Source organism: Emydura macquarii, unplaced genomic scaffold (assembly GCF_026122565.2).
Source record: "Emydura macquarii macquarii isolate MOO-44397 ecotype Brisbane River unplaced genomic scaffold, CSIRO-AGI_Emac_v2 contig_3390, whole genome shotgun sequence".
Classification (NCBI taxonomy): domain Eukaryota; kingdom Metazoa; phylum Chordata; order Testudines; family Chelidae; genus Emydura; species Emydura macquarii.
In genome coordinates, this window is record NW_027133527.1 from 3,711,612 (window position 1) to 3,783,700 (window position 72,089).

The 72,089-nt window shown below is 42.1% G+C and overlaps 1 protein-coding gene across 1 annotated transcript; it reads left to right on the forward strand.

Moving 5' to 3' along the window:
• Positions 1–22,180: 22,180 nt before the first annotated feature.
• TEKT4 (tektin 4) lies at positions 22,181–38,106 on the forward strand. The gene is made up of 6 exons (XM_067534124.1): positions 22,181–22,714; positions 31,325–31,395; positions 32,844–32,987; positions 33,804–34,026; positions 35,773–35,927; positions 37,751–38,106. Exons 1-6 carry the CDS (start codon positions 22,181–22,183, stop codon positions 37,965–37,967), a joined length of 1,344 nt encoding a protein of 447 aa, XP_067390225.1. The 3' UTR covers positions 37,968–38,106.
• Positions 38,107–72,089: the final 33,983 nt, after the last annotated feature.

Sequence of the window (72,089 nt, forward strand, 5' to 3'; positions counted from 1 at the left end):
AAGTGTCCGTTTGGCATATGTCCATTCAAATGAAGAAAATCCTGTAATGCATTGCTGGCTATCAGTCCTACATATTGCTTAGTAGGGGTCATCTTCTACAAAAGAGTGAATGAGTCTAGACAGCTGCCACAAACCAGAAAGACTAGGGTGGAGTAGCTGTATAATTGAGACAAGGCAGAGCAGAGGAGACATAACCTAGCAGTACACTATGGATGAGATTCAAAGAAAAATGTGCTGTTGTGCTTGGTAAATGAAGCCAAGAACTGGAAAGTGTTAGTACTTTGCACCTGTATAGCAAATACAGAATCTAAACAAGCTTTATTAACATTGATTAGCTGCTGTAAGTTTCACCACCCCCCTTATTAATGATGGAGGGTTAATATTATAATTAGGAAAACAGCGAGAGTCCTCTGTCACCTTAAAGACTAACACATTTATTTGGGCATAAGTTTTTGTGGGCAAAACCCCACTTCCTCGCATCCGACCAAGTGGGTTTTTGCCCACGAAAGCTTGTGCCCAAATAAATGTGTTAGTCTTTAAGGTGACACAGGACTCTCGCCGTTTTGCTAAAAACAGACTAACCCGGTTACCCCTCTGGAACTCATTATAATTAGGGCTGGTCAAACGTTTCTGTCCAAGTTTTTTCAACGGAAAAATGTGTTCTTCCAAGAGGCGCACATTTTCACAGACCGTATCTGCTTTCTGAAAAAAAAAAACAAATGGGTTTCTTTGGGTTTCGATGGCTGGGGGGAAAAAAATCAGATTTAACGTCCCTTTTTCAACAATCAAAATCCAAACATGCCAACAGAAAATGGAAATGGAAATGACATTTTTTTTGGTTTTGTTTTCATGAAATATTCTGGAGAAACAACCACCCAGTATCTCAGCCAGCTCCAATTAAAATACCCATTAGACAGCTGAAGGGTACACTCAAGGTCACATCGCAAGTCAGCAGCCTGGCTGAGAATAGAACCCAAGTCGCGACTCCCAGTCCCCTGTTCTAACCACTAGGCAGACTTGTCTCTTGAAGACAACATGAAAGCTATTGAAGGTCATTCTCCAGGGTACAATCAGAAATCAAATAAGGACTTGTTTATGGAGAGGGCTTTATAAAAGCCAGACCACTGACTTTTTAATACTATGCTATTGATTGGGCTAGCCATGGTAAAGCCACTGGAGACTGTGCTTGGAGGGAGGAAAGCATTCTGTTTTTAAACTGATCCTTAAGCAGTCAAGATGAGATGGATTTTTGGACTCCGTCCTAGGAAATGAGCCAGGTATGATAATAAGACAGGGTCTGGGGAATACGTAAGGCCAGTGAATTGCACAAGCCGGCTTGAAACTAGAGCGGTCTCACGTCTCACCAGTCAGGATGAAGTTGCCTCCAAGCATCATAGCACCTATCTAAAAGGTCAGAGCTAGGCATTGTTCCCAATTACTCAGCCCCTGAAGCAATGAAATGGCCTTCCACTCTAATGCGTGGCATAGCATGGCAGCCCTCATAACGCTCTTGACACTCCCAGCCTGAATAGCGACCAAAACTGCGCTTCAGAAAGCGGTGCTCTGAAATTTTCAAAACCGCCTCATGCATTTCGACTTTCCATTCCCATGCCCCATTGGGCACAGGGCCGCCAAGTGGCCCCAATGGCTTTGCAGGTCTCCACGCTATCTCCCCCTGGGTTATCTTGCGACAGGGACCGATGCTGTGTGGGGTCACCTTCATGGCAAACGAGGCAGAAGGGAAAGAGGATAATTGTCCTAATTTAATCCTGGCAGGCCTGGTTAGGCTGGAAGCAGAGTTCGGGGTCAATCACGACAGCCCACGTGCAGAGAAAACCAGCTCCCGAGGTTGGGTAGGTCTGTGCTGCCAGTCCAAAGCCACTGTTAAAGAATTTTGCTGGCCAGTGGAGGATTCTCTTTATGTAGGGGGTGGCATAAAGCAGATGTTGCAGCTCCTATGTCACCCCTTTACTGGTGCAGGGGGTGTGGCCAGGGAAAGAAGGGTGTGCGCCCCAGGATCCGCATCTCCATCTCTGGGAGGGCCACTAGCAGCGCCGCAGATTACAACAACCTTCCGAGTACTCACCTGGGACCAGCCCAGCGCCCAGACTGTGCTAAGACAGGGAGGAAAGAGGAGAACAAAGGTGTCTTCAAACTATCTAACCCCCCCACACCACCCCGACACACATTTTCACTGAACGCGCCTCAGGAGGCGCAGAGCTTCAGGCCCTTACTGTCCGATGAGAGGTGCGAATGAGATTCTCTTTGTGCCATTCCAGTGCCGAGCCCACGGCAACAAAGAGAGAAGGCTATTTTATTTGGATTGCGCCGTGGCCCCGCAGGTTGCCACCTGGCACCCCTTCCCGAGTTAAAAATAGGCCCTTCAAGGTTCTTCTCCATCCATCAGTGCCACCAGCATGACCACGATACCCGCTCTATCCTGAACCAACGTGAGAAAATCAGCTGTTTAGTCCCTTAAAACTCAGTCTCACCAGTGAGAGGCCTTTCTACAAAATCAAAGTGGAAGCCAGACCTCTCCTTTGCTGTGGAACAGACAGATCCAGGACCCTGTAGCCCATCACCAATCCAGACCAGAGCACTGGGCCACAATCCTGAGCTCCCTTCAGGTTGAAACCGATGGACTTCAGTTCCATTCCTCTTTGCATAAAGCCTGAGTAAAGGGGGAACTATGTGGGCTTCTGGGAATGAGACTGAATAACTAACAGCCCGGGCACAGCCCCGCCATTCTCTCTGTGTGGCTATCATAGAATAATAGAAATATAGGCCCGGGAGGAATCTCAAGAGGTCAGCTGGGCCAGCCCTTGCTCTGAGGCAGGACCAAGTAAACCTAGGCAATGCCCTTGACAATGGATGCGCACCAGGGCGTATCTAATGGCCTCTCTGCCTCAGCTGCCCTCTCCGCCTCAGCTTCTTCAGCATGAACCACCTTCCACACCATGCAGTGAGCGCACAGGCTGCCCTGCTATGCTCATTGATTATAAGGTTTTAGAAGCCGCGTCGGGTGCCGTGCAAACACACTGCACTGGGTTGAATTTCACACAGGATGAGCAAACTGCAGATCAATAAAAAGACTCAGGCCCAGAACCAAGTTAAGGGCACGCACAAAAATCAAACACAGCTTATTTAGGCAGCAATCGGACTGAGGGAATCTTCCAATGGCCTGACACCAACATGGATGCTTCCTATCAGTGCAAGCCACAGATAAATCCCAGACTGGATTTCTCCTCTGAAACTGATTCTGGTTCTATCCCTAGGTGAGAAAGATTCACCGAAGAGAAACCTATTTTCACATCTTGAAAAAATACACCACACACACCAAGCCCAGCGTTTATGTTCAAAGCATCTCTTTAAGCCCTTCCTTGCCGCTGGAAAAAGCAGGTGGCACAGTAAACGTTTTGTAGGGAACAACTAAATGGTCTGATTCCACAGAGCTTTTGGTGGGACATTACCTTACGGAGCCATTGGGGATGAAGGATGCCTTGGGATGAAGGTCACGGACTTGTCCTCCAGAGATCTGGGTTGAATTCCCTCTCAGCCTGTGTGACCTTGGCGGGTCACTTCATTCTTCTGTGCCTGGATTCCCCGGATGCTACAATGCTGAGAGAAGGACCTACCTACAATGGCTACCTAACATGTGATTTGAGATGGAAGCATTCTCCTTGAGAATCATCCTGTGTCTGTATCACATTTGCTGCATTCTGCAGCCCTGATTCTTTATTAATAAGGCCATTTATATGTAAACAGGAGCTGTGTTTCCTAGGAGTTCATCTGCTCCTGTTGTTCACTTCCCACCTGACATTCTGCATGGGATGCAGTAATCGCTTCTATTTCAACCACTCTCAATGTCATGAAGTGGTAAATCCTAAAATGACCTAAGCCCCGGCCGTGGCTTAAAAGCTGTAGCTCCGCTATGCAATGGGGGCAGAAGAAAAGACCTCATGCAAGAGGACTTGACATGTGCCTATCCACCATGGAGAAGCTCTCCTTGGTGGGTCTCCATTCCTTCCCCACCCAGGTGGGATTGGTTGCACATCAGAAGCATGGCTAGCAGATCCATAGACTGCAAGCATCCATGATTCCTCCCCCTGTCCTGAATTGGCAGCTTTCACCCTGTTGCACAGGCAGTTAGAAGGACAGGGACGGAGGATCCTGCGGTTGCTTGTGACCTCACCGTTGTCACTAAGCTGCACGGCTACATGAAATGTACAGAGCGCTGATCTACCTGCTCCAAAAGCCCAAGGCGGCTACCACGCGAGCCAACAGCACCATAACAGAAATCCCTTCACTACATCCAGGAAAAGGCACTGATAAGGAAACCTAGACAAGCCCAAAGCCACAACCTCAGACTCCACCCGGACAATGTTCCCCTGACATGGACAGAGACAAGTTCTGTGAGGATGCGCCATCCCATAGCTTGATGCACTTATCCAAAATGGAGTCCTTCGCTTGTTCTTATTCAGTTGCGGACATGGCTTCACCGTACCCATGTCACGGAAAATTAAATCCATTAAAAGCATTAGAAGGTTGTTACGTTTCCAGAGCAATATCCTTCAGTCTGTGTCCTCTTATGACCTGCTGATCTACCTCCAATATATATTTTTTTAACTTCAGTGGACAACCTCCTGCAAACTACTGAAAGGATACTGCGTAGCTGTGTAGGTTTCAGAACCAGTGGCCTCCTCACTTGAGTCCCCTCCATGGCCTATTCTTATCGGCTGCCAGGAACGCATACTCTCTATGAACACTTGCCTCAGTCTGGATTCTTCATTAAACTGAACCTCCAAGAAAACCCTTTTCAAATCTACTCAGAGGATTTCACTCTGCATTATGTGCTCCAGCTAAAACTCCTTGGCTGATGGAAAGTTGGTGGGAAGAAGTTGGGGGACAAGGTGAGAAACATCAGTCTAGATTTGTATGCTAATGAGGAATGTCAGCTGCAGACCATTCTGAAGACAATATAAGTTAGACCAGGAACCCATCGTAATTTCAGGTGGGTTCCTGGTTGTCCAAACTCTTCATACATCCCTAAACTATATCCCTGGTGTGACAATACATTGCTGATGGTGTGGGCGGAGCTCTTTCAAAGCGTCTGCGTCCTATTGTGGCGACTAGTGAGGGGCGAGCCGCCAAATGTTCCAAGTTCCTGGTAAGGCTCCAAATGTCTGGAAGCTGATCCAGATCTTCTCTGAACTGTCGGCTCTGTGTGAGTCTGCAAGAGTGAGCGGGAAATCTGGAAAGTCGCCGTTCCTCGAAACGGCACCGCTGACGCAGCTTTCAAAATTGATGACATAACCTCAGACAATGCTGCAGTCAGCTGTAATACCCTTCTCTTCCAGTGGAAGCTACTTCCTGGAACATCGTGAAGAAGTAGCAACCAATTCTGAGTTATATGGTATGTGTATTTTTTTTAAGACAGACAGAGATCTTGAAGTTTGCTGCTAACAATCAACCATGCTTTACTTTTCACTCTCCCAATACAGACACACCCAGCTTTCCACTAAGAATTCTGGGTGATGTGGTCAAACAGGCACGTGGTCAGTAACTAAACCTCTCTTTGCCTCCTTTTTAGAGCTACTTGAATCATTAACTGATTTGCAATCGCACCACATTTGCTTTGCCATTCACGGGGCTGCATTATTTGTTCTTCACAGCACCTGGAAGGGTATTGAAAATATTCACAAACCCCATACGTTTCCAGACTTTGAAAAGTGATACTTAGTCATCCAAAAATACGTACCAGAGACTTATCTGTTTAAAACATTTCAGTCATAAAATCAGAGAATGGAAACAAGACGAGGCAACTCAGCTGACCAATCGTGCAATGTGAATAATGAACAACAAACATTCCATGCAGAGGAAACAGGCTGGAAAGTACCTGGTGAAGCTATTCAGTAAATAGGTAGTAATAACTACTAGATTTGCAGAAAATCATGATCTATTAATGAAAGATTTACCATAAAAGGATACACCTACTCCAAGCAACCAGCACTGCTCAGTTTCTCCATAAAATGTGGATAGTACTTAACCATCTACCTCAGAGAGGGGTGATGAGGATTAATTTATTGGTTGACCTCTGACCAGTCCTTCAAAGATACATAATTGTTAAGCATTATTGATAAGTATGATTATCCTCATCATTTGACTGTGCTAAGCAGTATAATTAGTACTACCACTAGAAGGTACTCAAGAGATAGTGGGAACATAATGAAAAACTGTTTCAAAGAGCAGCCTTCATTTATGCACACACAAGTACCTGCCCACGCACTCGTCAGACATTATCAACTGTGCTCAGGTGAAAAAAATTACATGCCCAATTCTCTTTGCTGTTGGAGTCTATCATTTGAATGCACAAATGCTTAAATAGGAAGCATGGAGGTGTCTGTAGGCATGGATTTGCCTGGGTATGAACGGAGAACAGGTGGGGGGTCCCTTTAAAACTTTGGCCCAGTGTCGCAATATTACCCTTGGCTCACCTATTAATATGGAGACTGCCAGCTAAGAGTTCTGATGAAGTAGGAATTTACCAGAACAGATGACACCAATCACTCACCAAATGCATTCACACTATTGTCAGGTTTTTGACTGATTGGTGCTAAACTTTTTATTCCCTCCAGTGCTCTTTGGCAGAGTCTCTGAAATGAAGGACTTTCCACCATTTCCCCATGAATTTCCATTCAAAGCACTGGCCTGAGAGTGAAACATCATGGAAATTTATATGTCAGAGCCCTTTACTTTTCCAGAAAAAAAAATCTGGTTTGTGGATTTATATTTTATTTCAGAAATTCCCTTTTCCCCCCCTTATTCCTGTTCATTTTTACATTCTGTCTTTTAATTATTCACTCCCCACCACTCAGCTCTCTGCTTGCATCTCTTTTTCCTGCCAAAGCATTATCATTTCATTCTCCATACTGAGAACTCTGTAGGGGCTCTGATCTGTCTCTGTAAAGTAGGATGGAAGGTCACTGCTACTGACGACTGAACTTCAGAAGGTTTGGCGGCACAGTCCAGAGAAGCACCTTGAATTCTGGAAGCAGCACCAAACTTGTTCTGAAATTCTTATCTGTAAAGCTAGGCTGGAAGTCATCTGCAGGGGGGTGCCATGTCTGTTGCTTCTTCCATCACCAGCATTCTATTTCTGACACCTGTGTTACCCTTTGCTGATGTCTGGGGCTTGGCAGGTCAGCTTCCCAGTGGAGGAGAATCCTGTGGATCCTGAGAATAGTCTAAGTATAACTTATTTTATTTACACACACATACACACACCAGTCCTGGAACAGAGACGGTCACAAACAGCATACAGCCAATCCTCTCGCTCAGAAATCTCAGCCCGCACACCAGTGCCCAGTTTTCAGGAAACTCTGTCCCAAGAGTAGCCTCCAAATATAGAAAATAAAGCAGAGGACAAACTAACACAATTAATAAAAGTTCTGCATCTCCTCAAACACTAACAACTTGCTCGCAGACTAAGAAAAAGAACTTGCATGTCTATGTGTAACAGTGCCATCCAGTGACTCCTGCAATAACATCTCCTACCTTACTATAGTCAATTCTTGCTCATAGTCAGATCACAAATACTTCTTTGACAGTCTCTTTTAATATTTAATGTAATTAATGTTAGATAAATACTTAGCATATATGTACAGTGCTTGGAAATAAAAAGCTCTACTTATCCAGGAGCAGTACTGAGCATTACCTTCAGTGGAATAATGCTGACAGAGAGTTTGGTATAAGGTGCATTATTATAGATGGACTCAAGATGAATGAACTTGCCTCCAGATTTTAAACGCCCTCATCTTGAGGTTATTTGTACCCGTGGTTCTGGTTCAACCAATGATGAGTGTGTTACAATGTGGCAATGATTCTAAATTGTTTTGTAAAGTGCTGTGTGTCCCGTTTTTGGAGCATAAGGCATGTCTCATTCCCCTTTGGGTTGTACAGGTCAGACAAGGTGATCACAGTGGTCTCTTCTAGCCTTATAATCTATGAATCCCAGAGTACATCGGCTGGGCTCCTTCCCTGCCATGCATAGGTTACATTCTGCTCTGTTCCCCTGCAGGTTCTTCCCACCTCACATGCCCCCATCATAGCTATGTGAGTCATGCCAGCGTGTGGCCCTAGATTTTAGTTTGCTAACACTCAAATCAATTACTCTACCCACAGCCTTGTTTGCTGCCAGGTCGCTCACTGCTTGTGCTCGGTACATTTCCAATAGCAAACACCATCTCTGCAAAGGGTGGCAGCTGAGCAAAAGTAATTTCCAAGTGACTCATCAAAGGGTGCATAAGCAGGTGAAAGCTTGTGCGATAAAGATTATTGGATTTTCCCTGTTCTGATTCATTCCCCAGAATGAAACTGAAATTTGCAAACAGCATTGTGCTTTTGACTAGTGGTGCCTGAGTTATCAAAAGCTACTGTATGTCCAAGATCGACAGCAGAGAACAGGAACACTGAACCATAGACGTTAGAGACGGGAAAGACCCGTTAATCATCTGGGGTCAAATCTTGCTTGCCTTACTCGTCCACTCACTCCACTAGTTGGGACTCCTGATGGGAGTAAGGAAAACAGAATACAGGTTATAGCTCCTTCCACGGTAGCAAGGTCATTTCATTCAGCACATTCCCCCAGACTTCACCCAATCCAGTTCTAAGTGACTGAAGTAATAGGGGTTCCACAACTTCCTTGGTTCAACAGTCTAGTATATCTCAGCAGCAGATCTCCCCTCATCCTCAAGCTAAGTTTTCCACTGCTCTCTTTCATTCCCTCACTCCTAGTTAGAGCTCCTTTGGCCACACTAAACAATTTTTCTACTGAGCTGCAGTTATGCCCTTCAGATGAGAAGACCTGGGAAAGAATTACTATCACCTGTCACAGACTTGTGATGTAGTTCATTGTCCACTGGCAAGGAAAGGGAAAGCTACAAATGCCATTTCACTTGTGACCTAAATAAAGCAGAATTTAACTCCAGTTTTCAAGTCCAGTGTCTGAGAAACCACCTCTCTCTACCATGCAATGCTGTTGAGCTGTGATCAGAAGAGGGGCTGGAGCAAGAGTTCCCTCCAATTATAAGACAAAGGGGCTGCACGAGGGCCACTGGCCTGGATGGAAATCGAGGATGGAATTTTCAGAAGTGTTCATCATGAACTGAACTCCTTTCCTATTGAAGGCAGTGGTAAAACTCCCATTTACTTCAGTGAGAACGGAGTTAAATCAATGCGGAGTGCTTTTGAAAAGAAAAAAATCCCTTAGGCAGCTTTGGAGGGTCTCCGTTTCTTTTGAGTCCATGATGGCTGCAGGTCTGGAACCCCTGTTGTGGTCTCCGGCACTTGCAAAGATCACCAGGCTTGGACTTTTTATGAACTCGGCCATATTTTACATAATGCAAAAATAAAGCACTTTGTCTTCTGATACGCATACCATAGGGGGCAAAGCCTAGCACCTTTGCTTATGGTTCAGGGAAGGAATGGCGCAGAAGTACTAATGCACTGAATCAATGACAGTTCTTAACTATTTATGAACTATTAAAAATGGGTTTAAAAAAAATAAACAACCACAAAACTTTTATCTCGTCATCACACATTTTACACATTGCTCGTGTTTTACTGTTAAAGAGTTTGCTGCTATAACTCCCCAGTCAACGTGTGTCACAGTTCTCCCACTATGCCATTCCGCAGAGGAGAATATAATTATTACAGCCCCTCCTCGCTCAGTGCATCGGCTCTTTAGCTCAAGCTGTTGCATCTCATACTTGTAGCTCTGGAAGTCCCCAGTGCATCAACAAAAAGAGCAACCATTACACTACCAGACAGCTGCATGGGGACCCAGCAAGACTGCATATATCTAACTAACCTGGCTCATCTGCAAGAATGTTACGAAAAAAGATAAATGGGCTTAAAAAAGAATTAAGAAATGCTGATGAGCAGGAATCATTTACAGAAATACATGCAGGTGTTGAAATGGGCAGTAACAGCAACCGGAAGCTATCCGGGCAGCTATGGACCATTTTCAAATTTCCAAACCTAGGTCCCGATCCTGCATCCCTTACACCCATGCTGGCGGCAGTGGGGCTCCGTGCCATTCGAGGGGTCTGTCTGTGTAACTCACGATGCAGAATCAAGGCCCTAGTTTGTTTCTGACAAAATCCTAAACAGGTTTCCATCTGACTAAGCAGCATCCCTGCCTTTCCCTTCAATTACAGAAGTACAATTTCTGCTGCAGACACAGGCCTAAACTACGGAGCCGGCTTTATTTTCCGCTGCAAAGTTGGAAAAAGCTAGTAAAGTACAACTGACTAAAATTGATTTCTGGAGCTCCAGACCACAGTAAACTCTCAGTTCCGTGTGAAGAAAGCAACTGCCCTGGGTGATAAATTGATTGTTTTCCTGTTAGCTTTGGAATTCGCCAGCACTGTAAACGGCTACCCTTGCCCCGGGCCCCTTGTCCACAGAGTGAAGCTGAAGAACAATAAAAAGCTAGTTGGAAGATTCTTAGATCGCCTCCATTTTAAGCAATCAGCTGCTAAACTCCATAGGGCCGGCCATAAATTGTCTGATTACCTGCAAGCAGCATCTTAAGCAGAATAAAAGATTCCGTGTGGGGCTTGCTTCCTATAGAGGAGCTCAATAGAATAATAGCGTAGGCATTTCACGTATAAACCCAATGCCAGGATCTGCAAAAGCACAGGACACACTCCCACTTCTTCCCTGACTGATGGCAATTGTTGGAAAGCAAAAATAATTCTGTCTGACTCATTATTCCTTTAGGTCTAAGTGACATATCACCATCTCCTTAATGCTGGGAGACAAGTCATTCAAGGAGACGCAGCATAAACTCAAAGACTTAATAAAGATTCATTATTTTCCTCCCCTACCCACGCACTTACCAACGGGATCTACTCCCAGGTGTGTGGTGTTTGATTTAAAAGGAAGCATGTGTTAAAAATAGACACCAACATGGTGTGTGGAAGATCACTGGGGAATCTAATAAAATAAAATGACATCAAAAGAAAATAGCCAAATGGAATTTGAAAGTCAAAAGCTGAGAGAGGTTTAAGGAGACAGTATTTCTTCATGCAGGTTCTTGCTATAAATATAGGGTTACATCCTCAGATGGTGAATCCATTTACTTTAATGGAGCTGATTTACAGTGGCAGAGGAGCCGGCTCGTAATCAGCAGCCTGCCTAATCTTCCTATTTTAAGTAAAATAATACCTACCCCAATCTCTTCTAATACAAGAGTGGAAGCCAAATAGCAGGGAAATGGCATAACAATATTCTTTCCCCTTGAAAGAGTGTATCTGTTACATATTAGCAACTCCCTCCTATGTCTACCAGGCTAGATTCTGGAAGAAGAACTTGCCAGTTATCATTTTAAGTTCTTCTGCATGGCATAAAATTGAGAGGACTTCTTTGCCAACACAGGAGATGCCAAATTAGAGGCTCTGGACTGACGTTGCGGTTCAATTTTCTCCTGGAACAGGCTAGTGTAAAGTGATTCTCGGGGACCTCAATTATTGCAGATCATCTGTCTAATGTTATAGGGGAAGTGACAGCTTTGACTCTGACTGGACAGGAGAATGCAGTGATTTTTGCTAATTATCATCAACCTCTACGCTTGCCCCCCAAAATGAACTGTCAGTTTGACATTCCCAATGTTATGTAAGCAGTGATGTCCTTGCTTACCATCATCACGTGGTAGAGAAATCTTGGCTCACTACTTCCACGATCCCACCAGAGTCAAATGAGTCGCACAGGTAAGGCAAGCTATACTTTCTGTTCCTCTTCTTTTCCTCATCAACTGTGCTTGTTCAGTTTAACTTTTGCCTGTTTCCACATCTGGTTTTGATCAAATACATCCCTGAACGTCTTACAAGCCACCAGCCCAAACATTGTAATTAAAATGATTTGTCTAATGCTCCCCCATTAAATTGAATCTCACAAAACAGAGAGTGAGAATTCTTAGAACTGATGGAAATTGAAAGTCAACACAGTGTCACTCCAGCAGAGATGGCAGTCACTCAGATTGATATCACCTCCTGCAACTATCTAATCAAACACATTCTGCCTCAGAGATGTGAGGCTAGTGAAATGAAACTTTAAATGGTGTTTTCATCTAGGCTGCTATGACAGGATTTGTGTTTTCATTTGTTTGTGGAGCAACTGCTTTTTAAAAACGATGCTAATCGTAATAACAATGAACGTTATTTAAGGGAAATCTAAACCAGGTAGGGGACTACATGCCCCAAAACAGTACAGTCGTTTCGAATTTCTGATACACTGAGCCAATATAAAAATAAAGTGTATACTCTTATGTAACCTTTGGTCTCAGTATATTTCTAAAATCAGCACTTTTGGTATGTTTTTTAATCTAAAGGTGAAATGTAATGTAATGTTTTGCCAATATGTTGTTATGGGAAATGAAATTTCTCCTTCAAACTCTTTAATGTTTTTATTCATATGTTTTGTTGCTTTCAGGCAGGGGCTGTGTATGTCATATGCTGTCTTATGTAAAATAAGCAACTCTATTTTCTTTCTTCTAAATTAACACATTGCATTTTCTCCCTATCTATCATCTAAATGAATGCATTGTGTTGTCAATCTATCACATTTCTAAGGTGCTTGTCATCATAGTATGCAGGCAGTACATAAAAATATAATGAAGTTAAATTAAATAAAGAAAATCAATACTCCACTCACAGTAAAACTGGGACAAATTGCACAGAGAGTGTTGCCAAGAGGAGAATTTGGCCCTCCAATCGTAAGCACAGGCCCTTCCAGAAGTATCTTTGCTAGCAGCAGCAATGATATCACATTGTTCTCATGGCTTTTGTATCTGTAAAATACCAGTATTGCCAAACCAAGACATCCAAAAATCATGAGCCAGGCCCCCATAATATCATGAGATTAACTTACAATAATAAAATGTGGGGGTCTTTTTTTTTGTTTTTTGTTTTTTTGAGCCTTTTCTGCTCAGCCATGGCATGGATTAGATTCTTGCTTTGTTATAACATGAAAAGCAGGGGTTCTCCTGTAATAACGTGACTCCAGGAGCTGGGACATTAAGAAAGGCAGCAAATATTGTGTAGCTCACAATAAAATCATGAAGATTGGCAACACCCAAAAACTCCTAGTGTTGTAGGTCTGCAGCATTAGCTTCAGTGAATTTACCCCTGATTTATATTCAGGCTTGGCAGAATTCAGATTTTTTTTAAATAATTTTGATGGTTAATATCAATTATTACTTTTAAGCGTTTTTTCCAACTTGGATCTATTTACATTTTCACAGTTGTGCAAAATTATAGGTTTTAAACATTTTTTCCCCCAATTTTTATTCATTTAAATTTTTACAGTTCTGAGAAATTATGGGAAAGGACAGAAAATAGGGGGCTCAGACAATAATTATTGAGCTACAAGAGAGGTTGAAATTCAAAAAGTTAAAGCTTTATAACCATTAAAACACAAATTGTCACCATCACATCAACATTTGCAAAGTAAATCTCCTTAAATTCAGTTCTGATAAGTTCTCAAACAACATTTTTCTTATTTTGCCCAGCTGTAAATTTCAATTGTTATAGACAGAAATATTTTTTGCAAGTGTGCCTGTACATATGAGTGTGAAATTGACATTTACCAATAGAAATCTAATCCTTCAACCTCTTTAGACTGGTGAAAGAGGAGAATCAGGCTCATTGGTTCAGATCCTCAGCTGGTATAAATTTGCATAATTCAAGGAGCTTCAGTGGATCGATGCCATCTTACCAGCAGAAAACCTGTCCATTTGTGCATATTGCTATGCAATGGAAGTGTGCATTTGATTCCAGAATCAGGGCCTTAGACTGAAAATGCAGTGAGGGTTGCGCTCATATCTCCCATTTACTCTGAGCATGCAACTGGTCCCCACAAACAATACATCATAAAAATGCTTATTGTTAATAAAAGAGAGAGATCAAAGTTTTAAGCAAACCTGAAATAAAACAGGTAGGCCAGTTCAAGTTAGCCTGTATCCATATTGCACATTTTAAGTTTTGAATGTACTGTCACTCAATTTCACCTAAGATTTTTCCATCAGAAAATGCTGAGTTACAGTTAAATGACAGATGATATTTTCTCATCGTGTGACCAATTGCTTGGTTTTGTGCATGACTGGCTGTTTGTTGGTTCTGAGAGCTTCAAAGCTTAGCCGCCCCGTTTGTAGCTCAGCAAAGAAGCTACGCTCTTTGAGAACCCATTAGATTAGTTGAGAGGCAGGAATCTTTTTGGAACTGCCTATGGGAAGTACAGAAGTACCTGGGGCTGTCTTTTATGTAGAGGACTCACAATATGCTAGTTTACAAACTAGCTGCTAGAACAACTCAGATGCAGAAAAACAGAAATCCACAACTGCATATAGATTGACCAGTTCTTATCTATTCAGGGATACAGTTTCAAACAGCCTCCATTAATGCATCCTCAAAATTTGTAGGCACATCTTTTTGCACAGTTACAATTGGGTCACTGCATGCCTGGCTTCTCGGTTTGTACACGACAGATGTGCCCCTACTTCTTGAGAATATAGTTTTAGAGACCAAGTGAAAAGGAGGGGGCCTAACTGTTCAAAAGATTCTTCTGGCCTTAGGCATATGCTGAGATGCTTTCCTGAACTGGGACCTTACATAACTTCTGCCAATGTCCCATTGACTTTACTGGGAATTAAACGTGCTTGCAATTAAGTGTGTGCTTAAGTACCTTCCCGAACAAGGTTGTTTTCCTGAACTGGGGCCAAAGGGCAGAATTTTTGGCTGATTTGTTTTCCAACCAGCAGATCAGGCACATGATAGTTATAAAATTTCAATTACTTTGCCTTTTGGAGTCTTGGTTGTGTTTCGGGGTGGGGTGGGATGGGTGTGTCTAAGAATTGATTCGTTACAGTGTCTTCCGCCAGCTGTTTCCATGGTCCACCCAGGAGGCGAAATAAGAAGAAAACATTTAGGATCAAACAGAGCCTGATCCGAAGCCCACTAAAGTGGACAAGAGACTTTTGAGTGACCTGACTGTGCTCTGGACCAGGCCCATACTGTGCATAATGCACAACGCCCATTCCCAAGACTCAGGCTAGGACGAGGGATGCATCTCTAGGGAACACCATGGCTCAGATCCTCAAAGGTGTTGGGTGCCTAACTCCCTATGGATCTGGGCCAGTATCACATCTGACCCTGCCAAAGCCTCTTCTACAAACAAGGCTGCTGCCTTCCAGAAGCAGGCCAGCCTCGCAGTGGGTAAATCACAGCTCTTCTCTCAGCAATTATCCCCCTGGAGTTATTTTATGTGTACAGGCAGGATGCACACAACTTTGCTGCCTGCTTGCCCAGTTTTGGCTTGACATCATCCAGTGAATTCTGTTTATGCAGAATAATCAATCTGGGGCACTGTCTGCAGTAGATCTTTTTACACCAGCCCAGCCAAAGAAGGTTTATGACATGCAATCCATTCCTAGTTAGGTTTCCCTACATTAAATGTGGGAACCAAGTGCATCTTTCCAAGAGAATAGATGGCAGGAAGTTATATTCTCTTGTTCTCTCTCGCTCGCTTCTGATCCATCTGTCCCTTAATGTGACTGTGTTTAATTTGTATTTGTGCTTGTTAATGGAAAGGATGAAACTGTGAATGTGTCTCTGCGCTGAGATTCCATTTAGCTGAGAACATTTACTAGAATGCACCAGAAATGAAGGAGAAGCGTGTTATTACAGCAAAGGGAATAAGAGAGCTGTGTGGTGGTTGATAGACCCCACATTGGCAGCGATGGAGCTAAAGAGGCAGGTGGGGCTCCCCACTGCAGACAAGAGGGTGAAGGAAGTCTTGTGGACCCATCCCAGTTGCAAGCCAGTGTCAGGCATGGAGAGGGCAGGTAACAGGAGGAGGTCTAGCCCAGTTCAGAGCTGATCAGGGAGGGGTGAAAAGCTCTACATCTCTCTGGAAGGGAAGCCTGGTTCCAGCCTGAAGCTTGAGACAGCATGTTACCTGGAAGAGTCTCCTGGTAGAGAAGACAATTAGGCCTGGGAGACAGTCAAAGAAGACTGGCCTCACAAACACCTGGCCACGATCCCTCAGATAACCCTGAGTTTTGAGTTCACAGTTTGCCTTTGTTTTCTTGGACTTTTAAAACCCCAGAAGGGGTTGGACTCAAGTGTGTCCAGCTGGAGGGCTTAGCTACTACTATGTGGGACCAGTGAGTGGGGTGAGCTGACCGCCAAAGCCTCACACCTGGACGAGTCATGCCCCAACCGGCCTCAAGGGGGGGCGTCGCTTAGACACCTCAGTTACAGAGTCTCTGTGGAATATATGGAGCAGCCCTTCCTCTCCTTACCTCTCGAAAAAAGAATCACGCGAACAAACAGACAAAACAAGAGGAAAGTTCAAAGCCGCAACATGTTTGTCCTCTGAATAAAATCTCTGCAAAACCCCAGCACCTCTCACTGCGGTTTTCTTCTGATAACATTTGGTGAGTCAATGGATTTGCACCCCCGGTTGAATAGTATTTCCTATATTTTGACCCCCAAAAATGGAAGGATTTTTTCAACCCCCACGTCACCCCCCTGAAAATGATTAACATTTAGAAACATGGAGCAGTTTGCCTATCTGTGCAGGAAGAGCAGAGCTGAGGACAAAACCACAACTTGTAAAGCCATTTAGAATATTGGCTGTGTTCTTTATGAGATGGTTTAACAGGACACTGTTTTATTCCCCTCTTTCACTGCATTATCCTTCACATTTAAATTCTATGCATCCCCACCAGAGCTGGCCCTAAAGATGTGCAAATAACAGGGCTTCATGTGGACCCCAGCAGGCCCAAGGTGGCTGAAGCAGAGAGCAGCTGTGATAAAGCAGGTTTTTCTTTTATAAACAGGATGAATATGGATGGCATGAGAGTGGTGGGAGACTGATGCAGAGGGTGAAGAGAGCAGTGCTCCCTGGTGGACAGAGGGGATTAAGAAACTGTTACCTCTTTTAGGCAATTCTTGAGATCTCTCCAAATTTTACGTCAAGAGTGTCTCCGATCTCCTTTCCCAGGCACATGCTGGATTTCATTTAAAAAAAAAAAAATGAAACAGACACTCAGAAACAGACTGGTCTGCTAGGAAAGCGCTGCTATGGCAAACCACTGACAACTTACTCAATCCAGCCACATTTTATCCCTCTGCTAACCCCAAACTGTCATCAATACATTGGCCTGGACAGCAGTCACTGTGCTGCACGCGGTCAGATTTGCCAACCACAGACACTCAAAAACTGTGAGGCCGGACACCAAAAATCATGAAATTGGATTAAAGATAAGGAGTCTAGAATATGCATTTTACGTTTCTTTTCTCTACCTGTTTTAGGCCTTTAGGATTCACTTAGGGCATGTTTTCAAATGTTTCTCTGCAACCCCGAGGGCAAGAAGCCTACTTTAAATCAAAGCTGAGATTCTCACATCCACATGGTTACAGGAAGTGGGGCTTTAGCAGAACACCAGTTATTTTGAGAAGTGGGATAAAATCGTGAGAGCTGATAACATTGCAGATAGCCACTCGGAACCCCACGGTAAGAACCCAGAAGCTTCCAAAGCACAGGCCCCTAGCACTTGGGCTAATGGAGAAGCTCTCCTAGCTCTTAGAAGTACAGGAACGTGGACACTTGATTCCATCCAGTACAGTGCACTGGTATACACACACACACACACACACGCCAGCCAGTTCATCACAAACTCTCTTAATTAGACAAAACCCTTCCTTCGAGGGGTTTTGTTCCCATTCTAGCACCACTGTAGTGGGGATAGAACCTGCACCTCTCTGCTACAAAAGTACAGACCCCTGCTACTTGAACTAAAGCAGAACCCTTTAGTTCTCAGTACCACAGGACTTATGTTGAGCAGTTCTGAATCCATCCTATAGAAGAGGGCAGTGGGCAAATATACAAAGAGAACAGAGCATGCAGGGCTGGCTCTTAGAGTCAGACTATTGCAATTACCATTGATGATAACCTTTAATTGTTACATAGAGTCATAGAAGATGAGGGTTGGAAGAGATCTCAGGAGGTCATCTAGTCCAATCCCCTGCTCAAAGCAGAACCAACCCCAACTAAACCATCCCAACCAGGGCTTTGTCAAGCTGGGCCTTAACAACCTCTAAGGATGGAGATTCCACCACCTCCCTAGGTAACCCATTCCAGTGCTTCACTACCCTCCTGGTGAAAATGTTTTTCCTAATATCCAACCTAGACCTCCTCAACTGCAACGTGAGACCATTGCTCCAAGTTCTGTCATCTACCACCCCTCAGAACAGCCTAGCTCCATTCTCCCTGGAACCCCTTTTCAGGTAGTGAAAGGCTGCTATCAAATCCCCCCTCATTCTTCTCTTCTGGAGACTAAACAAACCTAGTTCCCTCAGCCATTCCTCATAAGTTATGTGCTTCAGCCCCCTCATCATTTTTGTTGCCTTCCTCTGGACTCTCTCCAATTTGGTACACAATGTCCTTCAAACTAAACTTAAAGAACAACACAAGACATAAAAAAAGGGTGGCATTTGGCTGTATGGAGAGGAAACAAGTTTTCTGTAACAAAGGATTCTAGCTAAAGGAGACTGTCATCAATTGCATGTCAAAAGATTTGAGCTGGAAACCCTTTCTGGTCTTTTCCTCCCGTCTATTTTGTCTTGTGCTCCAGGAACATCCTGAATAACTGTTAATAATGTATACAGCACAGTGGCATATTAAATGGCTGCAGTTCAGCTATTGGGATGACATTAAAACACAGTCCCTGTGCCTGCATTGCAAAGTGATGGCAACTCCAGAAACTGCACAGACAAGTGCAGGCCACCGGGACATTATGCATCTGTAGACATTTGAAATGAGATATGGATTGGCAATAGTGCTCTGCCCAAAAGACTCTCCAAACTCTGTCTGACTGGCTGATCCTGGGAAATGGTATGCAGTCAGGACAGTAACCATAAAAATCCCGTTTGAAGGAATGTTTATACCCGGGCAGTAAGGTTTTGAATATCTCTCTGTGGAATTTTTATCTGACAGGGATACAGGACTCCAGGGATTCTCATTCCAGTTCTGGTACAGGCTCCCAGTGTAGCTGTGGGCAAATTGCATCACTGCTTTGTGCCTCAGTTTACCCACTGTAAAATAGTGATGATAGCATTTTTCCTTGAGTAGGTTGTCATGAGGGCTCCCTAATATAAAGTGACTAGGGAAGTGTTATTTACCTCTTCACATTACACAAGAATCAGGGAAATTAATAGGCAACAAGTCTAAAACAAACATACAGAAGCACTTCTTCACACAACACACAGTCAGCCTGGGTAATTGGTTGCCAGGGGATGTTGTGAAGGCCAAACGTATAACTGGGTTCAAAAAAAGTTAGATATGTTCACAGAGGATAGATTCATCAATGGCTATTAGCTAAGATGGTCAAAGATGAAACCCCATGCTCTGGGTGTCCCTAAACCTCTGACTGCCAGAAGCTGGGACTCGATATGGATCATTTGAAATTGCCCTGTTCCATTCATTCCTTCTGAAGCATGTGGCACTGTCCACTTTTGGGAGACAAGATATTGGGCTCGATGGACAATTAGTCTGACCCAGTACGGCCATATTAATGTTCCTATATTCTTAAAGCTACTATTTAACAGCAAATCATTATTATTATTATTTTATTAAGAAAGAGCAAAATATTCTAAAGGCCCTATTCTGAAATGCAACATGTCAGTGTGTAAAATAATTTGATGCAGAATAGCTTAGCAGGTGCTCATTTTGCCTGATAATCTGTCCACCCACTGAATGTTTAAAACGTGAGACCTGCATATTCCACCATACAGAAGCAATGAGAAGATGAAAGAGAAAGAGACAGAGGGGTGGAAAGTGGGGTCAGAAGAAAGGATACAATGAAGGAAAAAGAGAAAGATGGAACAGATAGAGACAAGAATACGTCATAATGTGGGCTACAGCAGAAAGAAAGAAAAAGTGTCATGAAGGAAAGAAATGACCAACACCCTGTAAATCACACAGTAAATTACAAGGTGCTAAGGAAACGCTATAGCATCTGCCAGATCAGCTCTGGAAATGCTGTATTAGATGTCAGGGGCCCGCTCCACAAAGGTATTTAGACTGAAGACTTCCATTGAAATCAGATGCACACAGCATGGGGTACCCAAGCCAAATTGTACCATGCTGGATACAATCAGAGCTAACAGGAAACTCTCTATGCTGAGTGCACTGCAGCTCATGTAACAATCCAGCAGTGAACAAAGTGTCAAGTGCAGATACATACCTAACCTATTCCAGAACATGCTTTTCCAAAATACTGCATGTGGGCAAGCAGGAAAAAAAGGGTTATGTGCCAGAGATACCTGGAGAGTGACCAGAAGTCACCACTGGGGAGACAATAAATCTTCCAATACATAAAAGGTTGTTACAGAGAACGGTGATGAATTCATGTACACCAAAGGCAGGACAAGAAGCAAACGGCTTAGAACATTTTTCCTAACATCTAACTTAAATCTCCCTTGCTGCAAACTAACTCTCAAGGTAGTTGAGCTCTGGAACAGGTTGCCTAGGGAGGGTTTTAAGAACAGGTTAGGCAAACACTTGTCAGGGATAGTCTAGGTATACTTAATCCTGCCTCCGTATGGGTGGATAGACTAGAGGACCTCTTGAGGTCCCTTCGAACCCTACATTTCTATGATTGAGGGACCCATGTGAAATATGGGTTAGATGGGTCTCGATCTAGTTTCTACTGGGGCAAGCATTCAGCATCACAAGAAAACATCACCCACATTAGGCGCCGATGAACACCTGCATTGGCAAAGGCTGAGTAACTGATTGGGACCAAGCCACTTTCTCAGCTCTTTCACTTGCAAGGCTAAGATACATTGGCAGGAATATGAGGAGACTTGCACTGCTGCAGCTGACGTTGTGCCTGTTCTGTGAGTTTGCTCTTGGGGCTGTCAGTCAGACACCTTTCGCCAGCCACTGATTCATGGAAAATGAACACCTATTTTCTATCTATATGCATGTCTATGAGAGTGGATAACTTTTCTGGATATTTCGAGCCTCTCGCTACATGCCAGTTGAAGAGCTGATTACACGGAATGACACCAGGAGGAATGAGGAGCACACGGTTTTTAAAAATCGAAATGACATTGAAGATAAGGGGAAGTCGTATTTAGTTACAATGCAAGGGCAAGAGCACCCTCTACTGTCAGATGAGTTATCACCTTCTGTTTTAGGCTGATCTCTCTGCATTTCTTCCCAAAATTACAAACAGAGGATGAAATACTCATCACCTTCCGGTCATATCTTTTAACTTTGTGCAGATTTTTATTGAATGTGTTGATGGGCCTGATAATCACCCAGATAGCTACATTTTATTTCGAGTCTCTTGCCGGCATAAGCGCCTGTGTGCACAGTTCTGGGTCTGCGGGAGATGCTCTCCTGCAGACATAGCTACTGCCGCTCATGTAGGTGCTTCGTACTCATGTAGAGCTGTCTCCCGCCCACACAGGGCAGCTACACAAGCGCTTTTACAAGGGCACAGCTGGACCCACACAGCTGGGCTGCTGTAAGGTTTAAGTGTAGACTAGCCCTGATCTCATAACTCCACCTCCACCAGAGGCATAGGGCTTCCGCTGGTGTAGTTAGGGTGACGCATTGTCTGTGTAGACACTGGGTTACTTACAATCAGCTGCAGCCACGAGGGTCAGCCACTCTGCACAGCCACCGGCTGCTTTCCCCCAAACCAGGTGCTCTGGCCCTTTAAAAGCAGGAGTACAGGCCCCCGCCCCCCTTTCCAGGCCCTGCAACACCATTGGTTGGTACCGTCGCTCCAGGCAACCGGGGTCGGGGACGCTCACCGCTTCTAGACTCGAGTTTCCCTACAGCGTAGAACGTCGCCCGGGAGGATCTGCTCTCCCATTGGCTGCCATCGTCGCCCGGGCAACGACGGGCGCGCTCAGGATGCTCGGGTTTCCCTGCCCAAGGGTCCGTCCCCAGGGACGCTGCTGCCTCATTGGCTGGCCGCCGTCGCCGGGGCAACGGGAAGACGCGGCGTGAGGCGCCGTTCGAACCAAGGCCCCGCATCGAGCCGCGGCCTTTCCTGATCGCTGCGCCCGGGGCAGGGCCGCTCTGAGGTGGGAGGGCGGACATGGCGCAGAGCGGGGTGCTGCTGACCAGGGAGCCGGCGCCGCAGGCGGTGCCGGTGTCCGAGCTGCCCATGAAGGTGTACGAGGCGGCGCTGAACACGGGGCCGGACTCCTCGTGCGGCCTGGCCACGGCCGGCTTCCGCAGCGCCAAGTACCTGACCGAGGAGTGGCACCAGCACAATTACGCCCAGTACCACGAGGCCTTCGCCGACCGCGACGGCTCCGAGCGCTGCCGCCACGAGTCGCAGAGCCTGGCCGCCCACGCCGCCGCCCTGGCCCAGCGCACCCAGGAGGACTCCACCGCCAAGCTGGGCCAGCGCCTCCAAGACACGCACTTCTGGAAGTCCGAGCTCCAGAGGGAGATCGAGGACCTGACGGCCGAGACCGACCTGCTGGCGGCCCAGAAAGTGCGGCTGGAAAGGGCCCTCGACGCCACCGAGGTGCCCTACGCCATCGCCACCGACAACTTGCAGTGCCGTGAGAGGAGGCAGCCAGCGGACCTGGTCCGCGACCAGGTGGAGATGGAGTTGCTGAAGGTGAGTGGGGGTGGGGAGAGGGCCTGGGGCCTGTCCTGAGCCCCTGCCACAGCCGCCCTCATCTCCAGAATGCCCAGAGGCTAGGATGGTGGGCGACGCGACGGGACCCCGAGACAGGCGGATTATGGAGCTCGCAGTCCGTGGAGACGTGTCCCAGCAGAACGCAGGCCTGGCGTAGTGTCGTCGTGTTCAGAAGGGTTTGGTTCCAACTGCTTGGGCGTGTGACATAGGTAGACAAAAGGCCCCTGCGTGCTGCCTCGCCATCCCGATCTTGATATTGAACCCCGTCCCTCTTGTTGCCAGCTCCACCTGGCAGAAGGGTCACACAAGCAAGATCAGAATGGAGGCCTCTGAGATCGACATGGAGCATCCACATGCTGGCATGAGACATCCATGGCCTCCACCGTCATTAAACTGCCAGGACCTGTGCTGTCCACAGGCTGCAATTCCATACAAAAGATAAGGTGCAGCTGGAATATTTTATGCCAGTTAAATGCTACCCTAGGCTATTGGCTAGCTGCCAGTTGCAACCCTGGGGTGGGCAAAGTCTGGCCACCCTTCTCATAAGTGTATTCCTGGAGATGGGATTGTTTTTGTCCTGATGAAGGAAAGAGAGGTGGTATTCCAGCACTGCACTACAATGTCTCAACACAGTCCAGGATCTTTATCATACAACAAGATTGATACTGTGTTGAGATTACAGGGTCGATGGGTGACAACTGTGTGGGGTGACAACCCTAGGCAAGCAGAGCGCATATACAGTTAGTACTTTTCTGGCTTACTTTAACAAACCTGAAATGTTCCTCAAAGGGAGCCTCCTGCCTCCAGCAGAAACTTTATCACATGCTTTGGAGATGCTGGGATTTTCAATGCGATGTTGTGTGCAAAATGTATTGGGCCAAGTTCTGCTCTCATAACTGTGCAATTCCATGGATGTAAATTGTGGTTGCGTGGTGTAACTGAGGACAGATTTTGGACCCATTTTACATTCTTGAATGATCCTTATTCTTACACCTAAGGAATCAGTTAATACCTACTCCTTTGCAATCTCCAATATATTCTGAAGGTGCCAAAATTGATGCAGGATTAGTTATTGATCAAATTAAATGGCAATATTAGTACTTTGAAAAAAAACAGAGCAGGACTTCATAGTGGATGGAATATTAGAGGAGTTCTTTAACTGGGATCATGCAGATGTGGTAATCAGTGTTCATGGGAATATTCTAGCTGATAGTAGAAATATGAGATAACTATTAGATAGCATAAAGGGTACTGCACTGATCTATCCTTCTGTCTCATAAACAGTAACATGATTATACACAGATTATCAAGCAGAAATTCTCTTAAGCTGTTGATGCTTTATAGAGAACTTTATCAACCATAGATTTACAAAAATATTTTTCTGGCACAGCTTGTTTCCTGTGTTTCTCACCTGTTACTCACTGTTATGAAGGATACTTGGTTCATTTCTAAGAAATCCATCTGCTCCTGCTGCTAGTTCTTCATTTAAAATCATAATTCTGTTTCTGATGACACAGCATCAACAGCCAACTGGGGATGTCATAAAGAAAGAATTATGTGATTTCAGATAAGGCATAAGCACCAGAAGCAGATGAACTCTGGAGAAGCTAAGATTACCTGTTACCATGCTAATGGTCTTTGCAATGAGGAATGAAGGGAAAGGAATGCATAATGTGGGAATAACAGCAACAGTGCAAGAGTTAACTGAAATACATGGATTTTACAGCACAGATGTTTGCAAATAGAATGTTTTTAAATGAATTGTTTGTGGCTTTGCCAACTCTTTAAGACCTGGTTATGCTAAATGCCTGACTCTCATTCCAGGAAATCAATCTCTATCTTGTATTTCTTGCTCTTTCCAATGCAGAATAGTAATTCTTGTCACTTGGCCATGAGTTCTGACTGCTCATTGCTCAAATTTCAAAGTCAATGGTTCGATTTGCTGGTGGGTTTATTTCCATTTGCATATTGATTTGGAAGAATTATGCAGTTTTATTAAAAAACTCATGTAATTGTTCCAAATCCTATTCACCTGTCCATCCACCTTCCACTCTAACCCCTCCCTCAAGCAATGAAGCAACAGAGCTGCTCATTCTAGGTTTGCCTGTCCCCCTGGAACTGGGAAGAGGACCATGGTCCATATGTTATCCTCCCAAGCAAAAACTCCTAGGTAGGGGAAAAGTGTTCCAAAGACACTACCTGGTCAGCTATGTGGAGAGTCTGACATACCTTCCCTTAGGCAGAAGGTTTTTTGATCACATGGGGAAATTGAATTCCAGGGCATCTGTGCAATCGATTCAGTCCCTCTTCACTGATTTCATGCCCTCCCTTCCCTAGTAGCAGGCTTGGCTCACTCCAGCCTTATTCCCGTCGGCACCCCTACTGTGCACTAACATCATAGAACTGTTGAGCTGGAAGGGACCTCAAGGAGGCTATGCTGAGGCAGGAAGGTATACCTAGACCATCCCTGACAGGTGTTTGTCTAACCTGTTCTTAAAAGCCTCCAATGACGGGGATTCCACAACCTCTCTAGGTAACCTGTTCTGGTGCTTAACTATCCTTAGAGTTAGAAAGTTTTTCCTAATATCTAACCTAAACCTCCCTTGTTGCAAGCTAAGCTGATTACTTCTTGTCTTACCCTTGGTCTTGGAGAATCTCATGGAGATGTACTTGGTGACGAGCAACATTCATTCCTCCTAGGAAATCTGTCATTTGTGGGGAGGGATGTATCAAGTAGACTGGTTACTCCCTGGCCCCCCAAATCCACACAGTTGTAGATATGTGGGGGTGAGGAGGAAACATGCAGGGCAATTATTGCTCTCCTTTCTTGTCATTTGTTGGCCCGTTTACTGATATGTGGCTTCCTTTGCTCTCCTCTCCTCTGCTCTGCAGTGGAAAGTATTTCTCAGTTTCTGAAGGTCAGATCCTGTATCACGTGAGTCCCTGAATGATAAGCACCTTCTTAGCAGCGACTGGGCATATGCAAGTTAGGAGCCTAAATACCTTTGATGATCTGGGCCATGATGTTTAAAGAGACAACACCAAACAGACACACACAAGCCAGGAAAAACCTTGCATGGAAGTGTAATTTCGTTTTCCTTCCAGCAGAAGCCCTTAGCAGATGACCCCAATAAGAAACCATGGGTAGCTAGAGTGAGGATTTCCTACTATTATTTTTTGTTGTACAGAGGGTTTCAGCCTCTCTCTCCTAGTGATTTTAGAGGGAGGAGTCATATTGAGAACACACAGGGTGATGTGTAATACTGCCTGTTTAACTACTACCATAATGAGGGATGAATACGTTTCAGTGAAAGCTCTTCAGGTGACTAATATAAATCAGCTGTGGAATACTTAGGTGACTTTTACTCAGAAAGACATGAATCAACTTAGATGACATATTAAAGTGATATATTTTAAGTGCAGTTCCGGTTAGGAAAGGGAGGTTGGAGGAAGGAAACACTTTTTTTAAGAGCAGAATGGTCCTTCATGATGAATAAAGATGATAAATCCATTTAAGCTACATCATTTTCTTTCTTCCAATATCAGACTACTCCACTTGAAATGTCTGAACTTGGGAAAAGCTAAACATGTATCTAACTCTGAATGATGTGTTTAACGATCATAGCACATCTTGTCATCTACTCTAAATCTCCTCTGCACCATTGTAATGCCAGTTTAATAACTTTGTGTGATAAATATATTACATATATATATATATAATATATATTTAAATATATTATAAGCACTAGCAGAGCTTGTCACATGATGGTATGTCATCACTAAATCATGTGTCATGTGTGTATAGTCTGTATGTCACATTGTATTTCTACACATGTAGCATCCAGATTGATTAACTGAGGGCCAAATACCATCCTGATGTAAGTGGGTCAGAGGAGTCAACTCCTCTGCCCCATCCCAGCTCACCCCCTTCAGCTCTAGAAACTGGAACCCTGTGGAGCCATGTGGAGGAGCTTCTGTAGCTTTGGCTTCGGGATAGCGGGAGCATGCCAGAGAGGCAAAGCTTGGAGTCATCGGAGTTACCACAGAATTGAATTTGGCCCAGAGTGTTGATTTTATTTTGCTGGACAATTAAATCAGCCGTGACTATTCCCTGATGCAGAGGGCAATGGCATTAGCCAGGATTGTGTCAACTACATTAAAATGCAAGTTTTGGGGGTTTTTTTTTAAATGGAGAAAAAGTACGATTGTGTCTCTTTCTGCCAAATTAGACAATGGAACAAAGGCAATCAACAGAAATTGCTTTCTAAGCACTGTGATCAGTAACTTTGCCAAGCAAACTTGTGTTCAGGGGAGGTGTGCACAGTCAACAGTCTGATTTTGCAGTAAGAAAGTCCTGTAAATTGGTGACTGATTTAAAAAATAATAATAATGAAGCAACTTTTGAGATCTCCGTATCATGAGCTTTCAAGTGGGTAATTGTGGAACCAGATCAGTCCAATAAGAAAAGGACAATCAGGTGGATAAAAAAATATAAGGACAATAATCCCTCCTCGAGCCTCAGTTTAAAAAAAAAGCCAACCTCTTTCTGTAAAAGTGTGTAGCAGTTTTTGCTTTAAGCTTCAACTCATTAAGGTTCTCAACCTAGCTTCCCTTTGTGTGCCACAATTATGTTCAGGTACACTTGATGTCATTTAACTACTGTACTGTAGTTAGACATCTAAGTTACATCAGTTGCCTCTGCAACTTGCAGATGCAAAAAGAGAAACTGGATTCACTTGATTCTAAATCTGCAAAGTGAAGAAACTCACAAACATTTCCTCTTAAAAATTCCCATGATTTCCTCCAGGTGTCATTAGTAAGATACATGCAAAATTATGCATTGTGATGGATTTATCACTAGATTCATGTTACTAAAGAAAACACCATTTATAACACCATAAAAACTAAAAACTGTAATAAAATAAAAACAAAATGAACATTTTACAGTTTAAAATTACTAGGTAATTTAACTGACAATCATTTCATGATGCCCATAAGAGTTACTATTATTAACTATGGAAAAGAAAACTGAAAATTAACCAAGATGACTTTAGATTTCATAACATTTCATTTTAATAGATGAGATGACAAGATATACATGAGAAAATTAAAGACAGGAATGAGAATATATGGTCCATCAATTCCTATATTTAAACTCTGAGAAATACAATCTACATTAATGTCAGAGTCTGAACTACAAAAGTCCTGCTAGTGACTAAAATCCTTTAATATCTCTTTCGTCTCATAATATATGCAGGGCCTTCAAGCTGATTAATACTACAGTTTCATGCATATTCTACATAAAGATAATATAGACTCACAGAATCATAGAGATGTAGGGCTGGATGGGACCTTGAGAGGTCATCAAGTCCAGCCCCCCCTGTGCTGAGGCAGGACCAAAGAAACCTAGACCAGCCCTGACAGGTGTTTGTCCAATCTGTTCTTAAAAATCTCTAATGACAGGGATTCTACAATCTCCCTTGGAAGCCTATTCCACAGCTTAACTACTCTTATAGTTATAACAACCCTTAATATATTTGAAGACTGTTATCAGGTCTTCCCACAATCTTCGTTTTACTAGACTAAACATGTCTGGTTTTTTAACCTTTCCTGAGGTTTTCTAAACTATTTTTCATTTTTGTTGCTCTCCTCTGGACTGTCTTTAATTTGTCCACATCTTTCTTAAGTTGTGGTGCACATAATTAGACACAGCACTCCAGGTGGGGTCTCACCAATGCTAAGTAGCATGGGACAAATACCTCCTGTCTCTTACGACACTCCTGTTAATACATCCCAAAATATTAGCCTTTTTCATAACTGCATCACATTGTTGACTCATATTCAATTTGTGATCCACTCTAATCTCTGGATCCTTTCTAGCAGTACTACCACCTAGCCAGTTATTCCTTGATTTGTAGCTGTGCATTTGATTTTTCCTTCCTCATATAGATTCTATACATATATTCTACTGCTTGTTAAATCACAAACCTCTCCCCATGGGGAGTCACACACAGAGTGATGGCAGGATTTGGTCCTAATTAGCTGTGCTTCAAGACTCTAGCTCCCGCTATCATGAATGCTCATGGACGCAGTGAAATTTCAAGCAGCCTCAGGCTGTGTTCCCTTGTAGGCTTTGGGGAGCCAACTCCTCTGCCCCATCCCAGCTGGTTCCCCTCTAAATCTGTTGCCTGGAACCCTGTGAAGCCAGAGGGAGGAACTTCTGTAGGTTTGGGGTTGAGGAAAGAGGGTGCATGGTTCAGAGGCAAAACTTCCTCTTTTTGTAGGCACCAGTTCCATTTCATATATAGATATGAAGGGGAGCATAGTGCAATGGTGAACATGAGTCATACGTAGTTCAGTAATACTCATCCCTTTCTTTCTTATTTGGCATGTTGTCTTTGGTTCTGAGCCTGTGAAGATTCACACAGGTGCATAACTTTGGGCACTGAGTAGGCCCATTGAACTTCGTGGACTTAAAGATAAACACATGCATAAATATTGAAGTATTGCGGCCTGAATTGGAAATATTTAGTGTCCAATCCCACAGCCTTTATTCAGGCAAAACTTCCACTGAAGTTTGCCTGAGTAAGTAATGCAGAAATTGGGGGCGTTTACATGTCTTTTGTTAGTTTGAACATACTCCACATTTTTTTGCACACACTATTTCAGGGTAAGAGGGTAGCTCACCTACTTTAAGGTTTGGAGTTAAATCGGAAATACTGACTAAACCTTTCCAAAGAGCTAAGAGGCACGGTTACTGAAGTGGTTTCTGGCTGTATGTTTCATAAGGTTCCTATGCCAGTTTATACAGCTTAAGAATTAGCATGGAGTTTATTTTAAATGTCATGAGAAATCATATGGCAGATCAGCATCCAGAAGCGGTTGCTATTTAAACCTGTGTGTCTGGATCCCATTAGTTTTATCTATTTCCCACTAGTATTATGTCTGCCATTGATTATGCATACTGCTTCTGGATTTCTTGTGTATTCTATTTAAGTGCACATTTCTCCCTGCAGAAATGCAGTTACTTTTATTGTAAGTCATTCAACAAGAGTTTCTTTTATTTTAGCACTGCATCACTTTTTCCATGGAAGAGATCTATTAATTGGTAATAGAAGGTTTTTCTTATTCAAAGCTATGCAATTAAATTGCACACTGATCATAGGTAAAACTATTGCCTCTTTATTTATACCAAGGATACACAATACAACATGAAATCAATTATTTTTAATGGCATTTCAAATGTCGGGTCTTGCTAAATCTTTTAAAATATTTGTTGCAAAATGGTACTTTCTAATGATTCAGCCCTCATAACATTTCCTTCCTTGGAGAACGTGGGTTTTGGTATTCCCAACTGCATGGACATTTTATTAAAGAGACACTGTCAACTTTTTTTAATAGGTTTTATTAACTGTGCTCTCTTAGAATATTAAAAATGCCATTTTCGCCCTGATCACACTTGTCCTTTTTCTGTTTAGAACAAACTGTTCTTTATTATTTTCCTCCTTTGTTTCTTATAGAGAATAAGCTGATATGTCAGTGGCTTGTATACACCCTAATTTGTCTAAAACATTGTTATATAATCAACTGGTCCAAGCACAGTTCTCCGAATAGGGTTTGTTAGTAGATACATTCTCCCTCTGCTGGCTGGATGACTGTCATTGCAGTAAAACAGCAACATTAATGAGGATTTATTATGTACTGTCGCTCTTTTTAATGTTTCGGCCACAAATAATAAGTGTACTAGGTAGGAAATGTTGGATCTTTTACTGGACCAGCTAATAAATAACACTGCACAAACTTCGAGGTCAGAAAGGTCACTTCACTGAGTACTGGTAGTTCAGGAACAAATCAAACTTCTTACAATCTAAGATGCTTCCTTGTTCAGTAAAGGATATTATAAAATATTTTAGAAACTTTTAGCTTCCTGTCCAAATAAATTATCAAGGTGGGTCAATTCTTCAGGGCATAAACTAATCACCTGTTGGCTTTAGGAGGCAGCTGGTCCTCCATCTACAACATTGTTTAACTGACTAGATGCATTAGGAGATTTTTCATATTCCTCAATGCTGACCATTAGCAGATGCAGGATTATGGACTAAATTAGTCTGAGCCAATATGACAAAGCTGTGAAATTGAATACATTATTTTTGCATGGGTGCCTTAAAGCCATTTAAACATATAATAATTTTGTAAAAATCTAGCAGCAACATTTATATATCAACCTATACAGTTGCAAATCTTGTATTAAATATGATAAAACGTATTCCTTTCTCCTAATATGCATTTAGTAATAAAACAATTAATTCTTAAGACTGGAAATATTTTAAGCATTAGTTCCTTTTTAGATAAGCGTCACAAATCTATAATTTATCATTGAGTGAATTCAGTGTTCATTGATCTACCTTATATTTGAACCATGTCTAACTCCTCAGAGGATCTTGACAAAGTCTTTACAATAATGAAAAATACCACCACAAAGAGAATGGGTAATGACTGGACAATTTAGCAACACACCAGTGGCATTGAAAGCAAATAACTCTAAAAATGGGATGTACTGACTATCATCATTTTTATATTTTTATCTAGGAAGTTGAACTTATCAGAAATGTGCAAGAACTTCTGAAAAGAACTTTGATGCAGGCTGTTAACCAGATGCAGTAAGATGCTTTTCACTGTTCCCAAATACTTAATAATTTATAGGACCAAATTCGTTCCTGGCTTCTATGGCCACAGCTGTCAGTAGGTGAAATTCACAAGGCATATGTACTATCTAACGTTCCATTTAAACCCTCAAAATAGATACAATTATGTATATGGAAAGGCAGCATTGGAAGCAGGCCAGATGGTGTAAGAGAAATGCCATGTCCTTTTGTAATGATAGTTTCCATTATTCTATAACATTAGGTCAAATTTTTCATCTTGCTTTCAAATATATCTGTCTAGCTCTGTGATGGCTCAAAATTACATTTAAGTAGAAGTACATTAAAAACATTTTATTCTGTTGAAGTCATTGCTCTATTGCATTGGGACTAGAACAGCTATTTTAAAATAGCTTTTTAAACAATTTGTTAGAATAAAGTACCTTGTTTTCCCCTGAACTGTTGCCATCAGATGTCAGTATGAACTAAGGAAGTGAAAAAAACTGACACTATCCTTGCTAATAAGGAAGTCTGTTGCGCTGGAAAAGTAGGGTTTACTTTTATTTTACAATATTCCAGTTTGGAGATAAGATGTTTATTAAATGCAAAGGTATTTTGAGGTGACACGGTTAATTAATAGTACAAATTACCTTTAAAAATCTTTTATTCTTATCAGCCAGCATTTGTCATATTCTGTTAGATATAAAGCAGAGTATTATTTTAATAAATAATGCTTATTAAAAAGGGAGTCATTCAACAATTTGAAGTAGTTTAATGACCCCCATCAACGCACAGTAGAGCGTCTACTGAGTGTAGATTTTAGTTTGTATTAGTAATTGTTGTAAGATGGTCTTAGCATAGTATTACAAAGGTTAACATTTGAAGACTTTTTGATTCCTTAGTTCATACTGACATCTGGTGGTTACCAGCAAGAGAAAAATGGAACTTTTTGTAACTAACTGTTGCTAAAGATCTTTTAAATTAATTGAGCTAAGCAGGAGAGATTTAATTTAGAACAAAGCAAGCGCTTTAATTTTGAATGTTGTTATTGTGTTTTCTGAGGATCAAATCATGCTGTCTTCATGGTAAAACCTTTGGGTGGGAAAGAGGACTCAGAAAACCACATGAGTCTCATGGAGTTCCCATATGGGCCCCCTTTCCACCAGGATTACTCTGTGAAACCCTAGGTTCAGCCCCCACCTCCTGTTCCCAGAGCTCCAGCTATGCAGTTAGTATAGACTAGAGGAGAGTTGAAGGGTGAGTGGAAGTGGGTAGCATGTTGCCGCTGCACAGGGTTGGGGGAATAGATTTTGTGTTAGAATTTTCAAAGGATCTGAGGAGGGTTAGCTACCCAATTTTCTTAGAGAGTCCTAAACTCTGAGGCTGGTATCATACATTTTCATAATCTTTTTGCAAGGTCGTATTCTTTTTCCAATAGTGATTTGTGATAATTTTGAACTTTTTAGATTAAATCGAGATCACAAGCAGATTTGTGAAATGGATTGGTCTGATAAGGTCGAAACATACAACATTGATGACAAATGTGGAAGATACAATAATCAGAGTACCAACATCCAGTTCCATCCCAGCTCGTCAAAGTTTGAGGAAAGGTGAAGACTATTTGTTATTGATCTGTACAAAGAAAGCCATTGAGATGTAAAGGGTCCTCTACATCAACTACAACCACACCATTTTTGTATATAAATATATTTTGTATACCGAACAAATACATATTGTGGTTGCAAAAATATCAATTCTTAGTAAGAATTTGTTACAAACCTTTGCGGGAGTCATCTAAAACCCATTGAAGTCAATGCAAAGGCTCAAATAAATTGAATTACAGGAGGGCCTGGCTTAGTTGTTGAAAGGAAAGTTGCATTCCTCTTATATTGCACACAGTTTTATTGCTTTAACTATTATAAATGTTGTCGCCTTTTTCCTCCAACCACTATTCCAGCTACGCAGTTTACAGAATGTTATATTGTTCCTTCTGATGCTCAACAGATGGCAAAATATTACCACGGAACCATATTTCAATCTGTTTTGTAGATAAAGTAGACATGGATTGTAAAGCTTAATTAGCTAGAAATCCTAGTGCATATGTACCACTGTCTTAACAATGTTTGCCACTCTAAGTATAGTTAAGATGTAAGAGGGATTCTTATTTTTTGTTTTGCCTTTATTCCTATTTGCTAAAGGTGATAGAATTTCAGATGATTCTGTCTAGTGTATCTCTCCCTGCTTGAAAAGTGAGAGGGCAGGTGAGAGTACTCCCACCTGCTGTTACACCATGTTTTATTTATGCTAATACTAGAGGGTGCATGCCATAGCAGGAAAGTTTATGGGATGATAAAACCCAAGGAAATGAAATAATTCTGCTTTGGCTTTTCTTTTCCTGAGAGAGATTTCTGCACTATCTCTTACAGTGCCTCAACGCCTGAAACCTGGGCAAAATTCAGCCATGACAACATCTATAGGGCAGAGCGAGAGCGACTGGCTTCCATCAACCTCCGTTTATTGATCGACAATATCCTTCATGACACAGCTGAGGATCTGCGCTTGCAGTGTGCTGCTGTTGACGAAGCTTTTGCTAAACGCTGCGAGGAGATGGAAGATGCAAAACACAAACTGGAACATCATTTGAGAAAAGTAAGGGTGCCCCTTAGTTCACCAAGCTGCTTCCATTAGTTTTCACACATATTGAGATAATGACAGTAGAATTAACAAGAAAGAAGAGTTGCTTAATCCTTTTAGAGTATAGAATAGTATTTTGTGTCAGTTTAGTACCTGATAGGGACTCCAGCTGTGGATTATGACCCCGATTCAGCAGAGCACCTAACCACATACTTATGTTTAAGTATGTGCTTAAGTTCCATTATCTTCACTGTTTAACTTAAGCACGGTGGACTTAAAATACATGCTGAAAGTTAAGCACATGCTTAAGTTCTTTGCTGAATCAGGGCCTAAATCCTGTCCTAGCAAGGAGATGAATTTTATAATCTAATAGATGTTTCCCACCTGTCTGGCTGTAAAATACTGAGTCAATATGCATCTCAGATCTAACCCCACTGAAATCAGTGGAATTAACCAAGGGATGGATTTTTCCCACTGTATCATTGTGTGAACAGTACACACTATGTATCTTGCTGTACATGCAAGACACATACAACATAGACTCCAATGTTTAAAAACTATTATTAGGGCTGAGATGGTTTCAAGATGTTGGTGGAGACAGAGTAAAATGCTTTGGATCCCATTGAAGGGTAGCTCTGGGCTAGCAGAGGACAGAGTGGGAGAGAGAAATGGTAAAATTATTGTGAACAAATCACTCCTAAATAGAAGCATCTACAGTACCTTGCATATGGTGCCTTTTCCATAACTTGTCTAATGCACTAGTTAGAATATTTTTACTATGACTGTTCCTCTCACAGGGAAGATTACAGTAACCAGTATCATATACATCACCACTAATAACCACTAGTTGCTTCTCAAGGTTATTATTTTTATTAATGTTATACCCTTAAAAAGCAAGCATTTAATGTGGTACACTATGCATTCTAAATGTATTACCTACTGTGCGTAAGGACAATACCATTGGTATAGTATTTGTTTTTAAGGGCTTCCACTGTAATACTACTGAAATTCTGTGTGTATTAATGTCAATTTCAATTTTGTTTTTTCTCCTTAAAGTCCAACCGAGGGGCAGGTGCAGCAAACCGACATTCAGCAACTCATGGCTGAATAATTCTGTGAAAACGTATACTACCCTGTAAAAAAAATAATCAGAAATACAAATTCATAGGCCTTGAGTCTGCTGTCATGTACCCTGATAGGATTCTGGAGTAACTCCATCAAAGTCACTGGAGTTCACTGGTTGTAAATGAGAGGTGAATCAGTATTTCTCACCTTTTTATTGTGATTCCAGTTTCACTAATGCCAGAAATCTGTGAACATAAGGTCAGGTAATCTTTTTGATCTAATTCAAAATAGCCTGTCACTTTGAGTAATTTACATTAATTACAGTGTCAGAAATGATTCACTGAGATGGATTGTGCCATGAACAGGTTCTGATGAGAATACAAATAGACTGTAGTATTTAATCAGCTGCAAAAATTCTTCAACTTCTCTTTAAAATGGATATCAGGTTTTCCATTCTGCTCAGTGTCGGAACAGAGATAAGGAGACAAAAGAGCTTTATGGGACCTTTGCACCTCCCATATTCTGGCCTCAACTAGCAGGCTACCTGGCAATGGCAAAACTACTAGTGAATCCTTGGAAGCATGAAAAGATTCCATTATTAAATGTCTGTAAAGTGGTATGCATACTAATAGTACCATATACATTACATTTATTGTCTTAAACGTGTCTCTTTTTGTGGATATTCTCTTCAAACAGACTCTTAAGGAGATTGGAGATCAAGAAAACAACATTGCTGCTCTCAAACAAGCTATTAAGGACAAAGAAGCTCCAATGAAAGTGGCTCAGACAAGGCTGTATGACAGATCTTTTAGGCCCAATGTTGAACTCTGTAGAGATCCAGCACAATTCAGGTAAACACATTAGAAAGAGAGACCTTAAATACTTCAATTATATCAAAGACATTTTAAGACAATTTCTGCCTGGCAGAGACATACGGTGGCAAAGAAATAAATGGTTTATCCAATCACAATAACATATCATTGACTTCAATGGGTTGACATAGATTGAATGGAGTTGCACCCATTGATGCCAGCTGTGAAATGTCAATTATCTAACCCCCAAGTTTAACAATTTCACTGCCACTGTTATACGAAACATTTTGACATTTATTTTTGTAGCATGTGGCCTTCATCTCTTAACTATTAGGCCTAATTCCGATACCTTTCACTTACATAAATTTGGGAATAACTCCATTGAAATGAGTGTAAAGAAGATCCGAATCAGGGAATCCATAAACATATTTATGTCCACTTTCTTCTTTGAATAGTGGGGTTCTTTACTTATTCAACTGATCCAACATCATCTGACAGGTTGTAGATAATATGCAACCCTTACGCTGTTGGCAGAGGTTCACTTTGAGGCAGATTATGCAGTGAATCAATTACGCTTCAAGCACTGCGAATGTAAATGGGCTGTGCATTTCCACAAGCTCAGAAAACTCATCAGCTCCTCCAAAGAATTAGCCGATGGCATTCGATTTTCAGTAATAATCCATTTAAAAACTGGAGGGCAATAAATCCTTCCAAATTACAGGTCTGAATGTAATTTGTCACTCTTGATCTCATAATAGTGCTTGTAATTGATTCTCCCACATCTGCTTTTTTTTTTTTTCCTGCCCTTTGGAAAAGTTTGTGAACAGCTTTTCCAGTTGTTTATAGCAAAAATATACACCATTCAAAGTCAAAGCTGCTTCTTTCCTCTATATAGTAATGTGATCATTTTGCATAATTCAAATGCTTTATGCCAGCTCAGGCACATTTTTTTAGGCCCTGATTCAGCAAACCATCCCTATTCAAAGATCTTAAACATGTGCATTGCATGTAATAGGACATAAGGACATGCTTAAGTGCTCTGCTGAATAAGGATGTGTTTAATTGCTTTGCTGAAATGGGGCCTTATATTGTTTCACATTACTCTTCTCCCCTCAATACATATCCATTATATAACATCCCCTTTTCCCATGAAATAAACATTTGGGGAGGAGGGAGATTTTCAAAGGCCCAAAAGGCAGGTAAGCACCCAACTCCTGTTGAGTTTCAATGAGAGTTGTGCGTCTAACTGCCTTTTATGCCTTTGAAAATCTTCTCCACGATTCATTCTAAATCTAAGTGTTGTGATCTCACTTACATCAGTGTATATCTGGAGTGATGCCATTGGCTTCAGTAGTTCCTCCAGTTCTACACTGTGAATGGAGGTAAAAATCTAGGTTTATGTGAATGTTCAGCCAGTCAAAAATCAATGAATCATTTAAACCATCTTTAGCCCTTCAATCGTTAACAAAGGAGGCTTGGAGAGTGGAATAGTATCTGTGACAATGGATCATTCTTTTGTGACTATTCCGAATGGGGAAAGGTTATTCTAGAATTCATTGAGCATATTTTTTACAATCTAAATTTTAGGAGACCTTTATAATTATGGTAGTTTTGAAATTATTCCGAGCTTTATGTTTACTGAAAGAGACTTAATTCAAAACCCAGAGAGCAGCTTCATTTTATAATCCTGTAGCTCAAAATCATGTCACCCATCAGGCCCCGCTAACAGCAGTACAGACTAACACCTAATTACTGTGCTGTTGAGTTTCAGAAGAACAAAGATTGCTAATTGTAGAAGTATATCAGCTCACATGCTTTTGGGGCCTTCCTCTGATTTTTATTACTAATTTAATTCTGTTCAGGTTGATCAGTGAAGTTGAAGAACTAACAGAGTCCATTGAGTCTCTGAAGCAGAAACTACTAGAGGCTGAACAGTCTCTGAGGAACCTGGAAGATACGCGGATGAGTCTAGAGAAGGAGATAGCTGTGAAATCGAACAGCCTTTTTATTGATAGGCAGAAGTGCATGGCCCATCGCACGCGATACCCTGTTGTCCTTAAACTAGCAGGCTACCAGTAGCAATGCTCCCTATACTAACGATGTGAAGATTGGTAGAAAATCTTAGCCTAGGATATTTAATTTTATAATAAGTGTGTAATATTATATTCAATAATAAAGACAATTCGCTGTTAATTTCCTTTATTTAAATAAAAATGCATCAGCATAACATCATGGTTGGCTGTAGTTCTTGCATTTGGAAGTTCAGTTTACACAGCTTAGATGACTGTCCAGAGTTTCAAAGAATATTGTAAAGGCTGATTCATCCCATCTAAAATTTGATCTCTGTTTTTCTTATGCTTACATAGTTCATACAGTATGCAATGATTTTTTTTCCTCAAATCAAATGAATGAACATGGGGGGTTTGGAACAAAGAAATGAATTTCTAGCTCTCGTTTTCAAGCTACCTTACAGTGAACAAATAACTGTGCTTGGATAATGGAACGCACACTTCAGTAAGGAAGTAGACTGAATAGATTTTAGTTTCAAGCTGCCCAAGAGTTATGAAAATAAAATGGTAGTTTGCACCGTCCGGTGACAATCTGATTACTAACTACAAACAGCAAACCCATGACATCTGGATGTATAATCTGGTATGGAGTGAAATGACTTTAAACAATCAAAACCAATTCAGTTTACTTTTAAAGAAAAGATAAACAGTGCGTGAACAGGGAATGCTCCTTTTTCTACTGTCTTACTAGTGTCAGAGTCTATCTTTGATCTTTTCACATTCTCCCACTGACTTCAATGGAAGTAGTGTATGTGGATAAATAGTGCAATATATGTCATTCATCCATCCATCAGGTTACAGGTGCCACTTTGCTGGATTTGTGATATACAGGGAAAAAAGGGTTAAAAGAAATAGACGACCATTAAGGCAAATGCATTGTTTCCTACATTACATATTTTTATTTTTAAAAGATAGTTTAGAAACACCTTAACTCTGCATGAATAGCTCTGCCTTATTAATCTATGCATGAGAGTACATTAATGTAACTGTTTCATTCTCAGGGTACCTCTACACTGCAATAAAAAACCCACAGCAGCAAGTCTCAGAGGAAGGAGAGTTTCAGAGCCTGGGCTCCAGCCTGAGCAGCTACATGGTTATTTTTAGCCTCATAGCACAAGCCTGAGTGAGCTGATCCAGACTCACTACCACAGGTTTTTATTGCAGTGTAGACATGCCCTATGACAGTTATTTGTTCATCCATGGTATTAGGAGGTTTTAGGGTTACACAGGAGGTGCATATCAGCTTTGGACCAATACGATCCTGAAATAAAAGTTTACCACTGTTTCTCTGAAAAGAACTACATCAGTAAAGCATATTGTGACTGTGGCTTTGATTGCTAGAGTTGTTTTGTATTCACCAGGCGTTGTTTTTTTTAAAAACATTCTTCTTGCAGTGATCATATTTTTATAGCCTGAATCACAATCATTAGAATCAGAGGTGGTATAAAGCGAAATACGGAATGTTTGTTTACCGTGTCTCTCTAAGCACAGGCCACTAAAACAATATACTAAAGAGAGAAACACTTTGGTAATAAGCTCATGTGTTGTTCCTTTCTCATTCATCAGGTTCTTAGGCCTTCCCTCTCTTTGGAGACTTAAGAGAGGTTTTGAAGCTGGACAAGGATTGATTCAATATTAAAATTCCAGAATAGGACTTTTTAATCACCTTTCATCCCAAAGGACCACATGACCCCATGTAACCTTGATTTATGTGTTCCCAATTATTACTTTAAAGATAAGGAATAGAACCACACTAAACTCTTGAAGGTTCAAGCCTCTGGGAAAGTTACAGATAATTTAATTCAGTGGAGGACTGTGAATGAATGATTGCATTAAAGATTGCATTTAAAATAAAATAATTAGTTAAAAGAAGCAGGCATCACAATATAACCATGTGCTCTATTTATACTCACATTCCAAGATGAAATGGTGCATGCAGGGGTGATTGTTTAAAAACATATCAAGAGTACCCAGTACCCTCATCTATGCTGTCCTGGCTATCAGGGAAATCTTGGCTTGTGAAAGGAATCAAATTGAGGTTTAAACCCTCATATGCTGCAGTCCAACACATACCGGAGCAGGAGAACTGAGGTTTAAATCTGAAGTTAATGATGTAACAGGACTTGACATTTGCAGACTAGGCCAGCGTGTATGTGGAGGTTGCCTCAGGGTCATAAATGCATAAGGATTTTTAAAATAATAGACAAGGCAAGAGTTTTAAACTGTTATTTGGATCTGAAAGCACAGATTTAACATTGCATTGCTATTGGTTTTTTTCGTTACATGGAGATCCAGATGAAAGATCTAGTTTTCTTTTCTGAAACAGAATGTGGAATATCAGTATCTCTATGCTCCTTGGTGGATGTATATGGAGGTTTCACTTGCTAAATCCTAATAGTTTAATTTACCTTTGCGAACCAATTATTCGACTTTTACTTCAAACTCAGCAAGATAATCTTATTCCAGTAAATGAAACCCATTGACAACAGTCTAATCACTGTCTTATTCACATGCTAATGGTTGAATACATGCAAATGCTAGAAGCATGAACCATATATACAATAGCTTCAGTTTCTCTAATTACTGATTTTCTTTTTTAAATGCTAATCAGAGCCACTGTTCCAGGACTGTAAACACAGTTTTACATTTCCCCCCAGAATTCCTATGCAGTCCAAGGCCTTGTCTTTATTTAAAAAAAAAAAAAGTGTTCTCAATTTGCATACACTAACCAAGTAAAATCCTTAGTGAAGACGAGGCAGGGGACATATTACCAGAGTAGTAATAACAGTAATAGCTGTTGTTATCCATAGGTGAAGCTTAGAACAGCCACATAATACATTGCATCTTTTCACAGGTCACAAATAAACCTGTAACAACAGCACGGGGCCAGTTTTTTAAATGTGGATGTTGCTTCTAGGGTATGGTCTTCTGTCCACTCTAGGTGCTTTCCAACTAGGTGCCGATCTGCATCTTTAGGTGCCTAAGCAACTTTTAAAACCATGTCCATTGTAATTACTAACGCCTGATCCTGTCTACACTATGATTATCCAAGATTACAATGTGTGGTTCCAGCTGTGTTTTAAACTAGAGCATTAAAGATGAGATTTGAAGGCTGGAAGGTATTTCCATTAATCTTTGTGGTTCTGTTCCAGGTGATTTGCACTGTAATTACCAAATAACCTCCACAGAGAGGGAAAGTATTTATGTAACATTTTGCTACATAATTGCAGGGTAGTTTCTTGGTTCTGCTGGTCTCTTGAAGTAAAATTATATCTTGAATGTTCGTCTCAGGAGTAATATGCATTAAAAGAACAACATTTATCACTGTACAGAATGCTTATTAATTGCACATTTCTCCTTGAGCAGGAGGATGTGTCCCATCCATAAGATGCATCTGATACCAAGAATGTGTACTGGGCTAATTGCAGAGTGTTCATTGCTTGGCATCATAATATCATTACTGTTCTCTTGTCAATTGCTCTGCTGCTGTTGATCATGGCAGACCTTATGCGCTGGAGTCTGGCGTTCAATGTTAGTGATATAAACACATGCGGATGCAAAAGGAACGAATCTCAATTACTTTGTACCTATCCTTGTGGCCATCTTTGTATTCCCTGTATTCTGGGTCCAGACAAGGGCCTGCTCAATGCCTGTGTAAGGTGGGAAATTGAGTCTCATGTTCACCCGATGTAGGCATAATTAATTTTTGCCTTTATTTATAAATTGAGACAGAATTATTGTCACTTATAATTTCTGATCATTTATTTATGCCAGACAATAAACAAATAACATGGTACAGGTAGGGACCCAAGTTACCAAGTTCCAAGATGTTGGGGAGCTTTTGTCCACTACATGATTGTCATCTCAGTTTCTGACCTGGTCACAGAATTATAGAATATTAGGGTTGGAAGGGACCTCAGGAGGTCATCTGGTCCAATCCCCCTGCTCAAAGCAGGACTAACCTCAGCCGAATAGAGGGGAATAATCACTTCCCGTGACCTGCTGGCAATGCTCCTCCTAATGCAGCCCAATATGCCATTAACCTTCTTGACAACCAGGGCACACTGCTGACTCATATCCAGCTTTTTATCCCAGCCAGAGCTGCTGCCCAGCTCTCCCCAGTCATAGCTGTGCATGGGATTCTTCCTTCCTAAGTGCAGGACTCAACCTCATTAGATTTCTTTTGGCCCAATCCTCCAGTTTGTTTAAGGTCACTCTGTATCCTATCCCTACCCTCCAGGGTATCTCCACTCCCCCAGGCAAACTTGCTGAGGGTGGCCCCAGGACCGACCCCTGGGGAACTCCGCTTTTGTCCACTACATGATTGTCATCTCAGTTTCTGACCTGGTCACAGAATTATAGAATATTAGGGTTGGAAGGGACCTCAGGAGGTCATCTAATCCAACCCCCTGCTCAAAGCAGGACTAACCTCAGCTAAATCATCCCAGCCAGGGCGCTGTCACCTTAAAAACCCTAAGGATGGAGATTCCAACCTCCCTAGGTAATCCATTCCAGTGCTTCACCACCCTCCTAGGGAAAAAGATTTTTCCTAATATCCATCCTTGACCTTCTCCACTGCAACTTGAGACCATTGCTCCTTGTTCTGTCATCTGTCACCACTAAGAACAGCCTAGCTCCATCCTCCCTTGTGCCTCCTTTCAGTAGTTGAAGGCTGCTATCAAATGCCCCCTCATTCTTCTCTTCTACAGACTAAACAAGCCTAGTTCTCTCAGCCTCTCCTCGTAACTCATGTGCTCCAGCCCCCTAATCATTTGTGTTACCCTCTGCTGGATTTTCTCCAATTTGTCCACATCCTTTCTGTACTGGAGAGCCCCAAACTGGACACAATACTCCAAATGTGGCCTCACCAATGCTGAATGGAGGGGAATGATCATTTGCCTCGATCTGCTGGCAATGCTCCTACTAATGCACCCAACATGCTGTTAGCCTTCTTGGCAATAAGGGCACACTGCTGACTCATATCCAGCTTCTTGTCCGCTGTAACCCCCAGGTCCTTTTCTGCAGAACTGCTGCCTAGCCAGTCGGTCCCCAGTCTGTAGCAGTGCATGGGATTCTTCTGTCATAAGTGCAGGATTCTGGTCTTTCATTCTCATTCCTTCAATTTTCTGTCTGGTATTTCTCCAAGTTTGGCCCCAGTTCACTTTATTCTTATACTTTTCCACATTACATATTTATTAACTTTCCTCTAATCAATGTTATGTAACATTACACATACGCAGTTACTCGTTTATCCAAGTTTTCATGATTTGTTTTTCATTCATCAGTCTACATTATAATAAATCATTAACATTACATCACTGAACTAACACCACCTTGTGCTTATTTTCTACCACTCAGCAATTTTCTTCACATGTATATGTGAATCATCCTAAATTAATCATTAACGTAACTCTTCTATTTGAGTAGGAAAGTTATGGGGGTTACCATGTCCTTAATGTCAGCAGGTGTTCAAACATGGGTTTTCAGGGGACTTTTGTGCTCAAAACCTTAGCACTCTGTTTGTAAATTATTCAAAAGCCTTGTCAGTAACTTTGCCAGTTACATTTTGTGGAATTTTATTCCATTTTACAGCCCAGGTATTTAATTGTTCCCCGTTACTCCAGTGTAAATTAGAGTAGCTGCCTCAGTGAATGACGAATTTGACTTGCTGATCTTTGGAACATCATCATGTTTGTCATTCATAAATATTCCTACAGCCACTGATATTCAATGGAAAAGTTCATTAATCTTGAAAGTTTCTTGAACGTTCACTACTTCTTGAAAGTTGACCTTGGCTAGGCTGCTGAAATGAATTCCTATCTTGCTGACCAGTTTCATCATATTGTTGTCTGGAACTCCCCCAGTATCCATCTGTTGTCTCTTGTGTTATACTTCGATGGAAAGCATTCTGGGGCGTTCAGTTTTTGTACAGTGCCTAGCACAGTGGGGTCCTGGTCTATGATGAGGTTACTAGGTGCTATGATAATGCAAATAATAAATAACAATATTTGTACCCAAAAAAGTCATCCGTTATTTGCTCTTTTTCATTCGCTATTCTCCTATCAAAAAGCTGCATTAAAAAGTCAGCAAGTAGAAAATAGTCCATTGTCCACCTCCAATGGCATCCAGTCAAAGTGAATAGTTCAGGACCAAATCATCATTTGAAATGTATTCAGCCAAGCTAATCAGCACATGTTAAAGGATAGGGAACATGTTCTCTGCCCACTGGACTGGTTCGCTAAGGATTAGCACGCCAAAATTGTCCTAAATTCAGCAGATTTTTGGTTTGTTTAATACTATTTGATCAGCTCTACCTATTATAATAGACTTTCTTCATTATTAAAAGGTCCTATTCCCTGGTGTTTTCGCTTCCACAGGACTATAGGAATTGCTACACTGGATCAGAACCGTAGTCCATTTAATTCAGTGTCCTACCAACCAGATGCTTCCCTATCTGCTTACTTCAGAGGAAGCTGGTTTGAGGAAGGACTGCAGCAGGCCCTCTGGATTTAGCCTGGCCAGCGTAATAGGATGCCACGTCTTCAGAAAACAAGACTTTAACATTCAAGATGCTACAGAATAGGAGCCCATTTCCGCAAGCTGCTGTGTACCCTTCAACCCCCACTGAAATCCAGTCACTCACAAGACGCTGTCATTCCCTCACACGGTCACACCTGACTACAGAGCAGCCTGTTTCCAGCTCTCAGAGGGGAAGCAACAATCTGTTTTTATCATTCCGTGGATGCAGCCGTTTCTATAGCAACTCACTATGGCATCTAAGTCACACAAATTGTGGGATATTTTGACTTTGACTGCATCTTGCTCAGGAACGTGCAACTTCTCCCATATAAGTCCCACTTAAACTTCCTTTATTGGGCAGAAAGGAGGGTTGGGAGGATAAACAGGCGGACAAGGCCCTGGCTTCGGAGGCATAGCTTCAATTCCTGGGTCAGCTGCAGACGTCCCCGTGTGACTTTGGCCAAGACACTTAACCCATTCTGTGCCTCAGTTCAGCATCTGTAAAATGGGGATAATGCTTCCCTGCAGCTCCCAGGTGTGCTGTGAGGATAAAATTCATTACTGATTATGGGGTGTTCAGTTACCATGGATGTGAGAGCCCTCTAAACAGAGTTTGCCGTGTAGCCATGTTGGTCCCAGATTATTAGAGAGACCGGGATTTTATTGGACCAACTTCTGTTGGTGAAAGAAACAAGCTTCCACCAGCTTCTTCAGGGCTGGGAAAGCTCTGTGTAAACTCAAAAGCTTGTCTCTTTCACCATCAGAAGTTGGTCCAATAAAAGATATTGGACCTCATGGACGCTGTTAAATTAGCTCTCTGTGCAGAGATCAATTTCACCCTGAGTGCAACATCAGGTATGAACTGGGACTCTGCTACCATGCTTCAGTCTGCCTAGCTAGCAGGGCTGTTAGAAGACAATGCATTTTGGAAAGTGTAGCAGAACAGAGTATGACACAGAGTTATTTATTTGCATTGGAGGTGATCACATACTGTGCTACTTACCCTGCTCTCCGGGCTCGTTACACAATTAGTGATTTTAAACTATTGTGGACAGTGATTAGCCTAATTGTATAATTGGTTCTGTTGCCAGAAAGTTATTTTTGTTTATACAGGATGTGGTAATTAATTATTGCGGGTCTCCCCCCCCCACAACAAGCTAATGGAATTTGCTGAGAAGTACAGCATTATATAGTGTTCATTTGATTAATGGCACAGCGTTAATAGGTGCTCCGAAGCTCAGAGCCAGCCCAAGGCGAATAGTTTTCTAGTGCCTCTCACCTCCTCTGCAAAACAAATGTCCCTTTCCCGGCTCCTCCCAGCTGCTCTTTCCATTCCCCAACTCCACCCAAGTCTGCCATATTCCCAGCTCACCACCATTTCTTTTTCCTCCCACCAGTCTCACTCCTCCTTTGGTACCAACATTTCTCTTCCCCTCCCTCTTGCAAAGGAGATAAACCCGGCCAGCTGGCCCCCTCCTCCAGCCTACATCCCTTTGGCTGTGGCTCCAAAGAGATGGTGGTCAGCTGGTTTAAGTGCCCCTTTGAGGCATGGTAGCCCCTGAAGCATGATACCTAGGAGTTCGCCTCTCCATCTGATTACTCTAGTACAACCCATCTCAAAGGACATCTCTAAAAAAGGCAGTTTGCTACAGAAACTCGCTAATTTGTCATCTGTTTTCCCCTCTCTTCTTTTAGGTTTTGCGATAAATGGAATAAAAATATTTATTGTCCCCGTTGTGATGTTTTTCCGTACACGACAAGCAAGCCTAGATTAAATGCCCTTTATGGTCCATTTAGGGCAGTGGTTCTCAACCCATGGCCTGCGGGCTGCTTGCGGCCCAATCAGCACACAGCTGCGGCCCATGTGACATCCTCAGGGCCATACAGGTAGTGTATGTACTGTGTGGATGCGGCCCACATAACACACAGAGAGCTTCATCTGCGGCCCATGATGAGAACCACTGATTTAGGGGAAAAAGAGAAAGAAAAGGATGTAAAATCAAGTCTCCATGGGATAACATGGACAATGTGAGTCTCCTTGACCATACTGCATCAGCTCTGCCTTAAAAATGATTGTTCTAGTCTATCCGATGTAGATTCTTACACTGAGCTTTTCACCGTAGTACCTGAACGCCTTCTCATAGTGCGTTAAGCAACGTGACTAACACCTGCCACGTGTTGTTTGTTCTCACATCCTCTCCCCAGACAGAGAGAATTGTGTGCCTTCTTCTGAGCTAACTCCTCGAAGACGCAGACAACAGAGCAATAACACCCCGATGGAAAATCCTGTGCAATTGAACGAAAATGGCAACCTTTCTATTGCTTTTTTTACACTATTATTTCATTGAGGACTCAGAATTTGATATATAAATATACCAACAACGAAGAAAAATAGAATCATATTTTCAAATAGTCATTCCCAATCAATAATAGAAAAATTCCCATCATAGATCAATCAGTGGGTACAATTTTTACCCATCCACCAGCATTTACCTGTTATGGAATTCAGTAGGGTTGGGTTCTAGACTAATTTCTATAGAACCCTGTTAGTTTCCTTCTTTTAAAATCACATAGGCCTTTTTCATAAGGCCAGGTACATAGCTACAGCTAACACTCTGCATTTGGTATAAGAGGACCCTTTCTGATTATTTACGACTTGGTGCTTTGAAATGCTGAGTGGCCCCATCTCCCCTTGGATGGATAGTGGCTGAAATGCCATGCAGGGTCAACCTCTTACTGTGCAAACAACACCACGCGTTGTGGGAGGACTGTGAAGTTAGCTGAGCACCTTATGGATAGATAACATCTGGGTTTTGCACAAATCACACCAAAACAAATGACGACACCCCATGCCCACAGGTGTGCGTCTCCTTTTTGCCAGCAGGTCCTATTTCACCTCCTTTCGCCATCCCCCCTTCACTAATTCTGTCCATTGTCAGCGTAAATACATGGAGAATGGAAACAGCAGGGAGATGGATTGAAACACTGCGTGGGGGGAAGAGAAAGAAAATGAGAGAGCTAAATATCATTTTCTCCCTATGTCTTTCTCCCTAGCTTGTAAATATATATCCCCAGTGGTTATGAGATAAAAGGATATTTTACTTGTGTATGAACAATTGTATCAGCTCTTCTTCGGCATTTAATCAACCTTCTAACACCATATAATCCTCTAGTAAATTGAATGGGCCAAGAACATTATTCTTCCAGTAACTGCAGGGAAAAAAGGGTCCATAATGTGGTCTCGCTTGAGTTGGGACTCCCGGAATTTTATCACACTTAAAAACCAATTTCTGCTCCAAGGGTAAATGAGGCCTGTGGAACTAGAAAAGCGATAATAAAGTTCTCTAACTACCCTCATACGTATCAATCAGCCTAAGAGTTCGCTTTCCGCTGAGGAATTCCAAGAGCTCTGTTTAAATTTCAAGGCCCTTGTATAAATGGACCTTTTCAAATTCATTGGAAGTGCCTCTTCTCTGATTTGTCTTTACATCGGCTCAGGGAACCGGCAATGAGCTCTAAATTTTACCTCTAAATTTCTAGATCAGACACAGTGTAGGTCAGTGGTGATTAAAAGTCACTGTTGCCATTTGATGGCTGGCCAAGGCCTATGTGAAATGAATTTGGTGGACTTGTTCTATTTGCTAACATCTAGGTACCAACATCCTGAAAACCACCTCTCCGCTTTGCACTCGGTGGCAGGCTCGCTAAATGAATCATGGACTCAGTAGACAAGCAGACTAAATAATAATCAAGGTGGCAGTTTCCCAGAATCTGTCTAAGGTACATTGACAGAGCACAGTGGGGGAGTTTGTACTGCCACAGCCCATGCTGCGCCAGTTAGGTGGAAAAATACTTAGCTTTTACATAACGCTTGCCATCCACAAATCTCAATGCCAAAGGAAAGTATCACTATCCCCAATTCACAGATGGGAAAACTGAGGCCTGGAGAAGTGAAATGATTTTAATCATAGCAATAGCAATCAAGGAATAGTGCATTTTTATAGCTCAAAATTAGTGTTGGACGCCCAGTGGCACTTACGTGCACACATAACCAACTCCCTGAGAGTACAGTTTGAATGGCCCTCTGATTATTCTGACAATGGGGTTTGAACTACAGACCTAGAGAGCTAAAAGCATGTGCTGCTACACTTAAGCTACACATTAGCTATCATCAATAACAGACTCATGAATCTCTAGTGTGGACCAGCCATTCGAGGAGGACAAAGGATCACACACACAAAAATCTTTCATTAATCCACAAAACAGATGGTGGCAACACAGGCTTCCCCCAACCCGCCCAACCAATTTGAGCTGGTCACACTATTTTGTTCAGTTAAATGAACCCTGTTTTCCTGGCATGAATTGCTCACAAACAACTCACACCTTTTACAAAATTGATCATTGTACAAGGTGGTTGGATGAATACTTTCCACTAACACATTTGCACTGTAGAATATCCACAAACTCTGCACAGTGAGCATTTGGTCAAGATTTGTGATTGGCTAATTCAGCTACCTGGTATCATTTCTGTTCCCTGACTGGATGACTTCAGCTTTGTAAACTAACAAAGTGAAAAGGAAAAGCCAATCCACTGCATTGTCTGAGAGGTTGAAACCCACAAGCCAATGAAAGGGCAAGCGGCTGGGAAGAAAAGATCCCTAATTGTGATAAAGAGAAACACCGTGAAGTAGACAAACATAAAATATCCAATTCATTGGAGGATTGGGGCTGATGATTAAAAGCTTGCTAGATGTGGAGCCTTTTATACTCGAGGCTTGAATGAACCTCATGCTTTTCTTCTGAGTTTAAGAAAAATGTAAAAGGAAATGCCATTGAGGCTCTGTCTGGCTAATTATTTGAAAATCACTATATTTAAAAGTGATCTCTGAGGAAATACCTTGGAAGAGTCCCAGAATCTAGACTGCCTAATGGCAGGTCTGACAAATTCAGTTCCAGATGTTGGGTTGGCTAAAGAATATTAGAGGGTGGCAAGGTTACCTGGACCTGCCACGTGGCTGGATTGATAGTGGTATTGAGGACAAAGGCCAAGAAACCAAATAATAGATATGGCCACCCCTGTAGATCTGCGCTTTCATCCTACAACGGCAAAGGCTCTTTAAGAGCTCATAGGAAACATTAATAAATAATATTGATTATTAGTAATATTCAGGAGGTTCTCCCACTGTGCTAGGCATTGTCCACACATACTGGAAGAAACAGCATCTAACCCATGGGGTTTGTAATCTAAGACATATGTATTGAACCGCTCAGATTTAGGAAGATGCCACAGGTTGTTGCCTGATGGTTCTTTATCATACATTGTGCACTTAAGTTGACTTGCGTTCTGTGCTTCCACAAGTAGGTTTGACTTGTCACAGCGGGGTCAGTGTCTACCCTATGTTTTCAAGCTCGATTTGCAGACTGAACTGCAGCAAATCCTGATACCGGAATACAAGTGCCTGTTCGCTCCATGATATTTTCTTCAATTGAGAACTTTTGTGTTTTTCTCTTTAAGTAGCAACTTTTGAAAACGTATTTGCCTGGATAATTAGAGCAGGGAATTACAAACACAGCTAGTCTGCTTTCTGTCAAGAACATGGGCTTTTTTTATCCTGAAGAGGAAAGGTTCCTTCTTTCAAACTGTTTAAGTGTTTTCGGTACACAGTGTCGTGGGCAAATCTTTAACGGTGTCGCAACCCAGGCCTCCTCTTGCAGTGCTTTTCCTCTACGAAGCATTGACAAACATGAAAAACTGTATTGTCCTTTGCATTTCGGTGCTCCAGGATTTAAGAGAATCTCTGTTAGGGATTAAGATGAGATTTCCATGGGGAACAGGTTACCCTACATCTGCTACTGCCCCGCGCTTTGAGGGGCTCCGCGCTTCACGCCAGGACCTGCTGGGAGGCGGGCGGCTGTGCACCAGGACGATTTGCTCCAGGCCCCGCACCCCGCTAGGGACGGCACTGGGTTGGTGCTTAACAAAAAGGCATAGCATGCAATACTCTGAGCTTAACACATATAATAGCAGTGGTTTTCAGTGAGAAGCAAAAATCGGAAGGACAAGTTCCTCTGTGGCACCTACTGCCTCGGGAGTCACCCATTATTTTTCATGCACCTTGTAATCTGCAGGGGACTTTGAAAATGATACTGAAGGCTTTTTTGCTTTTCTTTCTGTTTTCTGAAGACTGACGAAGCGAGAAGAGGAACCTCACACGATCCGTGATCAAGGACCAACCAAGCAGGAAACAAGGTGTTTCTTGTGAGCTAGGAAATGATAGCGCAGAACACCCTGCTTGCGTTATTACTGTCTGCAACAACCAAGGCTCTCTCCTAGGGTTCTTCCCTCACCACCAGTCCTGGCACCCGTCTTGAAACCAGGCCTAAAAGCTCTCATTTAGTGGGTCACTGCGTCCCTTTTTTCCTAGCTGTACTCTGATGATCATAAAGAAACCTGCATGATAGAGATCAGTGCACTGCACGCATTAGGCCAAATTCATCCTTAGTGTGCTTTTGCAGAAGGCGACGGGCTTCCACCCACACCACTGGATGAAGGAGTTATGTTCATTCCCGATTGTTTTGCATGAGACGTGAGAGCAGAACTTCAAACAGCCGTGCACATTCCTTTTACAAAACAGATGGCCCTTGAATCACACGTGTGATCTGGCACCTGTGAGGATGTTAAAATATTACCGTTCCCTTCAGGGGCTATTCCACTAATGCACGGGTATATATCACTATCATCACAAGCAGTGTACTTCCTTGCTACCTTCCCTAATTACAAATCACAAGGACGAAACAGGTTGAAAAGGGAAGGTCTAATGAGATGGGGTGCTTGTTAATTAATTTCGGATCATCACTCATGGGAGCAATGGCTCTAAATCAGAAAACGGCCACAACCCACTGCGGCACCTTCTCTAGTAACCTATTCCGACAGATGTTAGGTCTAATTTTTCTCCTGAAGATGCTGCTCCATACGCTGCTGTTTTGGCTTCTGCAGCAACATTTGTTCAGTGTTGCAATTCTGTGCTTTCTTTGCTTTACAGACAGGACTGATTTTTGAAAGAGGGCTCAATGTCTCTGGAGTTCCTGATGTAAAATTGCACCAAGATGCCTCTTAGTTACAAAAGTGAGTGAATCAGATACTTTTGCAGTGCAAAATATAGCACTAGCTAGAGCCAGAGACAGTCAATGCAGGAACTCTGTAAGTTTCCACACAGCCTTGCCAAAGCACCATGAGCCTAACCAATGATACCCCTTACTCTGTTATTCCAAACCAGTCCTTAGCCCCCACTTATCTTTGACAATGTACCTCATTCCTGACCTGTACCACCACTTGCAATTCCAGTCTTGGGATCAGCTTGACTGTATGGATACCCACACGAAACCCCCCACTGTTATTAAAAACATACAGATTCCCAGAGCGCTTCAGACCAGTGGTCCATCCAGTCCAATATTCTGTATCCAAAAGTAGCCATTACCAGCTGCTTCAGAAGAAACAGCAAGAAACCCCACATGTACAGCTATGGTTGCCCATAGGGGAAATTTCTTCCTGACCCCTGTCAATTAGAGCTTGGTTTACGCCTTGAAGCATGAGGATTTATATTTCTTTTTAAATGTTTGTTCAAGTTAATGTGAGCGTGGATGTTGTTTATTATTCATATGGACCCCAATTCAAGAAGCCATGTTAGTTAAAGGGCATTCTTAAGCACAAGCCTAACTTTAAGCATGTCCTGAAGTTCCATTGAAGTCACTGAGACTTAAGCACTTTCCTCAGTCAGGGTCATAAATATCTAATCATTGTTTTTAGTGCTGCCGAGTTCCTGGGGATGTATCCAACCAAGCAGCCCAGCCGATAGAGGAGAAAGAGCAGGAAGCAGCAAAATTGCAGTTCCCAAGAGGCGCCACTGCACGATTTCTGAATTAAAAAAAATGTTTGGGACACAGCGTGTCTGCTTCAAAATTCCAGCTGACAGCATAATCAAAGCTCAGACAAGTACGTTTTCCCGGGTGCGTTGCCAGCATTGATTAGTGTTATGCCTTCATACTACTGAGCATCACACAGAGATGAGCGAAGTGTTGCATATGAAACATTTGCTTTCATCCCTTTTCTATTACTCACTGATGATCAGCCTGGTGTAAATTTGCTTCTGTCAATAACTGAAGCTGGAGTTCACAGCCCCCTCTGGGATGCACCCATGTAGGATTATCAGATAGTACAAGTGGTTTGTTCTTTTCTTTTAGTGGGCCAATGCTATCTGCTTGGAATAGCATAGTACAATGCGCCTGGATGACATTTTTCTGACACACTGACTAGAAACTCTTTAGAATTTCTCTTCGGCTTTGTCATAGTCCCTATAGAACTGCAACTGAGCCCTGGCTGTTGAACATCAGGTACAATCAGGGGAATTGTACAGCAAAGAAACTTAGATTTTGTTAGTTGAAATGGGCGAGCAGAATTTGCATAAAGGCTGTAATTGTTCAATTGACCTTGCCTGGTGAACCGTCGTGGGAGAAGATGTTTCAGTGATGGATGGGTGAACGAGTTCAGATGAAACTGGAACTGACACGACCATACATACACAAATCAAGGAGAACCGAACCTGAATGCTTTTGGAGGTTCAGAAAAGTTCAATTCACTTTCTGTGTTTGTGGTCTTACAATTTATATGGGCCTGTCCGTGTTTCCTGGCTTCATTCCTGGGGATTTGATAGCAGCCTTTAACCACCTGAAAGGGGGTTCCAGGGAGGATGGAACTAGGCTGTTCTCAGTGGTGGCAGATGACAGAACAAGGAACAATGGTCTCAAGTTGCAGTGGGGGAGGTCTAGGTTGGACATTAGGAAAAAAATTTTCACTAGGAGGGTGGTGAAGCACTGGAATGGGTTACCTAGGGAGGTGGTGGAATCTCCATCTTTAAAGGTTTTTAAGCTGCGGCTTGACAAAACACTCGCTGGGATGATTTAGCTGAGGTTAGTCCTGCTCTGAGCAGGGGGTTGGACTAGATACCTCCTGAGGTCCCTTCCCACTCTATGATTCTATGATTCAGAAATGTAAAGACGGAAATATCACAAAAAAACAATGGTTCTTGTGCCAGACACTGCTATTTTCAAGCAGGCCACAAACGATGAAGCGTTGAAAATATCATGAATGAGATGCACTCTCACAAACTCTCAGCCCAAAGATAGTCTGTGGGTGTTCACCCATTACCAGCTCCAGAGGAACTATGATCATGCTTAGCTCTTATAAACTTTATGGCCTAAAACCTTAGCTGCAGTAATGAAGCACAGTGTGCAATTGGAAGTGTGTACAGCAGTGTCTATAACAGATCTTTGCATTTCCCTTGTCCTGGGCCAGCTCCATGCTACTCTTCTCCCCTAGAGCACCATTTAAGTGGTGGATAATCCTCGCAAAGAACTTCTTGGTGGGAATTTCATCCTATTATATTATCACCATCTTATAGATGGGGAGACTAAAGCAGGAGGTCTTGTGACGTGTCCACAGACATCAATGAATCCTGAGGCTTCTGAATCCTGGGCCTCTATTTGTACCTCTAGGCTATACTATCTGTCAAGGTATTCATAACCAGGTATCTTGAGTTGTCATGTCACCAAAATCTCTCACCATGGGACTATGCCACACCACCTTGCCATGAAGATGAGAGGAACCTAGCCAAGGGTTTATACAGATTACCTTTCTCATATGAGAGCCTCATATAAAAATGACAATGAAACTGTAGAACAGTATGATGGAGTTGTCAGCCCATTTGACCTTTGATTTTTGTTCTGTGCTTTCTCAAATGGAATATGTTTTATGTGAATAAACTTCAGCCACTGAGTTGTCTTCATGCTATTGCTGTGACTTGCTTTTCGAACAGTCGCTATTCATAATGACTGGAGCCAGTCCATAGTTTTTTAAACGTAGAGAAAAACGTCAACGTTATTTCTGTGTCACAGGGTTTGGAACAGATCCATTTTCAACATTTAATAAAAAAAAATTATTTAAAGTATTAGACATTTTTCATTGGCTGAAAACCTGACAGTTGAAAAATTCTGAACCATTTTGATAATGGCTTGGATTAAAAAAAGTTAAAATGTCTTTTTTTTTTTCAAATGTGTCTTTCAAGCCCAGCAAAACAGAATCCAGGGAAAAGAAGCTTTTGCACAGGATACCGATAGACAAAGATCAGTATAAAAAAAGAAGAGAAGAGAAGAAATACAAGTAGATTTTAGATACAAAATAGATGGGTTCACATTGGGGAAGAGGACCTCTGTCGCCCCTTGGTGGTCTGTCTGAGAGCACACAGCTCAGGTCATTCCAGACGGTACCCCACTGAGAGGCACTTTAAACCACAATATTCATACAGAAAACACCAACCCAATAACCAGGCCAACATACAGTATTAAATTGTTATAGGGCACATCGTATTTGTCACAGAGACCTCATGCAACGCAAAGGAAATAGCTGGAGAATTTTTTTTATGCTACTATACTAAGAATTGATTTAAAAATATTTTTCTAACTGATCAGGAAGTAAGTTGTATTTTCCATTTTTCATTCCCTACTGTTCTTCCCTATGATCTGAGAAAAGGAACCAAAGGAGTACATTTCAGCACGGTGTGAGCTCTGATTGCATTATTTCAATCCACGACTGTAACCATTTTCATCCAGAGATAAGAGAAATAAAGCACCAGGAAGATTTCAGGAAGGGATTGGAAACTGGTCACGAACTGAATAAAAGATAGTCGCAGCAATAGCAAGCGGACATCCAGAGAAGAGGCTGAAGTTTAATAAAAGCGTGGAGTCCGTTGGTGTCAGGAGTAGCAGCACTTCTCATGGAGTCGTACATCATACAACTGTGGATAACAACAACACTCAGTATTGCAGGCCCCAAGCCTGGCGAAAAATGAGTCAGGTCTCCAAAAATGATGAGATTGGCTTCAAAATCATGAGATTTTTCTAAAAATAATAATAATAATACACGCTCTCTAGGTCGCTAGTTCAGTTCTATGGACCCAATAGACACATTCATGTTCAGAGTGCTCTTCCCAAACAAACTGAATTTAGGGTGCTCCCGAGGTTCAACCCCCATTAGAAAAGAGCCCCCTCTCGATTCCTCTACCAATCCATTCATCTGTCACTTATTATATTGATGTGTGGAACCCGATACCCAGCTCCACCTTCATCGCTTCCACCCCAGCCCCTTCAATAGTATATTCCACTGAGAAAAGGGAACTTTGTGCTTCTGGAAGAACTATTCCCTTAGTAGAACAGCCAACTCCTCAATGCGTAAGAGTGCCATCATCTTGAACTCCTATGCCATGCGACCCCAGAGATGTGTTTGAATAAAACTAACGTCTCCCTTTCTTTTGTGCTGCCAGACTGAGAATCGGTTTTAAAATATTCCTCTGACAGCCACTGACCAAAAAAATCCATTCCATTTTTCTATTCACAACGATCAGCGCTCGCCTCTGTGTTTAACAGGAGACGTACTTATTGGTTTTGCCTCCCAATATTTTTATTATTTAAACCACCTGCTATCGAGCAAACAGATATGTTAGTAGTTTTCCATTGTTACATAAAACAAAAGAACAAGCATGGCACAACTTTCCCACAAGTTGCTGGCGACCACACGGAGTGGTTCTGAGTGACGCAGCTGGTAAATTATTACACATCAATCACAACAACTGTGTAGCGCTCTTGTTCCTGCGTTATTAACTATTGAATTATCTGTCTGTAAACATCATTTACCATTCTGCATGGACGGGCTCTCTGGCTCAACAAAGGGAGTGACTGTGGTTGAGATGCCGATGTTAAATTGTGCTGCTTCAGAGGCAGCTGGTGACTCACAGAAAACTTTTAATAAATGTTCTGTCTGAAAACAGGTGTGCTTCTGTGGATCTTCTATTTTCTTGTTGCTTTAATTTCACTCATCTGCAGTCACAGAGATCCTGCTGTCTCAGGATTGCACCTGCATCTGCTATTTATTCCCCACCTGATGCCCTGTTTTCTCTGTGGGATAGCATAATCTTTTCGACAGCAAGTCTCTGTGATGTCACAACAGATTCCTAAAGCCGATAAAAGCCAGATTGTGGCTCACAAGGCGCACGTGCGGGGTTAAAAATAAAACTGCACATTTCTGCAAGCCAAAATCATTCGGCCTGAGTCCTGACTGCTGATATATCCCAGGGAGAGACATATGGCTGTGGTCATCATGGCTAAAGTGTGCATGGTCAACAAGAAAATACAGCTGTGTCCATGGGGGAGGTCTAGGTTGGATATTAGGAAAACCTTTTCCCTAGGAGGGTGGTGAAGCACTGGAATGGGTTACCTAGGGAGGTGGTGGACTCTCCATCCTTGGAGGTTTTTAAGGCCTGGCTTGACAAAGCCCTGGCGGGGATGGTTTAGTTGGGGTTGGTCCTGCTTTGAGCAGGGGGTTGGACTAGATACCTCCTGAGGTCCCTTCTATGATTCTAATTCTACCCTTCTAATCTTCTGTGATTCTATGTGGCAGAACTGCACAAAGCAGGCCAGTGTCTGGAAAGGCAGGACCTGGTCACACAGTCCCACCACAGGGCAGAGACGAGATGTGCAAAGGGACACGATTCAGAACACCTATCATACAGCGGTAATACCGGGAACTCACCGCACTATTGGGAAAGTCTGAGTAAGAGCTGCCGGAGCAGGAGTGGGGGAGCTGCCCTGGGGCTACGGCCTTTCTCTGAAGATTGACTATTACTCTAAGTAAAATCATTTCACCTGCCTCCCCATCCTACGTGCCACTCAGATGTCAAGAGAGTAAAAGAGAAAGGATCCACGGAGAACAACTGCTTCCGGCCCCCAAACTGTATGGAACACAAGGACACATTTCATCCAGAGGCTCCACACCTAGCACTGCTTCATAGACCAGCCCTGCTAGCCAGAGCAGAGGACTTTCAAAACCGCCTTTAATTCCTGGACACGTGTGCAGCAGGACTACACTGAACTGCTCAGCAACCACAGCCCCCAGATCTGAGGGAGACCTTCTTCAAGGGTGCCCTGGCACACACGAGCAAACCACAGGGCTCTGTCTAAACTAGAGATCTAGGCCTTCTGCTGGGGCCGACTGCTTTCTCTCTACACATTTGCACCTGGAAGTGAACGATCCGGCCTGTGTTACGTTATCTTGCTTTCTCCACAACACATTCTGCACGCAGCAATCTTTGCCTATTCATCCACCAAAAAATCATCTCAACATTCATATCTGGAAAGAAACTCACTCTGAATGCATCCTTTTGCATTTGCTTTCTGCAATTGACTTACCTGGATGCCATGTTCACAGAACCAGTGAATTTTAAAGCTGCTATTGAATGACATTTGTGGAAAGTCAAGTTTTAATTCATAGTTCTGAGTATTCACACCAGAAACCTGATTCTAAGAGTTACCATATGCCAATTCACTCAGGGAACAGCAAAAATACCATGAGATGTACGTATCCAATGGAAACAGCTCCCATTTCAAATTTTGAATATTGAATACCTGCGACAAATTGCTCTTCAACAATCAACAATGTTTTGGCAAATAATTTTGAACAATAAATACATTCAAGAGAAAGCGCAATCTGTTGTGCCACAGAAAAAGGGTCAAATCTGACAAATAGATTATTTGTTACAAATTATTTGCCTGGATTTAATATTTGCAAGCAGTTAGATTTCTTTTTCTTCCTGACAGCTCTTCACAGACTACACACTTAGCAGCTAAGTGAATTAGTGTAACTGGAAAACGGCTGTTCCATTTTATCTGCTTTCATTTTTACACGTGAGAAAAAGGAAAAGGAAAATCACGTCCACTTACGTTTTATCCTCTAGTGAAATTTTCACCGTCTTCCCAGGGTGCTAGATCAAAAGTTATTTCTAAGAAACAAGTACCCTGGCAACTTTCAAGGAGCACAAGGTACATTTGTTTTCTGTAATAAGAATGATTTTAACCTGCGTAAAATTGCAGAGCAGAACTAACTACTGTCAAGTGAAACTGGGTGAATGGTGTAAAAGAAATTCCAGAAATATTTCTTCCAATTTTTAAACCAATTTGCTTCACCTGTGCTCCTGCCCCTTTTGGCTGTGTCTACACTAGCCTTTTGGCCCTAAGATTTCCCATCATTACTATCACTGTTTCATCTATCCCAAAGGTAGGAGCACGAGCCATGACAGTGCTCCTTGGGTTACTGGGGACCAGCAAGGGGGTCAGATTCTGGGTTGCGCCTCCCAGAGACACAGCAGAAAAAGTGCAGCCCCAGGAATGGGGTGGGTAGAGGGGAAGGAGGCAAAGGCAGCTTTAACTAGCGATAAATGGATTCACCTATCACTAGTTAAAAAACCCAAACCGAGACGCATCAAATAGGCAGCCTTCCACATTAGGAGGAAGCGTGAATAGGGTTTGATAAGAAGATATATTGGGCTGCTTTTGTTCCAGACTTTATGGATCTCGTAGTGGCCAGGCAGCTTCAATTACACCTGCCATTGGACCCTGATCCAGCAAAGCACTGACTAAGCATGCACACAAGTGCTGGATCAAGACCTCAATGAGTCTTGCACCCTCCAGCTAGTTTGATAGTCTGCAGCGGCGATACTCAGACCCCAGTGTCTCAGGAGCCCAATTAACAATCAGTATGACACAAAAGAGCCACGGAAGCGTGAATCCATTGTTTCATTTCCTATAGTACGATGCATATTTCAACAGGATGACAGGGGAAATATATAACGAAATATATAATTCTCACAGCAAATCAGTTAATATCTTAGTGCAAGTTGATAACTTAATCGGTTCATAACATAGGAAAAGCCTCCTGATTGGTTAGTAACTTTGACTGGTTAATAATTAAATCACCCAGTGTTTTAATATCACACACTGCAAAAAGCCTTAGGAGACACATGAAAGAGCCACTCGGGGCTCGTGTGCTGCAGTCTGAGTATTATTGGTCTCCACGCTGTTATAAGGCGTTGCACCTAGGTGGGTCGCAGTGCTGTGTCTTGATCCTAGTGCATCTGAGTTTAACGTCTGTGCCTTATTTCTGCAACGACAGAAATAGCTTCTTGGGTTTCCAAGGGTGTGTGGTTTCAGACATGCTTTTATGGGGGCCTAACGCAACGTGGCCTGATCCTGCCTGACAGCATCCAAGCCCTACTGAAATACAAATATTAAACAACAACAACAATTTAGTTCTTCGATCAAACAACAGTCCGAAGTCCCAGAAACTTTCACAGCTCTTGCCACGCTCTCTGCCCTGCCAAGCAGTAATGCCACAGGAAAACCCAGAATCTCACTTCTATCAGGAGAGCGCTAAAAACAATACTTTCATTTCGCTTTATTCATACTTAAGTTCCAGATGGAAGCTGCAAATCAGCTCCATGAGCTTGGGAATAAGGGTGTATGTATATTTGATATTTCTATAATATTTAGGCTTGTAAATATCATTGAATGGCACAATAGAATGTCATTTACCCGATTTTTCACAGCCACACTACAGTTCCTCATATTTTAGCTGTGATACATTACTTCAAAATGAGTGGGTGTCAAAGAGACGGATTGAAATAGCACAGCATGCGAGTCTCAACCCTCTTTAAATCATTTTTTTTTTAAATACAAGCTTTGGCTCTTGTGATTTCTGTGTCAATAGGTTTATCTCTAGAAGCACAAGCTGACTTCTCTCCTCCTTTGGTTTTTTTCACCTGACAGCTACAGCTGTTCAAAGTCAGCTGCTGAATTATGGCTAAGAGTTTCAAAAGTGACTAATGGTTTTGGGGGTGCCTCCAGTTTTGGTTGTCCAATTGATGAGGCACCTTCAAGGGCTGTGACATTGAGGCTATGTCTGCACTGCGAGTGAGAGGTGTGATTCCCAGCTCATGTAGACATACTTGTGCTAGCTCACGAAAAACGGCAATGCATCCAGGGCTACATCTTCACTGATGGCGGCAAATTCGCTGCCGTCAGATCGATTTCTCTGGAGCGACTGAGCGGTCAGTGAAGACCCGGAAGATTTCAGAAAGAGAATTGGAAACTGGCTGTGCTTAGTCAATCATACACCTACCAGCTCAGAAGCTGTAGATAATAATACAATTATTAATAATAAACTACAAGAAAAGTATTGCAACACCGAGTCTTCAAAAATAATGACTCAGTCCCCCCAAAACCATGAGTGTTTCTTAAAATAATCCACGTTGGTTTCATTAGCCTGCTGGCTTCTGAACCTTTACATGTCATTTGGGTCACATTTTTAAGTTTTTCTCTGCAATCGCAAGGGCTAGAAACTTGCAATATTTTAAAAAAGAGAGCTGAGAATCTCATGTTTTTGCATGACTCTAAGAGCTGCGGCTTTAGGAAATACATCAGGTATCCCCAAACTCACAATAAAAAAAAATCATAACAGTTGGCAACACTGTCAATAGTAAAATCCCACTCCCACAGAGCATTTTTCATCCAAGGATCCCAAAGCACCTTACAAAAGTAGGTAGGTATCATTATCCCTGTTTTATATGTGGAGAAACTGCAGCAGAGCACTGCGAAGGGATTTCACAAAGGTCATGCAAACAGTAAGCCAAACCCTGCCATCCTTACTTAGGCAAATCATCAGGACTGATGGATTTGGCCTTACATAAATATTGTACAGATATCACTTCAACCACGAGTAACATGCAGCTACTTCTGGGGTGGAGGAAGGCAGTCAGGTGGCTAACTAGGGCACACCGCATAACGGTGGGAGGGCTGGGAGAGAGGGGCCAATCATTGCCCTTATCTAAAGTCCCATGGGATCTTTAATGTTTACAAAGAGCAGTCAATCTTGTGGCAGATTCTCTCATCTGCTAATTTCTCTTCCCACCCTGTAAGGGTGAGGAGGGGACATTTTGGGGGTGGGCTGGGTTGTATCAGAGGAGGAGGGGGATAACGGGGAACTTGGTTTCACCGTGTGTATCCAATTAGAGTTGGTCGGCGGGGAAATGTGCAAAAAATGTTGACTTTTCAGCAAAAAATGAAAAGTGAAAATTTTCAACTGAAGACTTTCAGCTGAAAATCAAAAATTTCAAGTCAGCAATGCAGCCGCTCGGCCTCCTGGCTAGGTTTGGAAGGATTTGATTTTTATTGGTAAATGTCGATAAACGTCAATTTCCCCAAACACACATACCAACGGAAAAATATTTCTATCAATAACAGAAATTTACAGACAGGCAAAGTATGAAAAATGCTGTTGGAGGATGTGGAGTCTGATTTAAGGATATTTACTTTGTATATTTTGATGTGATGTTGATAATTTGTATTTTAATGGTTATAAATCTTTAACTTTTTGAATCTCAGTATCTACTGTTGTTAAATAATTATTGTCTGACCCGCCTCCCATTGGCTGTTCCCTGAATACTTTTCTGCAACTGTGAAAATTAAAATGGATTAAAAAAATCTAAAAAATGCTTAAAAATAAACATAGGTACTATCCATCAATAGTATCAAAATATAAAAATTGAATTCTGCCAAGCCTGGTTATAGCTAAGCTATGGGACTTTTAATCCAATTACCTCATGCCCCTACTCCTCTCTGGGATGGGCTTCCTGATCAGACTACATCTCCCATGATGCACCATGATCTCACATCTTGCTGAGCTGCCACAGTGCGTCGTGGGAGTCCCTGGCTGTGGTGCATCATGGAAAAATCCAGCCCATAGGGGACGATGAGACAGCCGAGCCACAACTCTTGTGAAGTACCATCGTGATTTTTCTAAAGAGAAATATTTTGGGTTTTGATTGTTTGACGAAGCGTCAACATTTTTCACAGAAAGCGGAGACTTCACAAAAAAAGGGCATAGTCAAAAACCCAATTTTCCATATTTAGAGGGAACATTTTTTTAGCAGCCCTATATCTATTTCCCGATGGCCTAAATTACAGGGGCCCCTTGCTGCTCTACCCTCCACCAAGGCTGAAGGTCCCAGGGAGCAGCACTGTTTCCGAGCACAGCTCAGATGAAGTAGAGAAATGAGGCTTCACTGTTTGAGGACTCATCGGAAAGATTCCCGCACACGTGAAACTGTCTGGAACTCAATTTATCACTCTCAGAAGGATGAACTTTTGCCTGTTTTACCCTTTCTGCAGGCAGCTCAAGAGAAGTGACCCAAAAGGCTCAAATTAGCTCCAGATCCTCCTCCTGTGCCGAATTCTGCGAGCGTCTCCTAAAGAGCATCTTGTAAAGAGCACATCACCCACTGAGACAGGGGCAGGCCCTTCTGTGAGAGATGATTTATCATCTCCAATTTTGGAAACACATGGGATCGATATTTCTGAATGCTCCTATGATTTATCTGAAAGCCGCAAATTGAAAACATCAAGCTGTGCACTGCTCAGCAGGGAAATGGCTATGGAGGATTAGGAATCCGACGTGTCTGCAAGATTGATAAGGACCAGACGCTTCCTATTTGGGACATTACTGCTTTGTTTGCAACTTTAGAGTGAGATTAGTTGCTCTATTCTTAGATCTAACTCACAAAACACTGCTGGAATCAGAGGTGCAATTCCATTGCAATTCTGAAGTGCTTTCCGAAGCAGCAACATCAAATCTACAACACATTTATTACAGATAAAACTCACATCTCACACGGGAGCAGATGCCATACATTGGATACGTGGTAAATCTGGTTTGCTGTAAGAGTACCTGCTTGTCAATTATGATATCTAGTACACAATCCTGCATTCCTTTCACACAACGAGCCCATATTGATCCTAAAGAACTCCTTTCTCCTTGAATCTGTTTACTATTGTTTTCCTTAAACCATTACAGATCCATATCAGTTAAAACAGATGCTTCATTCATTGAATAACTAACCAGTTCCAACAATGTCCTTATAAAATCAGTTATTAAATACTGAGAAATATTAAGTATACAGGTCATGCCAAAAGCAATATAGCATTTGCTTCAACACACTGGGAATTTGATTTTTCTTTTTTATCCCAAACCCTGAATCCCAGGTTCAAAGCACCAAGAGACCAATTTGTAATGAACTAAAAAAAAACTCCAAAACCTTTCAGACCATGGTTTGTGAAATGGCTCTGAAGGTAAATGTGTCATCAGGCTTTCGAACTATATTCAGTCAAATTTACCTGTGGTGAAAATAATTCCAATCAGTTCTTTGGTCTTAAGTTTCACCTATTATGGAACTCATGGTTAGCAAAATCACAATACACACTTGTAAAGATATACGGCCTAATTCTGATTATAATACTTATCCTGGAATTTTGCACTGATGTAGCTATGAAAATAAGTGGAGTTACTCTGATGTTCATTGGTGTAACTGAGATCAGGATGTAGCCCAGAAAGCTTGTTTTTCATGTAAATCCAGTTATTCTTCCCCCAACCCCTTCACCTATAAATGGTCTTTAATTCTCACAATTTAATTTTGAAAGAACATACACCTAAATATTCTTTCTCCTGGAACATTATAATTTGTTGACATTTCCCCAAACCCATCAGTGGAGAGAGGTTAATTATCCAAGGGGAAAGACGTTAATAATAAAATGATGAAAATAACTCTTAAAAGCAGTGCAGAGAGAGTGTACGGTTTATAGTGCTTACTGCATTCTGCTTCACTCACAAAAAGATTTTTATATTTAGCAATGCTCGTTGTGTTTTTTCAGCTGCCTTCAATGAGTGTTGGTGGCCCTAAGCTTCCGGGAAATTAATAGGAAAGAAAACAACAAAAGGAATAAAAAATAATATAACCAGAAATTAGCCTATTTTTCAAAGCACATTTAACTTCCCCCACATTTATGACACTGAACCTCTGATGGAAACAAGAGTGGCTTATCTGTCTCAAAGGTTTATTATTTAATTCTCAGAGAAGACAGACAATTTTTCAGATAATAGGTTTTAATAATTGTGTGACTTGATGAGTCAGTGAAAGAATTTTTAGCTGGCATAATACAAAAGGACGATTGGCAGATCTGCGGTGCTTTGGAAAAACTCGTTAGAACAAATTAGAGTCTGAGTTAGTTCTACACATGCAGAAAGGGAGTGTGGTTCATGGTAGTAAACCGGACCTCAAGAGACCTGAGTTCTACTCTTGTATCTGCCACTGACTTATGTAACCTTGGGTGAATTACTTCACCTCTGGTTCCTCTCCCACCTTTTGTTTATTTAGAATGTAGCATCTGATGAAGGGGAGGCCAAAACCTGCGGTTAGCAGAGTTATAGGGAAGAGATCTTTATTGAGCATGCAGAGAGACCAGTGTCACATTCTAAGAGGCCTTCTTGATTTGTGTTTCTGAGTCCCTGGTGTCACATCAAAGTACATCCTCCCGAAATCAGACCCTCTTTTTCCAGTTCCACTCACCACACTGCCCTGTACCAGGGGAATGGTGAATCAGGATGGAGAGGGAAAGGGTAGGGGGAAAGAGGAAGAGAGTGATAATATAAATACCTCACTCTTATGTAGCATCTTTCATTAGTCGATCACAAAGTGTTTTACATGGGAGGGCAGTACCATTATCCCCATTTGATAGATGGGTAAACTGAGGCACAGAGCCGGAAATGACTTGTCCAAAGTCATCCGGCAGGACGTCAAGTAGCAGAGCCAGGAACAGAGCCAAGGTCTCCTGAGTTGCAGTCATGTGCTCTGTCCATTAAGTCCGACTGGCTCCAGCAATCCCTTCCATGACAGCTAGTGCAGGCGAACCACCTTAGTGAAAGTGGTGCTGGTGCACTTATTAGGGGAATGCAGAATAAATGCCTAGGAAGACAGACAGATGGATTAGCTCAGATGAGGTTTAAAGAGAATGTAAAAAAGTTAGTGAAGAGAGGTCTTAAATGTCTCCCAGGTAAAAAAAACTAGAGATCAAAGAAGCAGAACAACTAGCAGAGTTGGGTGCTCTCATTATTTGGCTGGTAGATGAAAGGCTGCTGGTGGAGCAGTACATGTAGCTAGCATATATAAAGCTAAGGAAATAACACAAAGGCCCCGATGGGATGACTGACCATCAAGCAACTTATAAATGATGCATAGACACTGTTGTTTATCAACTGTCAGAAATCCTGAACTCCTAAAGAGCCATGCACTGCAATCTGCTGGTCGAGTTTGGAGAATCAGAGAATCATAAGGTTAGAAGGGACCACGAGGGTCATCCAGTCTAACCTCGCAGTGGTGGCTGCTCTTATCCACCTAAGGGAGAATTGACTACACCCCAACAGGGGTCTCCAAACATGTTGGAGGATGATGGGAAGTGAATCCTATTAGTTCACCTTCACAGATGGAGGAAACGAGCAATTATCCTGCAGAATGGCTAACTGCAGTTTCAAATCTGGGCCGTGTCTGCCCCCTTTCAGACTGGACAAGGGGGCAGTCTGAAAGGGAGCAGACATGGACCAGATTAGTGCATGAAGCGAGGGTTCAGCTGAGGTCCCATGAAAAACAGTGAGCTGTACTGGTGAGCAGACATCATCATGACGACTCTCTGAGATTATTTTGGCTGCCTTCGGTTATTAACAATAATGAGCAGACACATAAATGGAACAAATTTTGTAGCAGCGTCTCTCAAACCTAGCCATTAAAATTAATATCTCCCAGTTTTTCCAAGGGTATTAGGTTTGGGGAATATTGAGGGATAGTGATTCAGTTTGAATACACTACTTGCCCACCCATGCATCAAATATTCACTCAAAACCCAGACCCAGTCTGAATTCTGAGGTTGAAAAATAATTTCGTTTCCCTCCTTTCATTATTATTTAAATACCTCAGAGATCTTAACCTCGATGCCCTCACCAGGGATGCTAAGCACCATGAACACATAAAATAAAGCCAAACTGGTCGACATATTTTAATTAAAAACTGGGATTTTCAATTAATGTTTTGTTTTTGGGGGCTTTTTTAAGATTGAAAATTTCTTCTGGAAAAGAAGAAAAGAGGTTAAAAACCTGGAAGGGCGGGGAGAGAGGGGGAGCCATTTCCTCTCTTTTTTCCTTTTTGGAAGTTCCCATTCAGTGGAGCCAGGTTTTCCCCTTGGATTTCCCAACCAGTTCTAACAGAAAAGTCCCTGACCCAGAAAGCTTTCAGTTTAAGGCCTTGATTCAGCAACCACGTACACACGCAGTTAAGTGTCCTGCTGTGGACTTATTAGTAGACCATGAGTTTAAGTGTTTGCAGGATCTGGCTGTAATCACATATACCAGAGATAACAATGGGGGGGAAACAGAACAGCGAGGAGGATGGAATGGGTTAGAATGAAGTGACTTAAAGCTAGATTTTCAAAGATAATTAGGTGCCAAAAGATGCTGATTTGCGACAAGTGGAATTTTCACAAGATCTGTAGCAGGTTAGGCACCTGATTTCCAATGAGAAAGAGGCCCTGATGTTCTGAGTGATCCAATCCAGATGTGCAAACACAAGGTCAAGCAAGCATCCAAACTTTGGGGTGTTTCTCTGATTCCTTAAAGTCTTTTGTGGCTTACCCTCCCTGGAAGTCACTCCACTGGCTTGCTAGATTTCAAACAGCCAAAGGTCACACAAACCAAAGCATGCTGACCAATATCAGTAGCTTCTGGCAAGTCTGTTCTCTGATGCTGTCTCCCTGGTGTTGCTGCGGAGCCTACAGGCCTAGGGGTAGAGGTCAGCAGGTGATCTTTGAAGAGTAGCCAGGAAGGCAGAACAGACAACAAGGTCAAGGAAAACGGAAGTACCTGCAGATACGAATGCAAATCAGAAGAGTTATGATGAAGAAATGTTTTCTGTTTAAAAGCTTTGAAGTGGCATAGGTTCAAAATGTAATGATTTGGTACGGGTGAGAGTGTGAATGTGATTCTTAGAGAGAAAATAATTTTCAAATTTGTGCAGACTGATAGTTTAGCTACAGGAGGGGAAAAAGACTCTAGGTTAAATCGAAGAAATGAATTATTTTCATTGTTTTCTCTGGGAAAGCTAGTAATTATTTTTATCCTAAAAACTATCACAGAAAACGCAATTGTCCTCTGATCGGTAATTGTGGCACGTTTGTCCTCGGATTCAATTTTGATTCAAATTCTCTTTGTCCTTTGATCAGTAATTGTAGTGCATTTGGAGGCTAAATTCAATCAATGAATTAGGAAACAGAGATTTTAATCTTGATTTAGGTAAAAAAGCTCAATGCAAATTTAGCTATCGATTTGCTACTGATGTCTTCAGCATATAAACACACACTCACTCTCCCTCCTTGTCTTTCTGATCAGGATGAGCCTAGTAGGTTGGTCTTATTTCAGCAACAGCAGTGATGTTTATCGGTGGAAAGGCTGTTTGGTCAAGAGGTATAATTAATTAATACCCACTGATATGGAAATCACTCTTTCAATCAACCCACTCAGGATATCTCTAGTGACTTGAAATTTGCACATCGTGGTCAGATTCTCAGCTGGTGAAAAATCAGTGTAATACATTGACTCCCATGGAATGGTGCCAATTTGCTCATTGGAGGATCGGGCCCTACATCCTCATAGGGTTCTGGACAGAAATAAAGGCTCTTGCACCATCAGTGTCAAGTCTGTGCTGAGGATGAGAAAGAAGGCACAGTGGGCATGCCATGGCATTGATTTTTAAGCTGCACTGTCCATTGAAATCAGCAGGGAGCTCTGCTTAAAGACTGAAGGCACGGAATGACTAAATGTGCATGAGGTAGCCTGGAGCTACTATGTGGAGAGTTTTCAGATGAGGAGGACATTTATACAGAACTGATCATCTCAAAGAATCCTAAAGCTTCCTGAGTAGGTACAGCAACCATTTTACCAGACACTGAAATGTAGATTTCACTGGGGTGAGATGCGGCAGCCGCCTAACATCGCAGAGCAGCAGCGAGCCAAGGTTGAAGGCCTGGATCCCGCAATGAGCTCTGCATGAGCAGATGCCATTGCAAGACGAGGGTCCTAGGCAGATTGGAACTGCAGATGAGAAACACCAGGGGGAGTTTGGGTACCAGAACTGGCTACCGGCAATTGCAGTTTGGGCCGGACGATGCATCTAATAACCCCTTCATATTTGCCAGTGCAGCCCTGGGAATCTTTAATTGTGATATTTGGTGAGGACCCTAACTGGACATCCTTTGTGATTAAATATGCTTGTTTTTCAGACTCCCAGTGTTTTTAATGAGTGTCTGTCTGATGTGCATCGAAGAGGTATGAAGCCTGATGCCAACAGGAAAATGAGGGTAGCCATTTGCCTTTGCCAGACAGCTTCAATTAAGTCAGTATTGCAACAGCACCAGTAATCATCTGAATGCTAAAAAATGATCCGCATTCTATCCCCGCTACGATTAGAGCAAATGGCATTACATTTCTGGCCTTCCAGCTTTTCTGAAATGCTCCTAGAAAATGTTTCTATGGAGATCGTATTTACGTTTTATTCATTGCCTCCCACTGCAGCTTCTCTACCATTTTGTTTCTTGATGCGATGGACCTATTTGCCATTTCGTGGCAAGAATTGCCAGGCACCTGTTTAAAAACGAATCTACGGCAAAGGGTGTGCAAAATATCAGCCTTAAATAAAGAAACCACGGAGAAGAGTATAAAAGAAGCCGGAGCCTAGGGAAGTTTCAGTCTGCATACTCTGCAATGAGTTTCCCAGTCTTTCAAAAAAAAAAAAAAAAGAATGTCAGCTCATTCGAGGACCAACATTTCGAACACACCCAAAATGTGATAGATACAGAAATGGTTGTCATGATTTTTATTTAGGAAAATCCCACCCTCCCATCATTTCAAAGTAAAGAGTTTTATTATGCGGATATAAACGTTCCCTTGTAAGGTTAGGATCCAAACACAATAGCGTTCCTTCTTCACTCAATCAGAATGCTGAAATGTGGGTCTTTGTGGGATTGTTCTGTTTAGATGAGAAATCAGTAATTCCTGATAGAATCTGTTTATTTCCAAAAATTGTACATCATGTCCTATTTTCCCAATAGGAATGTGCATCATACAGTCATTTTCTGTGGTCAGCAATCCCCAGGTGATTCTGGGGATTCTGGGGATTCTGGTTCTGGTTACCCAGAAATCCTGACTTTCTGGGTAACCTTGGGCAAGTCACTTCATCTCCCTATGGAGATAATTTCCCCATCTGTAAATTGGAGATAATGATATTGACCTCCTTTTTAAAGCCCTTTGAGACAATGCAAAACAATGACAGACAATGGAAAAGCTAGGTATTATTATTACAGTCACTCCTCTAAGAAAGTGTGACTCCTGTCTTAAAAACTCTTAACAGTAGCTCATTACATCAGCATCCCTAATGTGCAAGAATCAGAAAGTGAAACTCACCAAGTTATCTTGTTCACTAAATTTCACTAGTTTATAGACCAAGTCTTTTGTTTTCTCTGGGAGGGAGACTCCTCATTCCAGATGTGAATCTGATTCTCTGGGATGCCACACGGACTTAATAGGAGGTGCTGTACCCACAGACCCTTCTAGGCTTTATGGTCCCAGGTTGGTTGCTTTACCCGTGGGAGGTCAGCTCACTGGTGACTCAATTTGGGCTGCCCTCGTATTTTTCACCTTTCAGAGAAAAGGGGCAATCTCTGTGCAATTTCTTTTCCCCTCCACTCCCATTTTCCAGGCCTTTGATCTTCCAGCTATTGTATGAACTGTCTAGCTATTGTGAAAAGAAATTTGCCTTACCCGGAAGCAGCTTTGTAAAGTAAATTTGACTCAAACTTCTATGGAGAGCGTGTAATTTCTGCCAGTTTAGCCCAATCAAACATTATAGGTTTACGGATGTCACCCAAAATGTTTATCAGTGCTATGCATGTCCAATTGTATCTCCCCTTCTCCTCACAGGCCATTCCAGGAAATAATCATTCCATCATTCCCTCAATTATTCACCGACAGCTTGATCCTAAACCCGCTGAAGTCAATGGAAAAACAGCCGTTGACTTCAGCGAGTTTTGGATGAGACCCCAGATTCCTCACCCTGCCTCAGAGGCATCCAAAGACAGACTGAGAAAGAATTTTCAAAGCCAACCTCCCTCCCCCGGCAAAAAAAATATTCTCTTTTCTTTAAAATGCAACAAAATATTGAATCTGTTAAAAAACCCTATCATTGAAATTATTGGTATGCTTGAAATAAATGGTTTTTAGGATTATAAATTATTGCAGCTTAGTCTCAGCATTTTATCACTCTCAAAAGCTGTTTACGGCTTGTACACTCCATCATAAACACCAGCCCTTAAACAGATGAAAATCAATCACTGTCAGCAAGCTGAAGGAGCCAAAACATTTGCCACAATCATGTAACTAGTGCTTAACATTGTCTAAATATTACGACACAGTCAGTCTTATCTGACTCAATGACGCAGAGCACCAAGGAATTGAAAAATATTCTAAACACCTACACAGCACAATGAAAAAGCTTAACAGCTACTGGTGAAATGTGGCTCTGTCAGAATTAAATACTCCCTATGCTGCGAAAAGGCAGGTTTGCTTCACTTTTACTGCATGATGTGTTGTGGTTAGCACACTGTCATGGGCCATGATGCTCCAAAGGGAGTAGGGAATTTTAGATGCCTCCTTTTGTAGCATGACCAATTTGCAACACCGTAAAAGCACCTGATTTTCAGGAAGTGCTAAGAACCTGCCCCCTGAAAAAGGTGTTTCAAGCCAAGGGCTGAAAAATGGAGGCACCCATAACAACTTGTCACTTGGAAATCTTGGCTGTGTTCCCTTTTTGCATGGGATGGGGAGGGGACACTTACCTGTAAAAAGATGAGCTTGCAGAACTTCTGAGCATTATCACCTGCATTGCAGAAACCCCTTTGGTGTATGCAAATTAGATGCAAACGAGTTCTGAACAGGGAAATGTCTTTATGTGCGCACGTGATGGTGTGCAAAATGGGTGCATGCACAAAACTTGTGTACACACAATTGTGCCTGCCCAAGTGGAGACCAGGCTGACGTCTCTAATGTTGAGCAAACATTACTTAAAATTACAGCTGGTTGGGAATTTTTCGACAAAACATTTTTTTCTTCAGCAAATGACCACGTGTCAAAACCAAAACTGCTTGTGGGAAAGGGTTGGTTTCAACAAATTTCCCATTTTGGAAAAAGTTTTTAAGTTTTAGCCCCAGAGTGTCCTATTTGACATTTTTGAAACAAAAAAAGTGGCATTTGGGGAGTCAAAATGACTGCATTTTGAAAACGTACGTTAATTTGTAGTAAAAAATAGATAAGAAACTTTTTTTAAAAGTTCAAAATCCAAACAAACTGTTTCAAAATGATCCAAAACAAATGTTTCAGTTGACCTGATCTGATTTCTTCTTCTTCTTCTTCTTCTTTTTTTTTTTTTTCAGTTCAGAAAAGTTTTGACATTTCAACTTTTCATGTTGATTTGAGAAAATTTTTCAAAATCTTGAAAAATATTTGTGGGACAGGAAAACCTTTTCCTACCCCGCTGTACTTTAAATACGAGATTTTGTCTACAATACAAGATACAATCAACAACTATGGTATTGTCCCAGAATCTGAGCAGTCAAAGAGGAGTGGGTTTTCTAGGGCAGGTTGGTTTCTCATTGGAGATGTGCAAATTGAAGCTTTCTTCACAAAAGTCTGTTTTATTCCTCTGGGCTTGATTCTGGACTCACTTAAACCAATGAAAATCATGAACAT

Excerpts from the sequence above, each read along its gene's own strand:
- TEKT4 (XM_067534124.1), top strand. The coding sequence starts at position 22,181 with ATGGCGCAGAGCGGGGTGCTGCTGACCAGGGAGCCGGCGCCGCAGGCG. Across the intron at positions 31,396-32,843 it reads CAGGCTGTTAACCAGATGCA|ATTAAATCGAGATCACAAGC; the intron begins GTAAGATGCTTT and ends TGAACTTTTTAG. Across the intron at positions 34,027-35,772 it reads TGGAACATCATTTGAGAAAA|ACTCTTAAGGAGATTGGAGA; the intron begins GTAAGGGTGCCC and ends CTCTTCAAACAG.